A 72,089-nucleotide genomic window follows, 5' to 3' on the forward strand; every position below is an offset into this window, starting at 1 on the left:
AATTTTCGTCCTTGAACTTTTTAGTGAAGTTGATGCATATCAAAGTTCTAAACGGCTAGAGTAATAAATCGTTTGAAATGTTGCTGAAATTGTTAAAAGCAGCGTTTCCAGCTGGCACCTCTATACCTACTTCCTTTTATGAAGCCAAGCGAAAATTGTGTGATTTAGGCCTAGGTTATGAGTCTATTCAAGCATGCAAATATGATTGTGTATTGTATTGGAAAGAGTTTACAGATTTACAACAATTCCCAGTTTGTGGTGAGTCTCAGTACAAAGTTAATGATGGCAAGGGTAAAAAAAATAACACATAAGGTATTGCATCATTTTCCATTGATACCGAGATTAAAACGATTGTTTGCATCAAAAGAAGGCATTTCTGACATGAGATGGCATAAAGATAAACGAGTTGAAATAGATGATGTATTGCGACATCCAGCTGATGCAGAGGGGTGGAAACATTTTGATCAGGAATTCCCTCATTTCACTTTAGATCCTCGAAATGTTCGTTTGGGATTAGCTTCAGATGGCTTCAATCAGTTTGGAAATATGAGCACTTCTTATAGTATGTGGCCTGTGGTGATAATTCCTTATAATTTTCCCCCTTGGAAATGCATGAAGGAAACAAACTTCTTCATGTCTTTGCTCATACCTGGTTCAAAATCTCCTGGAAAGGAAATTGATGTTTACTTGTAATCGTTGATTGAAGAGTTGAAAGAGTTGTGGACAATTGGTGTGCGAACTTATGATTCTGTTGTTGGTGAGTTTTTTCAACTATATCTACCTTATTATGGACGATTAATGACTTCCCTGTGTACGGTGACTTATCTGGGTGGAGTACAAAAGGTTATCAAGTATGTCCAATATGCAAAGAAGATAACTCGTCCTTCAGGATAAGAGGGAAAATACCATTTATGGGACATTGACGTTATCTTCCGGAGAATCATAGTTGGCGTCGAAGTAGACAACATGATGATAAAGTTGAACGTAGACTACACCAGTCGTAATGAATGGAGAAGAAATATTACAACAAATAAATACGCTAAACTTTTCTATGCTTAGCAAACATCCATCGAAGCAAGATAAAAAAAGAAAGTGAATTCTAAACTGGACTAAAAAAAGTATTTTTTTTTTTCCAACTTCCATATTGGTCCAAACTATTGTTACGACATAAATTGGATGTAATGCATATTGAAAAAAACATATGCGACAATTTGGTGGGCACATTATTAAATATTGAAGGAAAAACAAAGGATACAACGGCGCTCGATTAGACTTACAAGATTTGAAGATAAGAAAGGACCTACACTTGATACAGGTCGAGAACAAATTTGTAAAACCACACACAGCATACACATTAACAAATGGTGAACGGATTCGTTTTGTAAGTATTTGAAATCAGTGAAATTCCCTGATGGATACGTATCTAACATATCACGATGTGTCAATGATAGACATGGAAAAATATCGGGGCTGAAAACACACGACTGTCATGTGTTGCTTCACAGACTACTCCCTATTGGTATTCGAGTATACCTACCGAAGAACTTATCCACTGCTTTTTGCCTGTTTAGTTACACTATTAGGTGGATTCACAAATTCATAGACTTGGTTCATAGCATACAAACAACTCGGACAAAGATATTTAGGATTACTAGAAACTTTATAGTCACATCTATAAGAGCACATGTATAACTTCATTTGATCAGCTGAAGATTTAATATTAGGCAAAAGCAAGGTAGAGCCAGACAGTGAAACTTTAGGCTTCAAAAGGGTGTCTTTACTCTGATTTGGTTGTAAATATGTGTCATTTAAAGCTTCAACACTCTCATAAAAATTAGATAAGCATCCCACCATGCCTTGACTTTTCAAAAGCCAAATCACAGTCCATGAATCTCGCTCTCTCCATATATCTCGCTCTCTCCATGAATCTCGCTCTCTCCCTAAATCTCGCTTGCAAAGATGCCCTCAGCAGCTTCACACCCTGATTGACATCCAAAGTAATGACTTTCTCCACCAAAGCACCAACTTCTTTGATATTAAACTTGTTAAGGAGAGTAATACTACAAATAGTGGACATTGGTTTCACAGTAAAATCATCCATCACCATGTAAATAATCACATCCTTCACAAACCCTCCTCTCACATTTCTTTTTGCCTGTGTAGTTGCACTATTAGGTGGATTCACAATTCACAGACTTGGTTCATAACATACGAACAACTCGGACAAAGATATTTAGGATTACTAGAAACTTTATAGTCACATCTATAAGAGCACGTGTATAACTTCATTTGATCAGCTGAAGATTCAATATTAGGCAAAAGCAAGGTAGAGCCAGACAATGAAACTTTAGGCTTCAAAAGGGTGTCTTTGCTCTGAGTTGGTTGTAAATATGTGTCATTTAAAGCTTCAACACTCTCATAAAAATTAGATAAGCATCCCACCATGCCTTGATTTTTCAAAAGCCTAATCACAGTCCATGAATCTCGCTCTCTCCATATATCTCCCTCTTTCCATGAATCTCGCTCTCTCCCTGAATATCACTCTCTCCATGAATCTCGCTCTCTCCCTAAATCTCGCTTGCAAAGATTCCCTCAGCAGCTTCACACCCTGATTGACATCCAAAGTAATGACTTTCTCCACCAAAGCACCAACTTCTTTGATATTAAACTTGTTAAAGAGAATAATACTACAAATGGTGGACATTGGTTTCACAGTCAAATCATCCATCACCATGTAAATAATCAAATCCTTCACAAACCCTCCTCCCACATTTCTTTTTGCCTGTGTAGTTGCACTATTAGGTGGATTCACAAATTCACAGACTTGGTTCATAACATACGAACAACTCGGACAAAGATATTTAGGATTATTAGAAACTTTATAGTCACATCTATAAGAGCACGTGTATAACTTCATTTGATCAGCTGAAGATTCAATATTAGGCAAAAGCAAGGTAGAGCCATACAGTGAAACTTTAGGCTTCAAAAGGGTGTCTTTGCTCTGATTTGGTTGTAAATATGTGTCATTTAAAGCTTCAACACTCTCATACAAATTAGATAAGCATCCCACCATGCCTTGATTTTTCAAAAGCCTAATCACAGTCCATTAATCTCGCTCTCTCCATGTATCTCGCTCTTTCCATGAATCTCGCTCTCTCCCTGAATCTCGCTCTCTCCATGAATCTCACGCTCTCCCTGAATCTCGCTCTCTCCATGAATCTTGCTCTTTCCCTAAATCTCGCTCTCTCCCTGAATTTCGCTTGCAAAGATGCCCTTAGCAGCTTCACACCCTGATTGACATCCAAAGTAATGACTTTCTCCACCAAAGCATCAACTTCTTTGATATTAAACTTGTTAAGGAGAGTAATACTACAAATGGTAGACATTGGTTTCATAGTCAAATCATCCATCACCATGTAAGTAACCACATCCTTCACAAACCCCTCCTCCCACATTTCTTTTTGCCTGTGTAGTTGCACTATTAGGTGGATTCACAAATTCACAGACTTGGTTCATAACATACGAACAACTCGGACAAAGATATTTAGGATTACTAGAAACTTTATAGTCACATCTATAAGAGCACCTGTATAACTTCATTTGATCAGCTGAAGATTTAATATTAGGCAAAAGCAAGGTAGAGCCAGACAGTGAAACTTTAGGCTTCAAAAGGGTGTCTTTGCTCTGATTTGGTTGTAAATATGTGTCATTTAAAGCTTCAACACTCTTATACAAATTAGATAAGCATCCCACCATGCCTTGATTTTTCAAAAGCCTAATCACAGTCCATGAATCTTGCTCTCTCCATGTATTTCGCTCTCTCCATGAATCTCGCTCTCTCCCTGAATCTTGCTCTCTCCATGAATCTCGCTCTCTCCCTGAATCTCGCTTGCAAAGATGCCCTCAGTAGCTTCACACCCTGATTGACATCCAAAGTAATGACTTTTTCCACCAAAGCACCAACTTCTTTGATATTAAACTTGTTAAGGAGAGTAATACTACAAATGGTGGACATTGGTTCATAGTCAAATCATCCATCACCATGTAAGTAACCACATCCTTCATAAACCCTCCTCCCACATTTCTTTTTGCCTGTGTAGTTGCACTATTTTGTGGAAATATGTGAAACTTTAGGCTTCAAAAGGGTGTTTTTGCTCTGATTTGGTTGTAAATATGTGTCATTTAAAGCTTCAGCACTCTCATACAAATTAGATAAGCATCCCACCATGCCTTGATTTTTCAAAAGCCTAATCAAAGTCCATGAATCTCACTCTCCCCCTGAATCTCGCTCTCTCCCTACCTCTCGCTCTCTCCCTAAATCTCGCTCTCTCCCTGAATCTCGCTCTCTCCATGAATCTCACTCTCTCCCTACCTTTCGCTCTCTCCTTGCCTCTTTCTCTCTCCTATACTATTCTTTAAAGTTTAGACTTTCATCTGCCCCTTATTTCAGCCACATTCATTTTTTCTCTCTCTCTTGTCTCTTGCTCTCTCCTTGCCTCTTGCTCTGATTTGGTTCATAATGATGCCACATACAACTAAAATTAAAATTACATATTTTTTTATGAGATTTTTGTAAGGATGACCATGTTTTTCTTGCCAATGCAATTTAATTAGCTTTTTAAATTTTTCTTGGCGTCACATATTGTTTTAATTGTTTTTTTTTCTCACTTGCTTTTTCTCTTATTCTCTCCATTTGGTTTATTTGGTATCTAAAAAACTATGTTTGTTGTCAAAGAAAGAAGAAACAACTTTGTTATTTATTGTCTTCGTTGTTGTGATTAGAAGCAAAATATGGAGAAAGTAGTGTTGTTTTATTGGGATGATCCTCTCTATTTTCCTTTTAAATGTAAATTATTAATGTAAAGAACAATAGTTAGTTGCAGTCTAAGTTACACCCAGTTTCATATATTCATTCCTCAAACCATTTTGGGGACAAATTTGAGTTTTATGTGTGTTGGTCATCATTGTTTACTCGTTTGGATGTTTATTACCACTCGTATTGGAGTTTGAACGTGAATTTGAATTGTTTATCGATATAACATTTCAATATTTTTGTTTCATTGTAGAATGCTATTTGGAGAAGAGCTGGGACAATTGTTGAAGATGTTGTGTTGGAGAAGTGTTCTAGATGTTGTTTTCATTTTACTTCTTTTATGTATTTCTGATAAGAATGTTTACCGACTTCGTTTGGATATTGTAATTTCTAGTACCAACTTCGTTTGGATATTGTAATTTTTTACTTGTTATAAAATGGACTTCATTTTCATTTATGTGAATCTTTATTTGGTATAATATGTTTCATAGGATTTCAGATCAAATTTTAAAAAATTACAAATGATATATTAAATTTTAATACTCCCCATGCATATAGGATCCCCGACCCACTCTAAAACGGCGTCGGAAGTTATGGTAGAACTCCGGATGCCTATGTAGCGTCGGGAGTTAGGGGGAACTCCCGACGCTTACGAGATGTTGGGAGTTATGGGAGAACTCCCGACGCTTATGTGGCGTCGGGAGTTATGGGGGAATTCCCGATGCCGACGCGACGTCAACAGTTAGGGGGGAACTCCCGACGAATAGTAACTCGTCGGGAGTTCTTGGAACTGTCGACGCCGTATACTAGGCGTCAGGAGTTTCCCCTAACTCCCGACGCCGTTCAAAAGTTCGTTGGGAGATCCTCTCCCGACAGATTTCTCCCAACCAAACTCCCGACGACCGTTTATGTGTCGGAAGATCCTCTCTCGACGGATTTTCCACACTTTCCCGATGAAATATGACGTCGGGAGAAGTCAAAATTCTTGTAGTGTAAATCCCTCGATCTAACGCGTTCACGAGCGCGAACAAGTCTCGAAGTCCCTCGAACAAGTAGCAAACAGCAACTCGATCCTCGAACCAACCGGGACACTACCACTTGGTGACCTTGGTATTCTCAGTGTGAGAATCCAGGAGTGGTGGGCTTTGGCTAATTTTGGTTATAGGGGAAGTATAGAGTGGAAGATGAAGACGATCGAGAAGGGAATAACACTGTCGTGTAGATGAACGAGTCTATCGCATAGACTTTTTAGTCGATCGTTTAGTCTCTCAAGTGATCATATAGTAACTCAATTTCCAATCGTGTCTAGTATTCACTTGTCCTTTGGAATAATTAAAACAATTTCATTTATCTCACTTTTCTATAACATCCCGCACATTTTTTTTATAAAATAATGCAATTTTAGTAACGTTATCCTTGGTAATTCAATAATTGCTTGGTCGAAGGGCATTTTTGGAATTTTGGATCTCAAGTATAAATACGGGAATTTAAGTTTGGCGAAAAAATTAAAATTATTAAATTTTGAATTTCAATGTGAAGGCTATGGCAGGAATTAATTTTCCTTTCGAAACGGAAAGAAATTATTATAATTATACTTTCCTTTTTAATTATTATATTTTAAAACCCCCATCAATCCTACTTTTATTATTATCTTTTTCTTAAAAAAAAAAAAAAACCACCAACACTCTCCTTCTTCTTCCTCAAACGGCAACCCCCCCCCCCCCCCCGTTTCTGCTTCCAATGCCGCCTCACTGCCCTCCCTCTCAGCCGTCCAATCGCCGCCGTTCGTGGGTTCCGGTCGGCCAGATCCTGCCGATCAGACACACTGCCAGACACCCAGCTCTCCCGCCGCGCCTTCCTTGCCATCTGCACAGTCGACTGACCGCCGTGCCTCCCGCCGTCTGCACAGTCGTCCGACCACCGCTCCTCCCTCATTCCCTCCCTTTGCCGCACAAGCCACCAGATCTATGTGCCGCCTCTACTCCCACTTTGACCCGCCCACCATGCCGATTTGGCCCAGGTCTGAGCCCAGTCATCGGATCTGCGCGTCCGCCGCCCGCTGCTGCTCCAGTCTCCAGCTATAGCGCCTCCTAGCCCTCTGTTCACCGTTTGCCACTGCCGTCATCTTTGGGTTCGCTGGATCTGGCAGTTTTAGGTAAGCCTTTTGTGAAGTTTTGGGTGGAAGTTGGGCCCCCATTAAGTTTGGAATGAAGGTTAACTTATTCGAATTATTTTTTGGCCTTAGATTTGAATCGAGGAAACTGTTGGAGGGGTTGTCCAGCGGGTTCGAGATAGTTCGACAAGAGTTTTGGTAAGAGGTATAATCCTTATTGTTTGTTTGTGGGCACGCTTTGATCACTAAATTAAGTTTGACTTAACCCTTGTGTCTCTAGGGTTCCGAGTTGTCGTCCACTGGGAGTTAAAATCTGTTGGAAGGAGATTTGAAGTGGTTGTTAAGCGAGTTCCTTGGGTAAGCTTTTGGGTATTGTGGTTTTGACTCTGAGATGTCGCAATTATTTTTTGGACTGATACTTAATGGTTGTATTCGTATGTTAGGGTCGTTTCTTCAAACCGTAGTCATCGTTTGGTTGTCTGAGTTTATCTGTGGATTTTCGATTAAGGTAAGTAATCTTACCACTGGAACTGCGCACGGGCCAGGCTTTAGTTGTATGCTAGTGTGATGAGTGTATGTTATGGTAAATGTTAGCATGTTGATTGACAGTATGAACTGAATCAAAGTATGTTCTGGCACGAGTTCTGATTTGTTTACATACACACCTAAGTACTTAATCGTTAGTATGTGATAGTATGTGTTTTCATATGTCGATGTCTGATCTACTGGTGTTGAGGTATACTTGCATGTTGTGGAATTATGATGTAAGGTATACATGAATATTGTATAGTATGTTGTTGAGGATTATGTGTATGTGATGCAAGGATTTCATGTATGTTTTAGAATTGTACGGTGTTGATTCTTAGAACGTTGAGACTGTGTGAATATCCTCATTGATTAGTTAGATGCTCACCAGTTTTGTGTTTTCTTCGGGATTCACCAGTTTGTGTTTCCTTCGGGATTCACTAGTTTGTGTTCCTTCGGGATTCACCAGTTTTGTGTTTCCTCCGGGATTCACCAATTTTGTGTTTCCTTCGGGATTCACCAGTTTTGTGGGCATACTTAACTATAATAGGATAGAACTCAGTCCCTTGTCTGTTTCATGTGCTTATATACCATAGGTGGGAATCTAGAGGACATAAATGCCTAGCCTGACCCTAGTGGTGGGGATTACTTACTGAGTATTTCATACTCATTCTTTCTTATGTTGATGTTTTAGGAAAAGGTAAAGATGTACCGGCGATGGCGCAGTGGAATTCATGATCGTGTCACTGGGACTAGACCTCTTTGCTTCCGTATCTTGAAATCTGTTATTTGGTTTTACTGTTTAAAATTTATTACTAAGGATTATTTCTTTTATATGTCTTTGATTAGCCTTTAAGAATTTTGGGTACCCTATTAACTGTTTTAACAATTGCATTTAATCAATGCCTTATGAACTTCTCTTGTTTAATTAGCATTTATTTCAAATAACTAAGCGTCGTTTTAAACTCTGTGCATGCATTTATTTTAATAACGGTCTTACCTAAGTCCTAGGGGGTCGGGTCGTTACATTTTCCATAAAACCAAATAACTACCCACTAAGGGTGGTTATGGAGAAAAGGAAGTTAATTATCAAATAATTAATAAATATAAATAAATATGATAACTAACTTATCATATTATATTCATAACCTATAGTTTTAATATTGCATCATAACAATATATAAACCATAGTTCTTTTTCTTTATTTTATGGTATTTAATATAAATCATATTTATATTAAATTTAATAACTATGAATCTAATTCATAGAAAATATATTTGAATCATATCCAAAGATTAGTTCCTCTAATCAAACAATAATGTATCAAATACATTATATCAATAATATCATATATAATTTAATTAATTTAATTATATCATATATAATCAAATTCCCTCTTGTTAATTTGAACATTTCAATTAACTCAAAAACTAATTCCCAACTTAAATCCATTAAGCTACCAAGGAGACCTTATGGACCTGTAGTTTGAAGTTCCAATGATACGTGAATAACTAATTAAACTATTCAATCACATTATCCATCATCCGTTAACTGCGGGCACTCTACTAAAGACCAATAGTTGCACTCTAAGCACTACAGATATATCTCTGTGTCCATTAGATATAACCAATCAACAATACGATGACCCTTCACAAATCGTTCGTAAGTACAGCTAGCCCAAATTACCATTTTGCCCCTGTAGTTATATATAACTTTTTAAGTACCACTGATTCCTCTAATGAACAATAGATCATAGTCCCACTATGACTAAACCCTTCTCGGGCCAAGAGAGAGCGTGGCGTCACATTGTTTAAGACTCGAAATCAAACCTTAAAGAAGCAATGTATCTACTTACCCCTGCTTGAGGGAACGAGTGAATTCCATCTTATGTAGATGAGTTCCCAGCTCCCCAATCAAATGAATCCCCAAAATGGTAGGCTTGTTTAATCGACAATTTGGTCACTCTCACCCATGCAAATCAAAGGACCACCCTCACAGGCAGGAGTTCACAACTCACTCAGGATTAAGGTCGTGTTACCTATGGTCATCCTAGTGAAATGAAAGTCTCAATTATTAACTGTGTTATATAACGAGAATAAACATTTTGTGGTTCAGTCTTATAGAAACTCTTTTGTATAGAATATCCCTGCTTGCATGTCTAATACATGAATGATTAGGATCAGATCATTTGTAGCACTTTTCAACATTTGTAACACCTACAAAGCGGGTCATACGAGTAGTGTCACTAGGATAAGGTACCCAGCCTTATCCATATACTACAGACCATTTAAGTTATCACTTAAAACACGATCCACTTGTATGCCCCCACATATATGTTTAAGTTACAATGATAACCATGGATCTTAGTTTATTGGTTTGTGGTTAATGCAACTAAAATATCATATATTTCATAGACAATGTGAATAGAATATCTTATTTTATAAATCACAAAATGTTTGTTCATACAAGTGTTTACAAACTACAAGACCCTACGAGATTTAGGGCATCAATCCCAACACAACTTATTTATGGTCCGACCATTAAATAAAAATCCCTCTTAGACCAACGAGAGGGTATAGCCCTTTGTTCAAGTCCCAGATGCACCATTTAAGGGAACACTTATCTACTTACCCTAAAGTTGAGAAAAAGTGAATTTCATCTTGTAATATTATGTTCCCAGCTCCCCACTCAATCTTGTCCTCAAAATGATGAAGTTATTGAGTCAGCGAACTGATCATTCTCACCCATATAAATCAAAGGATAATCCCTCGTGAACAGGAGTTTATAATATACTCAGGATTAAGACTAAGTTGCCTAGGTTATCCTAGTGAAATAGAAACCTAACTAGTCAACGGTGTTACATCTAATAGTGACTATTTCACGGTTCAATATTATGCAAACTCGTTGCATAAGATACCCCCACTCATATGTCACCTACACGAACGAGTTGGATCTTGCATTTCTATCAAATACAAAGTGGGTCGTGTCCATAGTGTTACCAGGATAAGGTACCCAACCTTGTCCCTATACTATAGACCATTTAGGTTGTATCTTAAACGTTGATCCCTATATGTCTCCACATACTATTCAAGACTCATAAGACAACCTATGTTAGTTTATTGGATTTAGGGTTATTAAGACAAAATATAATACAACGCAATCAATAATTTTTATTCAAATAACATCAATAACTTTTTATTGATGACAGTCAATTAATTACATTTACTATCTACAAGTTTTAGGGCATAATACCCAACAATAATTTTCAAAATTCACCAAATTAGCTCCAAATCATCAAATATCATAATCAAAGCCCAATTAGACCTTCAAGAGCTACATTTTGTGACTTAAGCCAAAATTCAAGAGAAAACTCATGTGATAATTCATTTTTCCTAGTAAAAGGTGCATAAAAAACATGTAATGCATAGCATGAATCACTGTTATATCATCTTTGTTGGGGACGAGGTTAGGGACGGGGCGAGGATACCTTTTTATGTCCTCGGTTTGACCTCATCCCCAATCAAACCGGGGATTTGGGGCGGGTACCTGCGATGACTTGACCCCATGGAGATTTTTGCCAACCCTAATGTTGAGTTGATGGCTTCAATTAGCACTCCTATTGTGCTGTTTACTTTCCATGTTTATGGACCTTCGGGTTCACTTCTTATGTTCATGTTCGACATTCCATGGGATCGCCACTTATGCTTATGTTTGTGACCCTTCAGGATCACTACCTATGAAAGAAGGTCAACTACCCATAAATTAAAGTATTTTCGTCCTGTCTTTAATTAAAACCTTAATATTGAAAATATTCAAAACTTTAGATATTTATGAAAATAAATTTTGTAGAGGGTCTACAACTATAATTATCCCTTTTTAAATTGTGTTTGTTTTCTTTATAACTTCTTTACCATGACTATATCTTTCCTAGTTAAACATTTTTATTCTAGCTGAATCTAAAAACATTTTTAGTTTTCAAAATTAGGTATGATTTTTTAAGTAATAGATATTTTATTGATATATCCATTATATTGAAATTTTGATTGCTATATCAATATCAACACCAATATTTTAATCTTCAGTGGCAAAACATTGAATTACACGTTAATCCATTGGCCTTGAACTCCATATCTAAGAAGTTTCATGCTCCTTTGAAATCAACCAAATTAACATGGTTTGAATTAATTGATCAATTTTTCAATTGAAACATAATGCAACTAACCATATTAATATCGTCTAATTAAAACATTAGAAATTCAAATCTCCACAGCTACCCCAAATTATTTGGTCTGAAAAAAAAAATGAATGAATGAATTTCAAACTTTTCAAATGGGGGCGAAACCTATAAAGAAAAAAAATATTAAAAAAAAAAAAAAAACTCATCAAATAATCAATAATGACTCTGAAAAAAAAAACCATGAAAATAATTGAGGTCATTTGTTCTGTCCAGAGTTATTCAGGAGCTGCTGGGCACTAATTAAACTTGTACCATTTTCATTCAAAGAAAAGGAAAAATAAAAACTCGTTCATTAACATTGCCATTACTGGAACAATCCAGTGAGCCACAAAATTTCAGAATGGGTTCTCAAAGGCTTTCTCTTAATGATGAGGATGAGAAGACGGCGAAGCTCGGCCGGAGAGACCGTCGCCTCCGTTCGAGCGCCGGCGCCGTTCCCGGCAAGGTTTACACCTCGAGAGGCCTCCGAGCGAGGAGGTTTCGGCTGTCGGCTCCGACTGCTATTGAATTCTACGACGTTCAGGATCGCCTTGGATTGGACCGACCAACTGAAACCATGGATTGGCTTCTTGAGAATGCCAAATCCGCCATTGATGCCCTTTCTCGACCATTAGAAACAGTGGACAGAGAGCTTAGAAAACAGATTTTCATCTCCCCTGTTCCTTCGTCTTCTTCCTCCCAGTTCCAGTCTTACCCACTTGAAAACTTCTCCCAAAAAGTTTGGTTTTTCCTTTTTAATTTTGTTTTCATTAGTTATACTTTTATTACAGTTGCTGGAAATAAAATTGTGTGATTCCGTAACAGGGTAACCTCGCTGTTTTCAGTCCGATGATTTTGAATGCCACGCCGGAGGAATTTTCCGGCATCCAGCCACCGGTTCCAAGTCAGAGCAATGTCGAAACTGGTTTTCTTTCCTTTCCGATCTGGGAATAGCAGCCGCCAGCCGGCCGGTGATTTTTGAAGGTGAATTTGCCTACACTTCTAATTTATCATTTGTTTTGATCACTAGTTTTTTGAAAATATATTAATTTATACTCTGGGATTATATCAATCAAAACTAAATAATAATGATAAAAATTTAAACGATTATAAAATGTATCACTTTACATCCTTTTATTGCGTTAATTCCATAAAAACATCTTGAGATTTATAATATATTAATTAAATTCTAAACTTCCGAATCAATTTAAGACTCTTTTAAGAATGATTCATATTTTAATTCTGATAACATATTTTGTAAAATCTATATTTCAAAAAGTCTAAGTACATGTGAGAATGAGTACATGAATAAACACGATAACAAAGAGAGATGATAGAGAGTAAATAGTAAACACGATAGTTTATAAACAATGACAAATACCGCTAGTATATTTAGAATCAACATGGAATGGATTATAGTAGTTCATCCTACCGACTTCAAGTTGGACGTAGAAACAGATCTTGAAGAATCAAATTTAAAAGTTAATATTTTGAAAATAAAAAACAGTTTTTTGATTATCCATTGATTTAAAAATGGAACGGATTGTTTTTTCAACTTTTTAGTTGATGTTGAAACGTATGTTTTCAGATGGATTCTCGGAGTTTCACACGTCGCCGGATCATAATATGGTTTCCGACGGTGTTATTGCGTCAGAATTAGTGGCATCCATGACAAATCCTCTTGCTTTTTCCTTTTGTTTCTGGATTATGTCATGTCATCATTGGAACACTCAATTTCTAAACGTATTTTTTTCTACCATTTTCTTTTTTCAAGGGACTTTATATTTCACTTCATTAATTCAATATTTATTTCCAGATATTCACGGTCATTTATTCTTTCAGTTTCATTTCAAATTTACCACTAAATTGTTGCATTTTTTTAATTTGTTGTTTATTGTTTATTGTTTAGTTAATTTTCTCATATTTCAATAAGTTATAGGGTTGTTTTCAAATATAAAATGAACTAAAATATTTATTAATATAACAAAATGTCATTATCTATCATTTTGATAGATTACTATCATCTATTGGTATCTATCATTGATAGACTGTGATATTTTACTATATTTGAAAATATTTTCAACAGTTTTATCATTTAAAACAATTTTTCCAAATTATAACAGATAGATTTTTCTTTCATTAATATAAAAGTAGAGAGAAGATTTAAATTTACAACTATGCAAAAGTAAAGACTTAATATATGTTTAAATTAGTATACAAAAGAACTAGTACAATAAGTGTGGGGTAGGGTTTTCAAAAAAAAAGTATGGAGTAGGAGATTGAACTTTCGACTTCTAGAAAAAAAAAAGTATGAAGTAGGAGATTGAACTTTCAACTTCTAGAAAAAAAAAGTCATGTTAATTATCATTGAAATAAACTCACTCTAATATTAATTATCTACGAATCAATTTAGACTAACTTATACGTCTAAGTATGATTAGGGTTTTCTTTTCTAATTCTTTTTTCATAGGAAAGAAGGGGTAGAAAAAACATCCAAAGCTAGTTTTTATGAATAAAGAAAGCCAAATCAATAATAACTTCTAAAATATAAGTTTTACGCATAAAAATGTATCGATAAAAACCGTTTTCAAGTTTTTCCTAAACTAAACAATTTACAGCTTTAAAACAAATATCTACTCGTTTTATTTTTTCCTAAAATTGTTGGTTGGGGCGGGAAACTTGAACACATCACATAGGTGTTCGGTTCTCTTAGAATGAGATCAAACCCCAAAAATGGGTCGACGGAGGGTCCATGAAAGACCCACATTGACGCGTACGGGTTTCCTATGCCAACAATATTTTTTTAAATGGAAAGTAAAAATAAAAATTAATACTAAAGAGCTATCGTATAAAATCTCATTGTAGTAAATAAATGTATTAAACTGATTACATTTTATAACTTTACTCCCTTAGTATCTATTTAGTCTGTATTTTAAAAATTATTTGATAAATTTAATAACTTTTAATTTTGTGTTCAATAGGTCATACTTTAAAAACGGCTAATATATCTATATATTTTCAATTTTGTGTAGAACCTTCACCTATCCAAAATTTATAAAATCAATTAGTCTATTAGATTTTTTTAAAAAAATAAATAAATAAATAAACTATAATTTAAGTCTAATAAAATCCTAAGCTTTTGATCTTTTTATCTATTACATATAGAAAAAAAATAAATTAATGTTCAATAGGAAAAGGACGGCCAACTAGAAACAAAACAAAAATGGAAAAAAATACCTTTTTAGTCCATAAGTTTTGAGTTTGATTTCAGTTTAATCCCCAAATTTCATACGGTTACAATTTTATCTTTGATATTTAAGTTTTGATTCAATTTGGTACTTAAATTTAAAAAATCATGCTTTTAACCTCAATTTTTTTTTACTAAATACTCACTTATCTATAATATTATTATTCATTAATTAATTTAAAAAATCATAAGAATTATAATTATTTAAAGTTCATTGGTTTTAAATCGCTATTTAAATTAATTTCAAATTTTTACTTCATAATTATTTTAAATTAATGAATAAGCAATAACACTAAAGATCGAAGTGAATATTTGTTTTGAAGAAATGAACATTAAAAGAGTAAACTTTAAAACTGGAGACCAAATTGAAACAAAACTCAAATCTTAATAATAAAGTTATAATAGAAACTTAGGGATTAAATTAAAATCGAACTCAAAACTTAAAAAACTAAAAGTATAACATTTTGAAACTTAAGACCCAAACAGAAACTAAAACCAAAACTTAGAAACGAAAGAAAAATCTTTAATGGGTCGCTTATTTCGCGAGTATCCTAGCTTCTCATGAAATATCTAGATTACTGTGTTTGTTTTGGGTATTGTGAGCTTTACTCTTTTAGGCACATTTGATCTAGGCTTTGATCCCAAAGTCCATTTTGAATTGGAAACGTCCCATTGTGGATTTATAGACTGAACGTCGATAGATTCCACTGCGAAACCCTTGCTGCACAAGTCGCGTCACCGCATATGTTTAGCCGGGTCGCCAAAGCTACGGTGGCCCCAACATCTAAAGATTCCCGGGCATCCTAGGATGTCCGAACGAAGGGCATCTGGAGAGTTTTGGATGCCCTCCTGAAACACGGGTTTTCCATATTCTGAAGTCGAGGGCATCCTCATTTTACCTTTTTGTTTTTATTTTTTATTTTATTTTACATATATATATTAATCTTCATTTGCATTATATAATTAAAATAAATATTGTCAACCATGTATGTCATATAATTTTAGTTATATGATAATTGTTATAATTTTTTAGCAATATATTCGAATATAAATTTATATTTATTTTATAAAAAATCTCAAAATAATGATATATTATTTTATTAAGAAAATAATACAAAAATAATATAAATTGTATTAATTTTAAAAGAAATTCAAATTGATAAAAACAAATATGTCATATAAGTTCAAATTGTATCAAATTTTATAAAGTAATAAATAGTCGTAAGATATTTCCAGGTAGAAATCCTACTAAACATAGGTATCAAAATATTCCTACAAAACAAATATGATAATTTAAAGATGTCGGACATCTATAATTTCTAATATATATAATTCTTGGCATTTAAGATTTCGATTATTTATATTCTCAAAAAATAAATGGCCCTAAAAGAAATTTAGAGACTTAATAATAACATATGGAGAATTGAAAGTTGAAAAATATATTAGATAGTTTGTAAAATATATATATATGTATACCTGCAATTAACCTCTTAAATATATAGAAAAACAAAAAGGAAATTAATTAACAAAATTGAGATTATAATTAGTGGAGTTTAAGAAAAAGGGACAAAAAAAGAAAGAAAGAAATCACATGACCCAAACAGTTATTATAAGTGTAGATGATGATGATGGTAATTGTGGGGATTGTGCATATAAAGCAGCAGCTTTTTTGTTACAAAGCTGTCAGTTTCTTAATTGAGTCAGGTTATTGAACCATGTTTATTTACGTGTATACTCCGAAACTGCAAGTTTCAGTGAAAACACAAGGAAGGAGGTGTGGCCTCACTCATACTTCTACTTCATCTCTACTTCAATTCTGAAATTTTAGGTCAATTATTGATTTCATCAATCCACTCATTCTCCACTCCTCACTCCAAAAAATGATTATACGCATATGAATAAGGATAACTATCTACATTAGTATGAATCTTTTTGGATAGTTTCAAAAACAAAATCAAGAGAATTTATGTCTAAAATTAACAATATTATATTATTGTGAAGATAGTTACGTATATGATATTTGAATTTTGTTCAATTTAGTCTTAGGGTTTCAACTTTTACACTTTTAATCCCAATTTTTTTTTTTTTTAACTAAATGCCCACTTTTCATCTTTAGTGTAAATTTATTTTAGTTAATTTTTAAAAGTTAAAATTAATTAAATTTTACTATGTTTCATCACCATAAAGATTGAAAGTGAAAATTTAGTGAAAATTTGAGGTTAAAAATATAAATTTAGAAATTTAGAAACTATATTGAAATAAAACTCAAATTTAAGAGTAGTATTATAATGTTTTGAAATCTACGGACTAAATTGAAACTATATTGAAATAAAACTCAAATTTCAAGAGTAGTATTATAATGTTTTGAAATCTACGGACTAAATTAAAACTAAACTTACAACTAAAGGAGTCCTAAAAATATAATACTTGAAAAATAGGGACTAGATAAATATTACACCCAAAACCGATATTTTTCCATAAAAATTAACTAGACTAGGTATATATAGTTTTAAATAAGACATTACATGACTTTTTTTCAACATTGAATCCCCAAAAAATATAAATATACATGTTTTATTTACATTAAGATCATTACACTCTCATTATTAAATTAAAACTACTACTTTATCTCTCTGTTCAAAATATCCACCTTCCCAGCTCGAACTCAAAAAGGAAAGAAAAAAGAAAAAGCTGCAACTGTTTTCACTTCTTCTTCCGTACATCCGAATATTATTATTAAAAAAAAAACAAAACAAACCCTAATAATTGGTCCCGGCGAGGCTCGAACTCGCGACCTCCGGCTCATAAGACCAGCGCTCTAACCAACTGAGCTACGGGACCAGCCGATGTTACTTCCTATTGTTACAAGTATTTATTTATATTTTCAAATTGATATATTGCGTACGAGCCTTTTATTATATATTTAAGTTATACATATATATGAAAAGCTAAATTATACAAAAACGTCGTCACGTAATTTTCTCTCAATTTTTTAATGTGTCACATTTATATTTGAACGTTAAAATTTATTCTAAATAATACACTAAAACTTTAAAATTATTTTAGAAAAATATTTTATTTTTTTAATAAATGATAGAAATTAATATTTCTAAAAATTAGAAAGTGCATCTAATTATTATTTACAACTATATAGAAGATTAAATTCATTAGTACTGTTTGCTTCACCTAAAAAAACAATGTAAAAAATATTTATATAATTAACTTGTACATATTAGTTGTTACATTAATTTAGATGAATAATGTTGCATCAGTATGTATGCTTTCTAATTTTTATATAAGTTTCTCTATACTTTGAAGTTCGCTTAAATGTAGTCTTTATACTTAAATTAATTAATTTTAGTTTTTGTAATTTCAATAAATCTCAAATTCAATATCTAATGCTAGCTTATTCTTGATTTTTTTAAAAAAAATATATTTTGTAATTATCTTAGCATTTTTACTATAACTTTTTGAATATATATATTCACATATAGTATATTTTTACATGCAAATATTGTTATTATTTGACCAATTTGAGTAAAAATGAATTTTGAATGACTAAATTTGAGATTTATTGAAAATATAAATAGAGACGAAAATTGACAATTGAAAGTATACATCGACTAGAATTGAACAACTTTAAAAGTATATGGGTCTAAATGATATTTAAACTTTTTCGTATATGTTTGATTTTCATCTAGGTTTAACGGAAAAAAAAAACTCAACAAATTAGTTGAATGGTGAAAACGAAACACTTCAAAATACGGAGGCATAATTCATAAACCTACTCCTTTTTTTTTTATCTATATATATATTCTCTTTTGAGATGATTATTTGTATAAGTTTACCTATTTAAGAAAGTGTCAACTTTATACGTTATGAGACCAAGTGATGAAGTATATTTCCATTTTTAGCTAATATTATATTATATATATCAATTGCTCTGTACAGCAATAAGGGGGAAATGGGTATACAATAATAAGAAAAGATTATTCCAATAATTATGATTTCTATTACCTTTTTTTGGGAAAAAAAAGGTTATGATTTCTTTTATAAGCGCAAAGACTAATAATAATGAGTATAAAAATACATAAATTCTCCCCCGTCTTAGTTACTTTATTGAGACAAGTTTTCATTGAGTAAAACGAACGTCTATATTTATGAATTCTAAATATAAATACTAATTTTTCCTATTCGGAAAAAAAAGTTCTAGAAAATGAGAGAAAAATTCCATTTTTTAAAATTTTAAAAAAATACGATTTAAGTTATTAATAAATATATACTTTTCTTGCCTGCTTTCCCTCTATGTTTATGTTTAATGCCTCCACGATTTCCAGCTTAATTAAACATATAATTTCACACATTAAAAAAACAAGGAACTTAGAAGCAGAAACAGTTTCAGTTTTCTAATTAAACTTGTGATGAACCAGCTGTACTACAAGTTCTTAATATCTAAATATAATACAATCTTTTGATTTGCCAGTAAATTTAGAAAATCTGCTGGGCTATTTATAACTTATGTCACAAAATCATATAGAATTTGGATTCTCTATGATTCTCCAAAAGCAAAAACCATTAAAATACAACTTATATTTAGACTACATCCAGCTGTGATCTAATAAAATAAAATAATTTCATACATCCAAAGAACTTGAGGATTTGTTTAGGATACGACATTCATAACATGACGTTAATTTGTTCTTAATGCTTAAAGATTAAGATCCAACCATATAATTTAGTGAGGAATATCATATTTAAATGTTACTCCTTATATATATATGTATATATATAAACTTTTAAAAGGTAAATATTTAAATATATATCTTTATATTGAAACAATATATTGAAGAATAATATTTGCATACACAGTTTGACCGCATCTCCTTAAGTCGCCAATCACAAAAGAAAAATAATATTTAAATAAATATATATTCTTTAAAAGGAAAAATTGGATGCAACCTAAATGCACCAAGTATTTTTCTATCAAGAAATAGAATATCATTAAAAGAAAAAATTACAGTAGCGATAGTTGCCATTACACCCTCAAACTCTCAATAGTAAAAATTGAGACTTTAAACTTATGCAAGTGTTGAAATTTAACCTCAAACTTATGTAGTTTTAACAATTATAACAATTTTACAAGTATGAGGGGTCAACTTTTATTATTTAGGAGATGTTTGAGTCACCTCCACAACTTCAACGGTGTTCACTATTAAAATTGCATATCTATTAAGGAACTCCATCTTCCTTTATTTCTCCCTTTAATGTTTCCTACCTCCAAGTTAATTAAATAACTCAGTATTAACTCTAGACTTAAGAAATTTTCTAACATCAACATATTAACTTCAAACTTCAGAAATCAACTCAATATTCTAAACAGCTTTTTAGGAGTCAAATTTTTACTACTATTTTAAGTTTGAATGTCCAATTTTAAGATTTTTATAAGTTTTGACAATTCAATTTTTAAAATTGTAACTAATACTATATTTGAGGGTGGTATTTGCAAAGGAATCCAGATTTGAATGGAGTCAATGGAGAAAAAAAAGGTTTGAAAAAGAAGATGGTTGTGTGTGTGATTCTGTTCATGATTAGATAAGATTGCATGTCTCTCATAAGCCATGTGAAGGCATTTTGCTGCTTTGGAGTTGGGTGAGGACTAAAGATGAGAGGGTAATTGGGAAGCCCCACCAACTCACCTAAAGAATCTGACATTGATTTTTATAGAAAGATTTGGTGTTAGAGAAAAAAATATATATTTAAAAAACTATCAAAACTTTGAATTTCTTCTGATCTTTGGAAGGTCTTCCACCATGTAGATTGGTTGCCTTATGGAGTTTGGCTTCCCTACATTTATATCAACATGCTTACTCATTCATCATAAATTTATGGTAATATATACCTCAAGATTTGTTTTTTCTAAATATTTTATGATCTCATGTTTGTGATTCCAAATGATATGTACTATTTATTAGATTTTATTTCATGGCAATTTAATACAATCTATTAAACCATGTAATTAATTTTGTTGCTTTTTTTAAGGGTCGATTTCAGAAAATTGTGGGGATCAAGACCCAAAAGTGTAGAAAGGTGTGTGCTCTTCCTTAGGAATTAGAGTAATAAATTATGGGAAAAAAAATCCTTTTTAAAAAAATCATTATTATTGAGTATGCAAAGGGTACATATATCCTTGAATGTATTATTAAGGTGAAAAAATGTTGCTAACATAAGTAATTCATGAGTAATTGAGGGACATATAATATTTTTTTACATGAGGGTGTTAAACTATATGATTATTAATATCATACGAAATATAGAATAGTTTGTTATATAGGAACAAATTTAGCTAAGATTGGTAGTAGGTACAAAGGAGAACTACGTGTCATTATGGTTGTATTTGGATGAACGTGTCACATGACATATAAATGGACTAGGCGTGATGACTACGTGAAGTTAGAGTATGTGCTTTCTTTAAAAGAGTCAAAGATATGATAAAGTTCATTATTCAAAATGCATTTTTTAAAAAAGTAAAGTAAGACGAGCACATCGGACTAATTTGGCCAATTGTTGATACCAAATACTTCTCTCTAAAAGTGCTAGGTAAAATGGATACATTAGGCTATAGTAGGGTCAATGTTGTTACTTAGAAGAGCCAAGTTGGATGAGTACACCCAATTATATGTTGCTCCTCGTTTGATGAGCTAAGTGAGAGACAAGCTCAATTACCTTCTTAAAAAAATAAATGAGATAATAATACACATATATGAATACTTTTAGTTTTTGTTTATATGAACCATATGAAATGAACACACCAAATCTGCTATTAAGTTAATAATTCAATGTAGGTTGTTCTACTATAATAAAAATGTCGATTTATCTTTCATATTAACGTGGAACTCTTAGAAATATAGAAATCTCGATATATCGATGGAAATTTGATACCGTATGTTTAACTTGTGTATTCTTTTTCAAGAGAGTTATATGGAATGAACACAATGAATAATTTGTGTTCCTCTCGATATCTTATAAGAAGAATTGGTTAAATTTTTCACTGAATGGTCGGTTTTAACATTCAACTAATCATAACAAAATGTCATGGTGTAATGTGTAGTAAATTGGTAGATTGTATCAATACATCCAGTATTAGTTGTCATAATATTCATATTTAATTATTAGATAGTGGATGACTAAATCAAAAAAAGGTTCGATACATAAGAGATTAAATAAAAACTTTTTAAACCATAGATATTAAATTGAAAAAAGTGCACAAACATTTAGAAGTAAAATATATATTTAGTTGGAACTTTTCAGTTTTTGGTTATTTTTTGGTTAAGGTTTTTTTTCTATGAACTATTTTACTTGTCATATTGTCTGGGGAGAACAAACATATTGTCTTCAAAATATGTTTTTGTTGTTGCTGATTTTATTTGGAGGCCTTTAATGTTATATTATCTAATTGGAGAAATAAAGGTTCAATTTGCACAGAAGTAGTGCAGTTTAGACGAAATTTGATAATAAACTTATTTTTCAATAAATTTTAAGGAAAATTATTTTAAATAAAAAAATTACAAAAATATTTATAAATAATAACAAAATATTACTGTCTATCTGTATTAGACTACTATTTGTATCTATCTGACACATATAGACACATATAGTAGTTTATTGCCGTCTATTACAGATAGACAGTAAAATTTTACTATATTTATAAATATTTTTATTCATTTTTTTTTATTTGAAAATAACCCTTAATTTAATTCAATTTATGTTTTCACATTCTTTTTATTCCATCTATTAATAAACATGAATGATTACCTCGGTCAATTATTTAAATAATTAAATTTTGTATTTACTAGGTATTTAAAAATATTTTGAGATATATTTACAAAGTGAAAAAATATGTATATTATATAACATTTAAAAAAACTATACTAAAGTGTCAATATGAACATAAGTTAAACTGTTATAAAATTTGTTTTATCAACTTTGAGATTAGAGGTTCAATCTCTCCGTTCTATATATATTTATATTAAAGAAAAAAACTACAATAAAGTTATTATTTTTCATTGATTTAGAAATGCAAGGGTGAGGATTCAGACTTTGATATTTAAATAATGGTATAATATATATCTTAAAATGTATTAGTATATAAGTTCATGTGGTAAAGTGAATTATTAAAGGAAAACCATTTTAGAAGTTTTGGTTTAAGCTTTTACTTTAAACTAAACAATAAGGTATAAGTTCTTATGAGAACGATATTCTTATCATCATCAGTGATGCATATGAGTCATGTATAACATATATAATTTCAAAAGAAAATTTGAATAACCTAGTGTGTTTTAATCCCAGCCAAATATTGAAATAACTTTTGAACTATATTATAAATTTTCAGTTTTCATTATTCTTGAACTTTTATTTGCAATAATATTAATTTATTCCTCCAAATCACCATTTATCTTCAAGATAATTTTATTCGTCTATATACGATACAAACAACCATTACTGACTCTTCGGATTGGACTATATTAATTTAGCTGGCCAGACTAGCGGCTGATAACTTCCATATATTTTCCTTGTTGGTAGTTTTGTTTTGATTTCTTAATGAAATTCTCATTAAAAAAAAATTAATTAACTTCTTTTTCCATAAGACTCGTCACCTGTTTACAATTTTTTATGGCTTGTTTTAGTTGCCAAATGAAAAAAAAAAAAAAAAAAAAGAAATCAAAATAGTGTCACAAAATGAGACGAGTAGCTTAAACCAAAAATAATTAGCATGTATTTGTTGTTTTTAAAATGGCGTTTATAGCTTTTATACTTTGAAACTTATATAATTTTAATATATATACTTTTAAAATGTAAGAATTTGAATTGAAAATAGAAGTATGAGTAGCTAATAAGGTGTATGTGGGCAGGTAAATATGAAAAAAAAAAAGAATGAAAATGGCAAAAGGGGACCAAGAGACCTAGTCCTTAAGTATTCCATGCAATAACAGGCATTGAGCAGGGGAAAGAAAAAAAAAAGTACGAAAAGCTGTGAAACAAAGTGGCAAAGATTTTCTGAGATATGAAGTGTGAGTGGGGAAGAAACAGATGCTTCACTCCCTTCTTTAATGCACTCCCTCTCTCTTCAAACTTACATTACTGAATACTCTCTAACACTTTCAAACTCCCCCCTTCCTCTCTCTCTAATCATTTAAAATTATTTATAAAATTATAAATTAAATTAAAACACCCAAAAAAAAAAAAAAAAAAAGGAAAAAGGAAAAATCGCAGAGAGTAACAAAGTTAGCGATAAAGCCGAGGAGGAGGCGAAGGAGAAAAAAAGGGGAGGAGAAGATTCAGATAAACGCCTGAAATTCCGTGCTTTCAAGTATCTCTCTCCTTTCTTTCATTCAACAGGTAAATAAATTATTTTAATTTACAATAATAATACCATATGCCTTTCTTCTTCAATCCTTTCTCTGATTTCCCTTTTCCGTGAATCTTGCTGTCTATTTAATTTTTCTTTTTTAAATTTCTTCAATGATTTTGATTTTGATTACCGCTTTTGCATATATTTTCAATCTCTGTTTATTTGGAAATTGTAGATTCTTCTTCATTAATTTTCCCCTCCTCCTAGCTGATTTCTCTCTTTTCACACTTATTTCTACATTTTCATCATTTTAATTAAACCTTTTTCCATTTCTTCTCTTCACTATATAAACTAACCAACCCCTATTTTCATTCCATATCCTATCTAATTTGTTTTTCCCCATTTTGATTAATTTACAGGGGGGTAACAAGTAATGTGAGATGAAGAAAGCTCAAGCCAAACGACAGCGTATTCCCAGGAGAGGACCTGGTGTTGCAGAGCTTGAGAAGATTCTCAAGGAGCAAGAAGGCGCCGCCGCTGCTCAAGACATTATTTCACCACCGCAGCCCACTAATACTCATCCATTGTCGTCGTTAAACCCTCCCCGGCCGCCGCCGCCTCCGCCTCCACCGCCACTTGTTCCAACAACTGACTATAATGCTTCTTGGTCAAATAATCTTCCGTTGTTCCCAACTCTTGAATTCATTCCTCCGCCTCTGCCAAACTCCGCCGCCGCCGTCACTGCCTCCGCCAAAAAACCCTTGTTTCCGACAACCCGAATATCCGATTCCCAATTGAAATTTGCTCCACATTTTTTCCCTAGTTTTCAATACTCTGCTTCGTCTCTCAATGTTGAATGTTACAATTCAATGGTGAGAGACAACATGAAATTTTAAATGTTGGTGGATTTAAATTATATTAAATTTGATGGAAATAAAAATATTTTCAGGTGAATATTAATCCAGGATCTGCCTCATCGTGTCCGTCAGCGACGTCATCGGCGGGGAGATATTTTCGTGAAATAGAGCACCCTTCAAGCCAAATATCTAGTGATTTCAACAACATATGGACCTCACCAGAGGAACAAGAAAAGGCAAATTATTTCTCAGCTCTATTTTATTTTATTAATAATAATAATTAGTAAATAAGTAAATGTATAATAAATGTAAATTGACATACAGATGGTAAGTGCAAAGAGGGTGAGAGCCTTTTTGGAAGAAAGCCATAGGGAAGCAAATATAGAGAGCAAAGGTCCAATTTTCAAAAACATGGCGACCAAAGACTCATCTTCCTCCTCCTCCTCCTCTTCTTCTTCTTCTTCTTCTTCTTCAATGGAAATGAATCATTCTCCATTTAATTTCGATTCAAACTTCAGGTTCTCTTCTTTCTTTCAATATATATCTCCTTTTCTTTTTAGTCTTCAATGAAAATTTGGGTAGATTTTATTGAAGAATTTTTAGAAACTAGATTATGCGCAATAAACGAAAGCCTACAATATTAAAAACCAAATCTTTATACAATAGATTTGATTTAAAGAAAAAAAAAAAAAAAAACTATTGGTTATTCTTTAGTTTTAAATGTTGGTATAGAACGTTGCAAATATATTTAGAAAATAGAGGGAAAAAAAATGTAAAATTAACACCGAAAAAAGAAAAGTCTTGTTTACCATCCATTATTTGTTTTTGTTTTCCTTCTTCATTTTCTAAATATATTTTCAAAAAGCTTGTAAATTTCTCTTTTAAAAGTTAGAAAAATTGTTTTTAAAATATGAGAAATTGGGGTAAACTACCATTTTATACCTCTTATGGTTTGTCTTTCATGTTTTTTATAACCTTTTGTTAGATTTATTGAGCAGACATGCATATGTGGGTTTGGAGATGGAACTTCTAACTTTTTGATGAATGATAAACCTATGAAGCTCAATCACTTGAACTATTAAAGATTTTCTTTTTAAAATTAATAGTGATAAATGTGTAAAAGAAAGTGTTGGTAATTAATTGGTTTTAATTATGTAAATATATTTGTGTATAGAGGTACAAAAAGGGGTTTTGCTGGGCAGTTAATGAGTTCCACCAAAAGAAGTGGAAGCTATCAATTGGCAGAAGACAGCAATTTGATGGCATTAGGATCTTCTTCTTCATCAGCTCCAAATGAAATTGCAGCCTTCAATTTCCATCTCCCCCAAGTAAGAAATCAGTTTATACTTCTTCTTTTTTTTTTTTTTTTTTTTTTTCCCCTCAAAATTTTATTTAACCTTATATGCATAATGAACTTAGTTGAATTAGTGAATTTTAGCCTTGAAAAAAAAAAAAGTTTAACTTCATCCATTAAACCCTAGGCTGAATTAGGCAACAAAAATTTCAACACCCTTCTTAAAATCTTGACTTTAAAAACCAATCAATAAATAACTCAAAAATCTGACCAAACAAAATATTCCAAATCCAGATAGCTAGAAAAATGCTTAAACCCAAAAACATATGTGTCTAATCCCATACAAAAATGTCTAAAATCCAACCAAAAACATACACCAACATAGCTACAAAAGGCACCCACAAAATTAGCATCTCCTAGATAGTAATAATAAGGAAAATTTTCATTTTATTATCTATACTAAATCAATTTTAAACTTTTATTAAATTGAATTATATACTTAGAATAAATGGTAGTATTAATAATTTTCTAAAATATTAGAAAAATTAATGGCTAATTAATTAAATTAAAATCATTGATATATGTATATATTAGTATATTCTTTTCCCTTTTAAATATTTGGAATTATTTCTTAATTTTTGTTTTTCTTTTCTAAATTATTATTTATTTGCAGTCACGCCCATTCATTCTATTGTTGAGTTTGTGAGCATTATTTTATCTGATTTCATGACTATTTTCAGGTTTAAATATTTCCAGCATTTTCTAATTTAGTTTTTAAAATAGTATTACTTTCAAACAATTTGATAAAATTAAGGCTTAAATAATATATTTTATTTTCATTTTTGTTCATGTAAATTTACTTTTAACTTCCATTCATTTTTATCTATATGCTTTCAAAATGTCCATTTTGATCCTCGTACTTCTAAAAAATGACCATTATGATCCCTCATTATTTTCATTTTTATTTCATTTTTAAGAGTAAAAATAATAACTCTTTAAAAGTATAGAGACTAAAATAAATCAAAATTGAAATCACAAGAGTCAAAATGAACTAAAGTTAAAAATAGAAAAATCAAAATGAACTAAATTTTAATTACATTGACTAAAATAGTATTTAAACCTAAAATTAAAAGCAGCAATAAATATGTAAATAGGTAGTTTAAAGGCAATGTTATAATATATATGAAGAGGGCAAAAGGGGAAATTCACGAGTGGTGAAATTATTTTTGAAGGAAACTATGGAGGCTTCACAACATAGAGATGGAGGATGTGTCTCAGATTACTACAAAGTTACATTTAACTCCTCCTCCTCCATGTATGAATCAAACTCAAACTCAAAGGGCAACAAAGAAACTGTCATCGGCTCGGGAGCCGGAGCCGGAGCCCAAGTTGAAGATGAAGCCGAAGCCGATGGCATCGATCTGAATTTGAAGCTGTAATTCTTTGTTTTGAACGAAAGCTTTGACAAAGAGAGATTTCGAGGCTGTTTGTACCTAAAAATATAAGCATATATACAAAAGGCTCTTAATTTCCAATATTTAGTTGTAGACTATTTGTAGTTTTAAGTTTAAGAGAGCTACATATGGATATAGGTGGTTCCATGTGTTACTTTAGAGTTTCAATATTTTTTTTAGGTGTTTTTCCCCTAACGAATTATCTGTAAAAGTTTATGTGGTGGAAGCATTCAATCGTAATTGACATGTACTTTGAGATCGAATAATTAAATTTATATGCCCCACATTTGTTGTGCTAAGAAATATTTAGTGGTAGGAGATTTTAATTGATCATAATGATATTTCAAATTAACTTTTACACATTATTTGATATAGTTTGAGCTATATCAGTTTTGAACTATAATGATTCTAAAAGAAAAGTATAAAGAATGGATAAATATGAACATGAGAGAAAATTATTTTGAAAAAAATTATTCAACGAGACGGTTACATTTTACTACATTTTAGTAATCATATTTGATGTAGATTCGAAAATCTGTAAATTAATTTTTTTTTTTTTTAATAATTTCTCTCTTTACATCTAAACATCTAATTTACATCATGCACTTATGATAGTATGTAAAAGAGGTAAAGAAGGGAGAAAAAGAAAAGTCACATAAAAACACAATCTAATATTAAATTAATAATATTATCAATGTAAAAATCTCCTAACATGTCATTTTGGTTAAATTACAAATTTAATTGTTGACGTTTTATATATATATATATCTAATATATTTCTAAGTTTTAAATAGTATCTAATAGATTATTAAACATTTAATTTTGTACTTAATATGTTCATGAACTTTTAAAATGTCAGGTAGGTATCTAAAAATAAACTTATAATTTTGTGGTCACATTACTTCTTGACATATTAAACATTTTTTGAAATTAACGAATCTATTAGATATGAAATTGAATTATCGGTTAAATAGAAGGTTAAACTTTCAATTCTATGTCCAATAGTCCGTGAATTTTTTTAAAAAAATGTTAATAGATCACTATCCTTGAAAATATGAATTTGGAAATTTTAGGACTTGTTACACATAAAGTAAAAAATTTAAAGATTTATTAAACATTTTTCGAGTTCAAAAACTTCATTCAACACAAGAAATTTTGAGACCTATTTGACACAAATCTTCTATTTCAAGTTCTAAACTTATAATTTCACCGATCCCTATTTCTTTATTAAACCACCAACGAATTCCTACTAATTCCAAATTCCAGACGAAAAATATAATTTGTCCATTTATCTTTCGAACTATTAGGAAAATTCTATTTTCGTAAGAGTGAGTTTTAAAATATATTTACAAATATTAAAATTTTCTAAGATCCATTCATGATTCGCTTTATTTGCATATCAATTATTAAATTGGATGTTGATTGTCATTTCAATAACTAACCTAAACATACATTACTTCTTTCTGCATCATAGTGGCATTCATTTATGTTCTACTGTTTACCATATACAAATTTTCTTTAACTATTCGTTTTTTTGTAATAATTTATCACATTTACAACTGCCCCTTGAATATAGTTTGCATGTCATTCAATGAAAAATCCTTTTTTTTTTTATCACGATTTAATGTATATATTTTCACGATTCTATCAACTTTTTAAATAAACGAATTCACTAATGAACAAATATCAATAGAATGGAAGATGTTAGAATTTAGATGTAAACTTCCCATAATAAATCGCACTCTAACTTTGCAGTTCAACCCGCTCTAACCAATACAACAATTGAAGGCAGTTTTCATAGATGGTGAAAAAGAAGTTAACAATACAATCATCAATTGACTTGTAATTTTAAAGAGAACTATTTGTTCAATTAGTTAATGTCACAAGGTAAAAAAGAATAATCCTTTCACGTTAAAATCTTCCTGCTCCAACTACTTTAACTCCCGTTTAATTAATGCGGTTCATGATCTTCAATCTCAAGATTTTAAATCTGACAGTACTGGTTGACGTTGACATCTTCTAATAAGTCTAGACCAAATGCAAGATCAGTAAGGCATATGACTGAGCTGCCTCTGCTGGTAAAAATGGGGAGCGGCCTCGGTTAACCATCCTGGATCAATGGTGATGACATTACGCATGTATTGTCTGTTAGTTGACACGAGCGAATGATATACGACCCACTTTGGATTAACTCTGCAACACACACCCAAGAGGAGCTTAGCAAATATGGATCAGATTGTAGCTTTGCCTCCCAGTTTCAAAACTCTTGCGTCAAGTTCTATTTCCAGTCCAGTTTCTAATCCTACTACTTCTAACAGCCGAATTGAAAGACGGGTTTCATTTTATTATGAGAATAAATCCTACTACTTCTAATCCTGAGGTTTTCATGCTTGAAAAAAAAAATTAGGAAATATTGTTCAAATCATTGGTCAGGTACTAGATACCTTGCTCAATATACCTCAATCCAACAGCCAACGTTTTAGCCTTATCAAACCGGTTGATAAAACTAACCTGAATAACACTGAAGAGGGATGAATATAAACTTCTTGAGAACCTCTGACAGTCTTGTACATTCCATTGTGACTGTATGCCTACAGACGAGTAAATTTATCGGCATATACGGTCCATCAGTTTCTAAATGTATGTCTAGAGACAAACTGTTAACCAAGAGATCAAACTTAAATAATCAGTATGTGTATTTACTAAGTTTCTAAACAGAAAGATTTTCAAATCCTTTCTTTTTCTAAAATAAGAAACTTAATTCATTGAACAAATGAAGTTACCAGAAGGAGAGAACCTCCCACGCCAGGAATAGGATTACAAAAGGCAAAGAGAAGACAAAAATTTGCACCAACGACCACAGATGAGATATTCAAAAAGACACTTCAAAATTTAAGGAGATGCTGATAGGAAACAAAATCTAGAAATTTGGGTGGCCAGCGCCTGTATCTACCGAGTACATTTCTCCATGAATCAGATGAAAGGGAAAACATAGAGAAACAGAAGTAAATTAGAACAGGAATTTGCTCACCTCTAACTGACAAGCATTGGCAAAAAATCCAGCAGTTACCGCCTTGCGTACGGCCTGTAAGAAGAAAATGAAAAATAGGATATTTTAATCAGATATTATGAACTCCGATGGAACAGCAAGTACCAAAGGTGAAATTGGAGAATATCAAATACCATCCAAAATGCACAAATAAATATAAAGGTGATGATAAAAGTAGGCAAGAACTCACAGTCGTATCTCTTTCACTTGCTTTCAAGACGATTCCTAATCTCTGTGCTACTCTTCTGAGTTGTTCTCTAACTTCCATAACTTTTTTCTGCACAAAATTGGAAGTTCGGAAATACTATGATGAATATTTTTGGAAATATGTGCATGTTAGACCATATAGATCTCATGCTCCATCTCTTTTGGGGCGGGGTAAACACTGAAAAAATTGTGCATGGTAAACAATGAAATGCAGGGAGATATTTTGTATGCTTTGCTTACACGTAGGACTTTAAAAACATACCATAGCCTGGTAATTGATAAAGTTCTTGTGACACCACTGCGAAGATTTATTAGATTGAAGAAATCCCTTATACACATTAAGAAAGGTCACATGGTCGCCCTGCATACATCGAGATAATTAGTCGTTAGTCATACACTGAATGTGTTCATCGACACTTTAATCATAAGATGATTATTGAGACAGCAAAAGCAACTTCTTGACGATTCTTAACACAACATTGACCTAGTTTTCAAACAAGATGACTGTTTCATGAAAATGCTAATCATACTGACAGGAATTGATGAATCTATCAAGATCAGCTTAGATGGTCTGTATTCCCTTATTAATATAACTTGCAAGGAATTTCAGCACCAGTACCTCAGCTGCAGCAAATCGCAACCTTGCTTCATCAAGCTCCTTTTGCCCTCCCCTACTAGAAGCCCAAATGGACTGCAAGAGGACATCTTAATCGTAAACATATATTTTAACAAGCAGGACTAAAATCAATCACTGATTATTTGTGGTTATATTTGATATTAGATTAGCTTCAAGAAATGAGAAATTGTGAGGCATTCAACAGTTAAACAGGTGAATTTCTTAATTTCTAGGCATGAGCTTTAAGATCATTTTTGACATTCTTGTGGGTATACTAAAAATAAAGACTTGCCTGGATTGACAGTACAGCGGCTATTGTAATTATCTCCTCTGAGCACCCAAGTTCACCAGAAGCTAAGATCATTTTTGAGATCATTGGCTCCTGAATTTTTTTTAGAAATGGGAACACATGTTCAATAATATTGTACAAACATAATATCACACTTGAATAATTTCATTCCTCTTAATGAAAGTGGTTCTCTTAGCAATACAGATATGTAGACAGATATAGATAAAAGATATAGAGATACAAATGTACTTGAACAGACTTAAATGAAAAAATGAGCAGACAAAATTGAAAGAACGATAATCATGTGTATTAGAATGTTATTGATGACTGAAATCTTTGATCAATGCATCCATTGTAGCATTAAATTCAATTTAGAAAAATATGTGCAGATGGCATATAGTAAATTCTAAATCGCAAAAATATTGGAGGATATAAGCTAAAAGAACAATATCATTGTGTACATGACTGCAAGCAACGTACAAGTGGAATCTCTGCAACTTGAAACCCAACTGGTGAAGTAAGCTTTGCATCATCATCCAAGACTCCAAGTGAATAAAGAACTTCTAATGCCCGAACCATTACTTCAGGAGATGGAGGTGATGGCCAATCGAAGCCTAGAATATTATCAATTCCCAAGGCTTTCAACTGAAATAATAATTCGAGATGAGAAACATAGCAGAACAGAAAAGACAGTATTTAAGTTGAACTATGATAGCGCTCACTGCAGCTATTTTTAAGACTAAATTATTGTTAGTCTCAGTAATTATTTGACTATTTTCTTGAACGTATCTATTTAATTGGTAGGAATTGAGCCCTTGGAGTAGAACAAAGACTTTGAAGGAATTATCCAGAAATTTAAGTGAATTGGGAAAAGAGTCAACAATATAAGCAATCAGGAAGTGTAAAAGGAATTCTAGTGTAAGACCCTAGGGGACAGCATCGTCAACACTACCAATGCCACGATAAATTAGGGCAATGCTAATTGCTCATGGTGTCTCAATCTGAATGAAATGGCTAACACTCCACATTTCCTTCTAAGCATCTTGATGCTTCGGATGCAAAACCAGTTTGTAATCACTAAGGTACAACATTAAAACGTCTCAATGACGTCACAAGTTCAAAAATGTATACTTTTTTAACGTTGTTTGAGAGGAGAAAACTATTGAAAAATATACCATAGAACAAAGTTACAGAACTAAAGGGCAAAGAGACGATATTGGAGCTGAGAAAAAGGAATTTTGATGCTTGAGATCGTAGATATCGCTTCAGGAATAAAAGATTGACACGTCAGACTTGATTTGTTTCCTTTCCTTCGACATTTTCTCGTTTTTTTTCGAGGGTTTAGCATCGAACCATGTTACTATTCTTCGAACACAAGGAGCTAAAATTCTTGGTTCTTACGGATTGATGGAGGAGAGTAATGCAGGCAGTGAGCTGGTAGCCGGTGGGGGGAAAGTGTAGTGTTGTCTAGCAGTTGGCCAATAACCAACAGGGGAATGGCCGAGGAGGATGGGTAAGGAAAGAAAAATGGGGAAGTGGAAAGGATGGGGGGAGAGGAGAGATAAAATGAACTTTTTTTATAAAAATATATCTATATATATGTTAATTACTATTATTATTATTTTTATATTAAAATTGTCACATCAGCAAACTGTTAATTATTTAAAAGATTTTGTTAGCAGAGAGACTAAAATCGATCATTTTTTAAATATTGAGGATTTAATTGTTCAATGTTGAAAGCTAGAGACGGACACGAAACTCAAACTTTAGGGGCCAAAAGTGTGCCGTATTATTTTATAGCTTCTGATACTAATCATGGTGAATAACTGTATATCATCCTCAACTGTCAGCAAGAAGAAACAGCATATGTCATCGTAGCAATGCATGTACTATAACAAAAACATTTACCTGAATGACACAGGTAACAAGATTTGATCTTTGCATCTCAGGAATACCCTCCGCGGGCATTTCATTCATGAAATATTCTTCTGTATACAGCCTGCTTGAAGCCACATAAAAAGTTGAATGAATAAGTTGAAACAGACTGGACAAGTGTACTTGGTAGCATTATAATAATTTGATTCCATGCATGGCAGAAAATGTCATAATATTAATCTCCAAAAATGGGGCATAATAAACTAACAACTCGACCAATGCAACTATAACTTGTTCAACGGAGAGCGGCAATAATTTAAGAAAAATGGGAGGAAATTGAAAAGACAATGAAAGGCACAAAGATCAACTAAAATAAGCTTGACGTGCCACTTTCAGTAGAAACTTTTTAGAAGATAACTTGTAGCTGGTAAGTCATGGTTAAGCAGAAAAAGCAGTGATTAGAATTATGCTTATTCTAGTTCAATACAGCATAATGCAGAAATTTTTCCTAAAGAACAAGGTGGGTCTCAGAATATCAACGATGATCATCAATTATGGCAATCGACTATGACTTTCATATGATTCCAGTTGAAAATAAGGTTATTAAACTAGGGGCGTTTATATAATTATGTAGATTCCTAGGGTTTCCTACTGTCTATTTATACAGTGTATCCCTGTGTATTCAGTGTATCAGATTAAAATAATAAGAAAAGTCTCTATATCGTGGTTTTTCTCCCTGTACTAGGGTTTCCACGTAACTGTGTGTTATTCTCTTCTCTATGCTTTTATTTTTAACATGGTATCAGAGATAGGCGACGAAACCCTAGACGTTATGGAAGAGAATCAAGCAAAGTCATCTTCTGCACATGGAACTTCGAGTTTTGACATGAAGACGGCTATTTGAGCGGCTGTAAAAGAGTGTTTTCAGGCAGCCTTACTGGAGTTACTTTCGGCCGTCCAACAACAGTCAACGGAGAGCCACCGTCTATGGGAACCGCCGCACCAGACAGAAGCTCCGATCAACGGACAGGCAGATCGCAGACAGATAGATCTTGTCGTTACAGGTGGTAGGGTGTTGCCTTCCGCGCTGTTGGGAGTCCACCGCGCCGTCTCAGACATCTGCGCTAGTTGAGGTCGCGCCGATCAGCCAGCTCGCATCAGATTCAATTGACTTCCAAAGAGCCACACCGAGCGCGAACGCAGCTGGGTTCAACCGACCTTCCGCTCAAATGGGTTCGACCGATCTTCCACGTCAAACAGGTTCGACCAACAGAGAGCTATCCAACCGGCAATCTACTACCCAACAGCGAGCCATCCAACCAGCAATCATCTCGAGTCATCCGGTCGGCTGGGTTCTTCACAGTTGCCGGCGACTGCCTTCCAGCCGGTGACGTCATTTCAACAAACACTTGTGGTTCGATCCATTACCCAAACGATGTGAGACAACGGTTGGCTTATCTGCAACAATAGCTTTCAGATTTGGCTACAATGTTTGGCGCAAATCCCAATCCGGTTCAACCAGTCTATTCAGAGAACCCGATAAACTCGTTCCCTATTTTGCCGAACGTTTCTTATTTATTTGGTTCTATGGGCAATTCTACAGGACTTCTTGTAAGGGAAAAATTAAATGGCCAGAATTATTTCTCTTGGTCCCAATCAATCCTAATGGCATTGGAAGGGCATCACAAATTTGGGTACCTAACAGGGGAGATTCCAAAGTCAGCACCAGGCGATCCACAAGAACGAATCTAAAAAGGAGAAGACTCACTGTTACGCTCTGTTTGGGTGAATAGTATGGAGCCTCAAATAGGCAGACCATTATTATATGCTGCAACCGCCAAGGACATCTGAGAGGCAGCGCAAGATTTGTACTCAAAAAGACAGAATGCCTCTCGACTATATATGCTCCACAAACAGGTCCATGAATGCAAACAAGGATCCATGGACGTTACAACTTATTTTAACAAACTGTCGATGCTGTAGCAAGAGATGGACTTGTGTCGAGAGATTGTCTGGAACTATGCACAAGATGGGGCTCAATGCTTGAAAATCGAAGAGGCAGACCGTGTTCTTGGCTGGATTAAATCCTAAATTCGATGGTGGCTGTAGTCGAATATTAGGCCAACGCCCGACTCCTTCACTTAGAGAAGTCTGCTCCGAAATACGGCTTAAAGAGGATCGGTCGTTTTCCATGAATAATCCCATTCCTACAACTGACGCAGTTGCCTTCGTTGCAAAATCGTCCAATGTTGATGGCGATAAAAAACCCCCACCGGTGTGTGAACATTGTAAGAAGCTTTGGCACACAAAGGACCAGTGTTGGAAATTGCACGGGAAGCCTCCAAACAGCAGGCGACGACAGTCTCATGACAAATCTAATACTAGTCGTGCCCTGGTAAGTGACTCAGTAGATGAACAGACTCAGAAGCAGTCTTCCGTTGACAGTAAGAACAACTTGAGTACGGTTAGGGTGACTGTAATTGCACAATTAGGTAATTTCCCTTCATTTGGCCTTATTAGTATAAATGGTAAAAAACCATGGATTGTGGACTCAGGGGCCACAAATCATCTTACAAGTTCTTCAGAATTGTTTATGTCATATTGTCAAAAAAGAAGCTTGTAACCCTAGGGGCATTTTAGTAATTATGTGTACCCTAGGGCTTCCCACTAGTCTATTTATTTGGCCTATTCTCTTGTACTTTGTGTATCAGAATTAATAATAAAAATCAGTGTCTATCGTAGTTTTTCTCCCTGTACTAGGGTTTCCACGTAACTGTGTTGTTATTCTCTTCCCTACTCTTTTATTTTTGACATGGTATCAGAGCAAGGGACGAAACCCTAGCCATTATGGAAGAGAACCATCCACAGTCGCCTTCAACTGGTGGATCTTCGAGTTTTGATATGAAAACTGCTATTCGAGCCGCGGTAAAGGAGTGTTTTCAAGCTGCCTTACCGGAATTAATTTCTGTCGTCCAGTTGCAGTCAACAGAAAGCCGCCGTCAATGGGAGCCGCACATGGACAGATCTGAAGAATACACAAACAGAGTCGATCTGCCTCGTCTCGCGCCGCCGTCAACTGATCCCTTAGGTACGGCTCCGATCAGGTACGGCCGCAGCAACCCCTCAGACCCATCGCGAGGTGGACCAGATCTGGCTCCGATCGGGGACGTCCGCATCCGCAGCAATCCTTCGACAAACAGAGTCTCTTCCGATTGCGCCTTCGACCTGCAGCTTCCGATCGACGAACAAGGTGGGCTTCTGATCGCGCCTAGGGCTTCAGACCTTCGACAGCTTCCGATCGAGCCTAGGGCTTCGGCTTCGACCTACAAAAACTCAACTGCGCCGACGTACCCTAGGGTTTTCGCGTCAGATCCGGCGAACCCACTCATCCGACAAAGAGAACAGCACCTTTCCGATTCTGCCCTAGGCGCATTCGACCAACAACAGGCCGACAACTGCCTCCAGCCAACGACTACCTTCCAGCCGTCGATTTCCTTCCAACCGTTAGTGGCTGCCCCGTTTCCAACCGGTTGTGGCTCGACCCAATACCCAGATGAAAGCCCGGTAAATTCTTTCCCTATTTTACCTACTACAAATATCCTGCTTGTGTTTCCCTCAGTTGACAATACGACCAGCCTGAGTACGGTTGGAATCAGTACCATCGCCCAGTCAGGCAATATACAGTCTTTTGGTCTTATTAGTGTGAACGGTAAAAAACCTTGGATTGTTGACTCAGGGGCAACGGATCATCTTACTGGTACCTCTGATCAGTTTCTCTCATATTATCCAAGTGCTGGTAACGAACGAATTAGGATTGCAGATGGGTCGTTCGCACCTGTTGCAGGAAAAGGGGATTTATCTCCGTTTGAGGGTTTGGTTTTGCGGGACATTTTGCATGTTCCTAAAATTTCATATAATTTGTTATCCATCAGTAAGATTACAAGAGATTTGAATTGTCAGGCAGTTTTTTCACCCAACTCTGTTTTATTTCAGGATCTAAGCTCGAGGACGACGATTGGCACTGCCCGGCACGATGGGGGACTCTACTTCCTAACTGATGATGTTTCTAGGAATGATTATAGGACTAACCTTGTCTCCTTAAATTTTTCTACCTCTGAGAATGATTTTCTGTTATGGCATTACCGATTAGGGCATCCGAACTTTCAGTACATGAAACACTTATTTCCACATTTATTTCGCAATATTAATGTGTCTTCTTTAAAGTGTGAAATGTGTATTCATGCTAAACAGAGTCATGTCTCCTTTCACTCCCAACCCTATATACCATCCAAACCCTTCACCTTAGTCCACAGTGATGTTTGGGGTCCCTCACCAACCACAACCTCCACAGGGAAACGCTGGTTTGTCACTTTTATAGACGATCACACTCGGCTTACTTAGGTCTTTCTTCTCACTGATAAGTCCGAGGTGTTATCTGTATTCCAACAATTTTATGCCACTGTGGAAACCCAGTTTAATGCCAGGATTGGTATTTTGAGAAGTGACAATGGGCGGGAATTCTTTAACGCTTCCTTCCAGGAGTTTCTTACTTCCAAAGGGATTATCCACAAGAGTTCGTGTGCCTACACTCCCCAACAAAATGGGGTAGCAGAGAGGAAAAATCGTCATTTGGTGGAAGTTGCTAGGTCCTTAATGCTATCCACATCACTCCCGTCTTACCTATGGGGTGATGCCATCCTTACTGCTGCTCACTTAATCAACCAAATGCCTTCCCGGGTCCTCAATTTTCAAAAACCCCTAGATTGTTTAAAAGAGTCATACCCTACGACTCGTTTAGTCTCCGATGTACCACTTCGAGTTTTTGGCTGTGTTGCCTTTGTTCACTCTCATGGTCCAAACTGCACGAAATTTATCCCCCGTGCTCAAAAGTGCGTCTTTGTTGGGTATCCACTCCATCAGTGCGGGTATAAATGTTACCACCCATCCTCTCGCAAATATTTTGTTTCCATGGATATCACCTTCCTTGAGGATCAGCCCTTCTTCCCTGTTAGCCATCTTCAGGGGGAGACCTCTAGTGAAAAGACTAACTGGTCCACATAAACAATTCCCTTGGAGTCTGCCCTTATTCCCAAACATGTTGGTCCTATCCTTCCTACCAATCATGTCCCATGGTTAACATACTATAGGAAAAATCTCAGGAAGGAAACAGCGTCACCTGTTGCATCTCCGGCTCCGGTCCATGAGTCAAACCTGACATCAGGTACATGTATTCCTGAAATTAATGAGATTGATACTTGTACTAACGAGTGCAGAGAGGAAAAAGGAGGGAAAGGTGCTGATAGCACCACTATAGCAAATGGGAAGACGACAGTGAATGACGATTCAGACACAGCTCTAGAAAATGTGAGTTATACTAAAGATAATGGTGAAAAAGGCGTGATTTCTGAAGATGAGAAACAGGAAGAGGAGACTAGTGATCACAATGGAAATTCTGATAGTTTGAAGGAATATGATGCTTCTCTTGATCTTCCAATAGCCCTGAGGAAAGGTATTCGGTCATGTACAAGGTACCCCATGCATAGTTACATGACATATAGTAACCTGTCATCAGAATTTAGGGCCTTTACCACTAGTTTAGATGCAGGGGTGATACCGAGTAACATACAGGAAGCAATGGGAACTGAAGTTTGGAAAGCTGCTATTATAGAGGAGATGAGAGTTCTGGAGAAAAATGGAACGTGGGACCAGGTGATCCGGAGACAGTTGGGTGCAAATGGGTTTTCACTATAAAGTACAAGTCAGATGGGACTGTTGATCGGTACAAAACCAGGTTAGTTGCCAAAGGGTTTACTCAAACCTTTGGGGTAGATTACTCCGAGACATTTTCTCCCATAGCTAAACTCAATACTATCCGAGTATTGCTATCAGTTGCAGTTAACAAAAATTGGCCCTTGCATCAACTAGATATAAAGAATGTCTTTCTCAATGGAGAACTTAAGGAGAAAGTCTACATGAATCCTCCTCCCGGATTTGAAGATCAGTTCAAACAGCGAGTCTGCTGGCTGAGAAAGTCACTATATGGGTTGAAACAGTCTCCGAGAGTCTGGTTTGACAGATTTGCCACATTTGTCAAAGGACAAGCCCAAAGGTATTCAGATCATACACTTTATACAAAGAAGTCAACTTTAGGGAAGGTAGCAGTTCTCATTGTGTACGTTGACGATATTGTGCTCTCCGGTGATGATGATGTTGAAATTGTGAAACTCAAAGCAAAGATGACCAAAGAGTTTGAAACTAAAGACCTTGGGAATTTAAGATACTTTCTCGGAATGGAAGTAGCCCGGTCTAGGAACGGAATCTCAGTGTCCCAACGGAAATACATGATTGATCTTCTAACAGAAACGGGAATGATTGGGTGCAAACCTGCTGACACCCCAGTTGAATATAATTCAAAGCTCAGCAATACTAGTAACAGTGTTCCGATCAATAAAGAAAGGTATCAGCGGTTAGTTGGAAAATTGATATACTTATCTCATATGAGACCTGATATTTCATATGCAATGAGTGTCGTCAGTCAGTTTATGCAGGCTCCTTGTGAAGAACACATGATAGCAGTTAAACGCATCCTTCGATATCTAAAAGGTACACCAGGTAAGGGGTTAATGTTCAAGTCTGATAAACGCTGCATTGAAGCCTACACTGATTCTGATTGGGCAGGGTCTGTTGTTGATAGAAAATCAACATCAGGGTATTGCACATTTGTTTGGGGTAATCTTATGACCTGGAGGAGCAAGAAACAGGGAGTTATGGCCAGGAGTAGTCTCATTTCGATCATTCTTTTAGCTGCTTTGATCGGCGCAATTGCCATGGCTCGTCAGTAATAAATCTTTAGTTACAAAAACTGAGTATCGGGCCATGAGTTTAGGGATATGTGAAGAGATCTGGTTGCTGAAAGTGTTGTCAGATCTTCATCAAGACAATGAGCTCCCAATGAAACTGTTTTGTGACAATAAGGCAGCAATAAGTATTGCAAATAATCCTGTTCAGCATGACAGAACAAAACAAGTTGAGATCGACCGGCACTTCATCAAGGAAAGACTTGACAACGGAAGTATATGCATTCCTTATGTTCCCTCAAATCAGCAAATTGCAGATGTGCTCACAAAAGGATTACTAAGATAAAGCTTTGATTACTGTATCAGCAAGTTGGGTCTTATTGATATTTACGCCCCAACTTGAGGGGGAGTGTCGAAAAAGCAGCTTGTAACCCTAGGGGCATTTTAGTAATTATGTGTACCCTAGGGCTTCCCACTAGTCTATTTATTTGGCCTATTCTCTTGTACTTTGTGTATCAGAATTAATAATAAAAATCAGTGTCTATCGTGGTTTTTCTCCTATACTAGGGTTTCCACGTAACTGTGTTGTTATTCTCTTCCCTACTCTTTTATTTTTGACACATATAACCCAAGTGCTGGAAATGAGCGTATTCGCATTGCAGACGGGTCTTTTGCCCCTGTTGCGGGGAAAGGTCATATCTCTCCGTTTGACGTTTTAATTCTACGTGATACCTTACATGTGCCTAAAATATCTTATAATTTGTTGTTTGTCAGTAACATAACAAGAGATTTGAAGTGTAAGGCAATTTTCTCACCTGATTCCGTTTTGTTTCAGGATCTGAAATCGGAGATGACGATTGGCACTGCCCAGCACGATAAGGGACTCTACTTCCTTTCTGAAGAAGTTTCCTCTAGAGATGATCATCAAACTGGGTTTATGTCGTTAAATTTCTCTATTTCTGAAAATGACTTTATGTTGTAGCATTTCCGTTTAGGATATCCGAATTTTCAATATATGAAGTATTTATTTCCGCATTTATTTCGCAATGTTAATACTTCTTCTTTATATTGTGATGTGTGTATTTGTGCCAAGCAAAATCGTGTTTCTTTCCGGTCTCAGCCTTACAAACCCTCGAGTCCTTTTTCCCTTATTCATAGTGATGTATGGGGTCCCTCACCAGTTACTACTTCCACTGGAAAACGGTGGTTTGTCACATTTATAGACGATCACACCCGCCTTACCTGGGTTTTCCTCCTTACTGAAAAATCTGAAGTGTCGTTTATTTTCCAACAATTTTATACAACTATCGAAACTCAGTTCAAAACAAAGATTGGGATTTTACGAAGTGATAATGGGCGAGAATTCTTCAATGCCTCCTTCAGGGATTTTCTTGTTTCTAAGGGTATTGTCCACCAGAGCTCATGTGCTTACACTCCGCAACAAAATGGAGTAGTTAAGCGTAAAAATCGTCATCCGGTTAAAGTAGCCCGGTCTCTTATGTTATCTGTCACTCTTCCGTCATACCTATGAGGGGATGCAGTTCTCACTGCTACCCATCTCATTAATCGGATGCCCTCTCGTATTCTTAATCTTCATACTCCTTTAGAATTGTTTAAAGAGTCCTTTTCAACCACTCGATTAATCTCTGATGTTCATCTTCGGGTTTTTGGTTGTGTTGCCTCTGTTCACTCTCATGATTCAAACCGCACAAAATTTGCTCCTCGTGCTCAAAAGTGTGTCTTTGTTGGATATCCACTTCATCAACGTGGATATAAGTGCTATCACCCGTCATCTCGTAAGTACTATGTCTCAATGGATGTCACCTTCCTCGAGGATAAGCCGTTTTTCCCTGTTAGTCATCTTCAAGGGGAGAACATGAATGAAGAGACTAACTGGCATCATATGCTATTCCCTTAGAATCAGCTTCCATTCAAACCTTGTCTAAACCTAGTTCTGAGCATGACAATCCGATCCTTCCTACAAATCAAGTTCCTTGGAAAACTTACTATAGGAAGAAAGTAGTGTCACCTATCGAGCCAGAACTATCACTCTAGTACATGAGTCAAACCCGTCATCAAATCCAGGTATGTCCATTCCTGAAATTAATGATGTTGATGTATGCATGGAGACTGATGAATGCAGGAAAGAAAAGGGAGAAGGAAGTAGTAATACTGAAAAAATGGCAGAAGGGGAGACGCAGAGAATGAAATGATTCTTGCTAATGATGATGTAGAAGAAGTCTCTGATACACAGATGGTTGATCATGGAGATGAGCCTGAAGAGTTGAAAGAACGTGATGCATCACTTGATCTTCCTATAGCTCTGAGGAAAGGCACTCGTTCATGTACTAAATATCCTATACATAGTTACATGACATATAGTAATCTGGCAACCGAGTTCAAAGCATTCACTACTAGTTTGGACGCTGAGGTGGTTCCAAATGACATAAGTGCTGCAATGAAAAAACCAGAATGGCGGTCTGCTGTTATGGAAGAAATAAGAGCTCTCGAGAAGAATAGAACTTGGGAACAGGTGGCTTTGCCTGAAAGGCACAAGACAGCTGGATGTAAATGGGTGTTTACTATAAAATACAAGTCAGATGGGACAATTGACCGATACAAGACTAGACTTGTTGCAAGAGGCTTTACTCAAACCTATGGAGTAGATTATTCTGAAACTTTTTCTCCTGTGGCCAAACTTAACACTATCCGAGTGCTCTTGTCAGTTGCTGTAAATAAAGATTGATCCCTACACCAACTTGATGTTAAAAATGTTTTTTTGAATGGAGAACTTGAAGAGGAAGTCTATATGAGTCCTCCTCCTGGGTTCGAGAGTCAATTCAAAAACAAGGTGTGTTGATTGAGGAAGTCGTTATACGGATTGAAACAGTCTCCAAAGGTCTGGTTTGACTGGTTCACAACTTTTGTAAAAGCACAGGGGTATGTTCAGGGGCATTCTGATCACACTCTTTTTATAAAAAGATCGACATCAGGGAAGATAGTTGTTATTATTGTCTAGGTTGATGACATTGTTTTATCTGGGGATGATGATGCAGAGATCATGGGGCTCAAAACAGAGATGGCCCGAGAATTTGAAATTAAAGACCTCGGGAAGCTGGAAGTAGCTCACTCAAAAGAAGGTTTATCAGTCTCTCAACGAAAATATACTCTGGACTTACTAAAGGAAACAGACATGACTGGGTGTAAACCTGTTGACACACCAGTAAAGTACAATGTGAAGCTTAATGATAAGAATGATAGAGTTCCTGTTAATAAAGAAAGGTATCAACGGTTAGTCGGGAAGTTGATCTACTTGTCTCACACAAGACCAAATATTTCTTATGCAGTAAGTGTTGTCAGTCAGTTTATGCAAGTTCCATGTGAGGATCATATGACAGCAGTTGAACGTATCCTTCGGTACCTGAAAGGAACCCCTGGCAAAGGTCTAATGTTCAGAAAGACCGAAAAACGATAAGTTGAAGCCTACACTAATTCTGACTGGGCAGGGTCTGTTGTTGATAGAAAATCGACGTCTGGGTACTGTACGTTTGTCTGGGGTAATCTTGTCACCTGGAGAAGTAAGAAACAAGGAGCTGCTGCTAGAAGTAGTGTTGAGGCTGAGTGTGACTATTTCATGGTTCAGTCTTATGCAAACTCTTTACATAGGATGCCCCCCACTCATATATCTTTATATGAACAATTCAGGATCACATCGTTTGTACTAACTACAAAGTGGGCCGCATCCATAGTGTCCCTAGAATAAGGCACCCAACCTTATTCATATACTATAGACCATTTTGGCTATATATTTGAACTTAATCCACATTTATGCCACTACATAAAGTTCAAACTACATTAAATAGCCCCAGGACCTTAGTTTATTGGATTTAAGATTACAATTTCAATAACAACTTTATCAAAAAACAAAACAGAATATGTTTATTAATTTACAAACTACGAGTTTTAGGACATAAAATCTAACAAACTCCCACTTGGACTAAAACTCCAAGTAGAGTATCACAATGTTGAATTTAAGTGAGAAACATATGAGTACAATAAACATATGAATACTATAAACTAGGGCAGGGCCATGAGTCTGGGGATTTGTAAAGAAATTTGGTTGAAGAAAGTATTATCAGATCTCCAGCAAGATAATGAGCTTCCGATGAAACTGTTTTGTGACAATAAAGCTGTCATCGGTATTGCAAATAACCCGGTTCAACACGACAGAACTAAACATGTAGAGATAGACAGACATTTCATTAAGGAGAGGTTGGACAGTGGAAACATATGCATCTCCTATATTCCTTCAAATCAACAAGTTGCTGATGTACTTACAAAGGGTTACTGAGACAAAGCTTTAATTATTGTGTAAGCAAGTTGGGCCTTGTCGATATTTATGCTCCAACTTGAGGAGGAGTGTTGAAAATAGGGTTATTAACCTAGGGGCGTTTATGTAATTGGGTAGACCCCTAGGGTTTCCTACTGTCTATTTATACAATGTGCCCTTGTGTATTCAGTGTATCGGATTAAAATAATAAGAAAAGTCTTTATAACGTGGTTTTTCTTCCTGTACTAGGGTTTCCACATAACTGTGTGTTATTCTCTTCTCTACGCTTTTATTTTCAACAATTCCATCACACAGTGAAATAAAGGGGAACCTTTTCCCCAATTTCTCGTTGGTTCCCAATTAAACAAAATAATCTCCTCAAAGGCTTCCGTACAAGAAGATATCAAATCTAAATCAATCACCTGCACTTCACAAAATATAATACTCTTAAGCACAAGAAATAAGGAGAAACATCGGAGTTTCCTCAAGATGCTAAGATTTTCTAGAGGTCTTTCTGAATAGAAGTGAACCTGTCTAAGAAAATTATGATTGGCAGTGGCATTAACTTTAGTAGATCAAAAAATTTGGACGGATAGGTGGGAGATAAACCTCTTGGCACCTTGTTCATTCATTTATATCATTTGTTTGATACAAAGTTGCATTCTACTCATTCTTTGGCATCCGTGATATCTATCTCAAGGAGGCTCCTCCTTTTTAATAAGGAGACGACGGAGGTGTCAACTCAACTCTATTATCTCTTTTGAGTATCTATCCCTTGACTCTAATAAGGAGGGATATTTGCCTCTTGGAAGAGGATTTAGATCATATTCTATGTAGCTGCCAATTCACTCATTTGTTAGGGGGTCACGTTAGCACATAACAAAGATTATCACCACCAAACATCATAAGGACCCCTCTCTAAGCCTTAAAAAGTTTTATTGTTTCTTTTCCAAAGACCCCACAAAATAACACACATCTCAACTTGCCAAAAAAACCTCCCTTTATCTCAAAAAGGAGGCTGACGAATGAACTCCTCAATCATCCCCTGCAATTCATGTGTCTAACAACCTAGATACCAAAATAGCAACAACAAAAAAAAAATCCAAACAGAGTCAATATACTCCTAGCTTCAAATGATAAAATCTAGGTCTTCAAACGGCCCTATCAAGGAGGGAAACTTCCTCAAAAGTATGGAGTATTAACTCTTCCTAAGGAAGGAGAGACAAATTGTTGACTCCATTTTAATAGTTGAGAGAATGCTGCCAAGGTTTCATGTCCTTGACTGTCAGCTTAATACTACAGGGAGTAAATAAAAAAGTGAACATAACTTCATTGATGTCTTTGATTGTTACAGATTAATAAATTCAAATTAATTATAGTAGGTCAATATTAATATAACAGTAGTTGGTACTTAATAGCAACGATGAAGACCTGTAACACTTCCCAGGTCGAATTCTTCCAGCCCTACCAGTCCTTTGTCTAGCTGAGGCCTTAGATATAGGTGCAACAATAAGGCTTTCAATATCTGATATCTACAAAAGAGGAGGTAAATTAACAACACGTTTCTAGATCATCATCACCTATATAATCCACATAAAAGATACTCCACGAATAAAGATGGTAAAGATAATATTTACTATCAAAGCCATAAACACACAATTATCAAAACACATCAAGAATATATAGCATCAGTAATAGCCAAACTACTATATCGATCTATAAAAAAATGGATTGATCCGGGTTACTAAGAAATAGAAGTTCAACTTCTTGCGGAAGATACAAACCATAAACCTTTATACTCATTATGAAGTAAAAGATAAATGAAATTACAGGATTGTAGAACCGCTGCTTGGAAAACCCACTGTCAACAACATAGACAATTCCCTGCACAGAACAGAAGAGTACAGTGTAAGGAATGCCAAGCAAAGAAAAAGTCTTTTAATAAAACACAAATCTAACCTCTAGAGTTAACGATGTCTCTGCTATATTTGTTGAAATCACTACTTTCCTCTTCCCCCTGGGGGTCGGTGAGAAAATAAGCTCCTACACAGTTTTATATCATAAATGTATAGACAAAGGAAATGAATATTCAATAGAAATCAAATCGTCTCACTAGGATACAAGGTAACTCGTCACTGACCTGCTCTGCACGTGAAAGCCCAGAGTACAGAGGCAAGACGATCAATTCTGAAGAAGAGAATGTAAATTAGTTCTGAAATGAACCAAAATCTACCATATGCATCAACTCTAAGTAAAATCGTGAGTAGTTTTCAGGCAGAGCACAAACTGTTTAGTGTTTTCATCATTTATTTTTGTACCAACAACCATAAATAAGAAAACTATAAGAAGTCGGATCTACAACTCAATGGTACAAGCTTAGATTCTTGCGGTGCTAGGAAAAGAAAATCATAAGAAAAACAATGCTGAATTAAGCTTATTTCAAATTTAACAAAAATAAAATTGTAGGGATGATGAGACCCTAACAAAGATGGGTTGTAACAAATCCTCGTGAGTACATAACATTCCTATCATACTATTTCAAGTTCTAGATGCTACATAATCAACAAGTGTCCATAGCCCAAATCTAAACAGATTGTTGCACGAAAAGACCTGATTTTTTTCTGTCATTTCGCTCTTCCTCTCTAAGTAATTGAACAGCAGCATCAATATCATCTTGGCCAGTGAGAAATACAAGTATGTCACCTGGAGGTTCCTACGGGACAAACATAAATTTAACAAAAATATTGTTTAACGAGAAACATTACATTATGGTATGCTACGGTTTAAGGAACACAAAATTTTCTGCCTATCTGAAGAACTTTCACATGCCACAGAAAGTCCATTTAAGCTTCTTAAAAACCAATTTCTACAAATCAGCCACAATGATGGTTTGTGGTAGCTGCTGCAATCGCACAGTTCATATGTTAGAAGCCTAGAACTCACGTTCTTAACAGTGGAAATCCACTCTCAACTCTTCCTAATGGAAATTATCTCTTGAAAGTCAATTCAGCTTTTGACTAAATTGTAGACAAATGAGTTCACGAGTACACTATTTACATCTACTTGCTTGTGCAATAATCTTCATACGCCTGCTTGAACAGGTTAGTTGTGTGCTGATCTAAGCATCCAACTTACAGTAATGGAAGTCTACAACTAGCAGTTAACTTCATACTTGACTGCTACCCTTTTGATGCTACTTATTTTAACTGTCTTTACAATTAATTGCACGCAATTGAAAAATGCATGCATCAGCTATAAATGTACCAATGAGTTCTTTTACCACATGTTAATATGCAGTTACTAGTAAATCAATAATGATATACACAATCTCAGAGGTCACCTGTTCATGAATTGATAATACAGTTGAAACAGCAGACTGGACATAATCCGAAACAGGCTCCTCGAGGTAAAAGATTTGTACATTAAACCCTCTTCCCTGTATGTCAGAAGGTATTACTAGCTTCAGTTACAGTTTCCATTGGATATGAACGTCAACAAATTCCAAACAAAATAACAACATGAAGAAAATGAAACATTGCATCTCCCAATTTATATTTCTTCCGGAATTTTTCCTTTTCCTTTTTGTGCTTTTTCTATTTCTTCATTCACTCCTCTTGGAGTTTGTATCTTTTGAGCATTCGTCTCATTTCATTTATTCAATTAGAAGTTGTAAATTAAATAATAATAAATAATTAAAAAATATCTAAAGTAGAGAAAGATGGCCTGACAATATGAAATCTTCACCAAATTTTTTACCTCAACTGATAGGATTGCAGGATCCACCTTTGGTTCAAGTCCCTCACCTTCGAGTCCTCTACGCCTTTTGCTAATTTATAAAAAATAGAAGTTGTCTGAATCAGTATTGGCTTCAATATCCATTCTTATTGGTTGGATAGTTAAAAAGAAATTGCATAACGTGTTTTCTACTTTAGTTTAAGTTGTATTTATAAAAAAAAAAACAATCAAACAACATTTCATTTGATTAGATGAGATACACAAACAAGAGAGGGAAGCCACCAATTCTACAAAAACTCTCCAATCAAAGGAGATATAAAACACACACACAAAAACAAACATAAAACATAAAACAAAAAACAACTACGACAACCCACAAAAAGGGGATGGTCAACCAAAATTTGGGAACACAACACACAAAACTCCTTTGACCAAAAAGCTCCACGAAAAGGCAACAAATGTAGAGTACAAACACTCATTCAACCTGACACCCTTGAGATTTCTTATTCCTATTCAACTAGCTTCATAAGACTGAGTAGCACTGACTGCAGAGGTTTGAGTTTTTTTTTTTTTTTTTTTTTTTTTTTGGGGGGGGGGGGGGGGGGGGTGTTTGGGGTGCAGGGGGTTGGGGTTAAGATACTGAACTTTGATTGAAATAAATGGAAAGGATACAAAAGCATATAAAAAAACAAGCCCAAAAAAAATGAGACTGACGCTAACGACAGAAAGGACTCCAGTCCAAAAGAACAAGACCAATATCATAACTACAAAACAATTTAGTGACTAATGCTAAAGAAAAGCATTAAACCTCACTGCCCAAAATTTATAAGCGGACAAATTACCAACTATCTCTCATAAAGAAGGTATGGTTCTCAAATTGGCTCTTGAGAAGGCTTTTGATACTGTTGATTGGAAGTTTTTGGAGATGTTCTTCAAACCAAGGGTTTTGGTTTCCTTTGGCAATCTTGGATCAAGGGTTTGTATCTCTAGAGCTAATTATTCTATCATTAGTGTTGAAATTATATTTTAGCCCTAAGGGCGTTTTTGTCTTTTATCAGTCTAGGGTTTCTCATTGTTTGGTTATTTATACCTGTTCCTGTATCGTGTACTGTGTATCTGAATTAAAATAAAAAACTCTTATCGTGGTTTTTTCTCTCTGGTCTAGGATTTTCCACGTAACTCTGGTGTTTTCTTTTCTTCCCTAAATTTTCAAGAATTAGTAATAGTAGACCTCGAGGAAAAATCATCCCTTCCCACAGCATTTGCCAAGGTAACTCTCTCTTGCCTTTTTTATCTATTTTGGTTGTTGATTGCCTTGGTGTTCTTTTGGCTCACAGTGCTCATCTGAAAAATATTGCCACCCATCCTATCAGTGCTTCCTCTTTCTATTTGAACCATCTTCAATTTGCTGATGGCACGCTCTTGCTTTCCATGACTGATCGGACTATTTTGGAACATCTTTTTGAGATTGTTCATATATTAGGGCCTCTGGTTTAAAAATTAATCTTTACGAGAGCGAGTTGCTTGGGATTCATATTACTAACTCTAAGATAGGATGGATGTTGTTTACATTTGGTTGCAAATAGGGACATCGGCCATCTACTTACCTGGCTCTTCTTTGGGTGGTAATTCAAAAAACAGTTTCTATTTGGCTGCCTAAAATTCAACACAAGCTCCAAAATTGGAAGTATGTTTTCATTACTAAGGGTGGTCGCAATACACTTGTCCATGCGTCTCTTGCTAGTTTGCCAATTTACTTCTTATCTTTGTTTAGTGTGGTTATAAGGACTTTGGATAAGTTGGTTCGTGATTTTTTCTGAGAAAGTTCTTGTGGTAATGGTGATATGCATAATGTTAATTGGGAGACTATGCAACTTCCAAAATTGATGGGTGGCCTTGGAATTGGAAATTTTCAACATCGTAATTTGGCTTTTTGGGCTAAATGAATATGGAGATTTCTTGCTGAAGAGCATGCTTTACAGCGAAGGCTTATTGGTGCTAAATATTATGCGTTTGTGATTGGAAGAGGTTGCCCAAAAACTATTCAATCAGGTTTATTTAAATCCCCTTGGAGATTTATCTGCCAGACTATTGACTTGGTTGCTAGTAGTGTGCAACGTTCCCTTGGTGATGGGGCTTCTTCTTTTCTTTTTGGATTACCTCATGGCTTATTTGTGGTCCTATTATGACTGTGTTTCCTAGGCTTTATCACCACCTCTCTTTTTCCTGATGTTGTTGTGGCTGATGTGTGGATTCAGACAACCAATGCATGGGATATGCGCCTTCAATGCAACCTTAACGATCTGGAAACAAATGAATGGGCTAGTTTTTCTCATCTTTTGGCTCCAATTTGTCTTCAAAATTCCCCCATTCTTGGACTTAGCCTCTTGATTCTTCTTTGCGCTATTCTGTTAAATCACTCGTGAGCATTTGGTTGGAATTGCAAACCCTCTGATAAAAGTCTTTATTTGGTGATTTGAAAGCATCATTGTCCCAAGAAAATTAAAATCTTTCTTTGGGAGCTTAGGCTTGGAGCCATTAAAACAGCAAATAGTTTGCAATGGAGGATGCCTTATATGCACTCGACCCCTTCTTGGTGCGTCAGGTGTGAATCTAGTGTTGAGTTCCCTAGTCATCTCTTCATGCATTGTCCATTTGCTTCCCCATTTTGGATTGTTGTTTTGGAAGCTTTTGGATGGTCTATGCCATTTCCCAACAACGTTTATAATCTTCTGGCATCTGTTTTTGTGGGTCATCCTTTTCATGATTCCAAGAAGATTTTATGGTTGGCTCTCATCTGTGCGTTTTTTTGGCATCTGTGGGGTGAATAGAATGGTCGTATTTTTAGGGACGTCGGATGTTTCCTCTTCTTTTGATTGTTTTATGGATATAATTCTTTCTACAACTCTCTTTTGGTATAAAAATAAGCACCATTTTGCCCTTTATAGCTTATCTTTTATAATTTCCAATCAACGACTTTTTGTTGTAACTCACCAATAAGGTGTTTGGAGTATTACTCTATTTCATTTATCAATTAAATTTTTTCTTCGTAAAAAAAAAATGAGCAGCTATCCATTTCAAAGTTAAAAACATAATGAGTTCGATTTCAGATAATGAGTTCAAATTTTGTTAATAATAATAACAGTAATAATAAAGAAAATATAACCTGGTTTGGAAGAAAGTTGACATTGATTTAGCTTCAATTGTAGCAGAAGAGATAATCAATCGTAGATCTGGTCGTCGCCGTTGAATCTGGATTACAACCAATCAACACAATTAAAGAATGTTTAAGCTGCCAAGTTACTGAAAGTACATGCTTGGTCCTGATCAATGATTTTCATACCTTTTTCAAGAGGCCAAGTAACATGTCAGTTGAGATAGACCTTTCATGTGCTTCATCCACCATTATTACACTAAAATGGTCAAACAAAATTATTTTAATTTTTAAATTAAGAATTGCAAGCATAGCATAATATGACAAGAACTGATCCATATAAAAGAATACAGATCAACAACAAGCTCTCTTTTGTAAATTCAAAATGTTCATGTGAATGACCATTAGAAATATTTAACAGACAATGGAAAAGAAACTGTCCAATCGTAGTTAGAGAAACCAATAAGATAATATATTAGAAAGACCAGATATTAAAAAAGAAAAAAAATCAACAACGAGACCACTCTACAAAAAGCTAATTCAATACCTATACTTGGTCAAAAGAGGATCGTCCATCATCTCTCTGAGTAACACACCATCTGTGAGAAATTTTACCCTCGTCACATCCTGTGCTGCCAAAAATAGAAAACCTATCAATATACATGACATAAGGACAACAATTCTACAAGAAAAATACATTTCATTGGCAAAGATTTATTTTGCATTGAAAAGATAGGATTAAAGAGATTGATCTTGAACGAAGAAAAGGTCTCACTAGGTTTGTAAGATCTTCAAATCTGATTGTATAACCAACTTCTTCTCCGAGCTTAACGCCCATCTCTTCAGCTACCCTAGAAGCAACTGCCTGTGAAGTAATAATATTTTTAAAAAAAATGAAAAAACCCTACTAAAAAGGAGCTTGTACAGAGGAAACAACCTAGTAATTATAAACAGAGATTCAATTGTTGAGAATAAAAAAAAAACAAAGTATGATAACAAAAATTCTTAAAATCCAAAAGAGGAATAGAAACCTAGCCATAGCATTGCCTACAACTTCCCCAAAGCGTTTCAAGCCCTCTAAAAGTTAGTTGTATGATAACAAAAATTCTTAAAATCCAACCCCAAAAGAAGCATAGAAACCTAGCCATAGCATTGCCCACACCTTCCCCAAAGCCTTTCAAGCCCTCTAAGAGTTAGTTGCATGTCAAAGGATCCCTCACTATACCATAATGGTTGGTGATGCATCAGCTCCAACAAAAACTATCCCAAACATTGAGTACAGAAAACAACTCAGTATTCCATACGTGATCCAAGTCCTCTTACGCATTACGTAAAACACAAAAATGCAACCCCAGCAGAACAGTAGTAAAGTTCAATTATAAATATAATAGAAAGGACAAGTATCATATCAACTTTTTTTATTTTTGATTCTTCTACACCAGAGAAGCAAATTATAATATGATATGTCCTAAGTAATGTTAAATTCAATGTTATTCGCTGTTTAGTTGGTGGACACGATCCATGAAGAAAATAAGATGGCAAAAAAAAAATAAAGGTGGACTTTTTTTCCAGAAGTTTGTTGAATTAATCTTTATATCATCTCTAGTAATTTCTATTCTCAGTCATGGAATAGAATAGAAGCATTTTATACTTTCAAATGACAATTCCTGTGAAAAAGGGAAGGATTGGGCTGACAATAACTTTATGGGCAAACTCAGCCCAAGCATTCTCACAAGTTTTCCACATGAATAATACTTCATACTTCCTGAAATAACAAAGGGAAAATTAAACTTTCTATATTAAATATTTAGCTAGAAATTACAACAATAGCAAGAAGCTTAGTCCATCAAACAGAATCTTGACATAATTCACATCATAACTTTATAGTCAGTTCAAAACTAAGACATCCAAAGTTTTCCTTGAGTAAAGACAATTGCAGAAAGCTACGTGATATAACAGCTAACACAACAGCATTATAGCAACTGTTAGCAATATAGAGCAAAAATTGTTGTTATCCGTCTGCATAATGTAGCAGCATGACGAGGAAGCTAGTAATACACCTGAACAGCCAGTCGTCTAGGTTGGGTACAGGCAATTACTCGACCACCATCAGCCCAACCTGCTTCTTTGAGGTACTGCACTTAGCAGAAAATGTAATAACAAAATTAACAAACTAAATAGTGAAGGTATCGAAGTTCAATTGAACTCTTGAAATCTTTTCTGTCAGACATATGCCAAACCACAAAGCATATAGAAATAAAGAGCTGACCTGAGGAATTTGAGTGGTTTTGCCGCTACCCGTCTCACCAACAATGATAGTGGTGGCATGAGTTTCCACTAAATACAAAATGGCGGTGCGATACTTATAAACAGGAAGCCTCTGCCTCTGCTTCTCAGTGCTCGAGAACCCAAACCTATTCCACGAAGACAAACAAGAAATCTTATAAACAGGAGAGTGAAGAGAAATATGATATGTTTAGGCATTGACACTGAAAGAGAATGAAGAAGATGAACATACCCAGATGAAGAAGAGTACGAAGAAGAAAAGAAAAGGACGCCACCTTCTCCATCGTCGAGCAGTTGGGGCTTCTCGGTGCCCGGTTTCCAGAATTGCGCCATTTTCTTTACTTGCCGATGCTCAGCACAAGCTCTCCAGAGTGAGAAAATTGGGTCGAAGTTGAATAGTTGAACAGAGTAAAATGGGCAGTTAAATGTGAAGAAGAAAGGCCATCAAGAAGAACCCAATTGAGCAACTCTAACGATTTTGGGTCATGGAATGGGCTCCCGGGGTATTATGGTCATTTTACGTGGTGTTTTAAGATTTGGCCTTTTTTTCTCAAATATATACACACATATATAAGTTCAACCTCGAATAGGAGCATCTTAAGCAAAATTTTCTAGCTTAGTGTTTTTGTATGTATTATTTTAAGGTGGTTTAGTAATCATTTTATTTTTTATTTTTATTTTTTAAAATTAGGATATTATTTTCATCCTAAATTTTTTTTTTGGTTATTTATTTTTCACGAATGATTTAAAAAATCAACCTAAAAAACTAAAAAAAATAACTTTCAAAAAGTTGTTTTGTTTTTAGAATTTAACTATGAATTCGACCATTGTACTTAACAAATATGCAAATCATTGTAAGAAAAGTAGATGAAATAGGTTTAATTTTAAAAAATAAAAACTAAAAACTATATGGTTACCAAACGATGTCTTAATTTTATTATTTTTCAAGAAAAATCATAAACTTGATCTATCAATATTTTCATTAAGTCAACCTTTCAAACCTTAGTTTTGTTTTAAATTTTATTGATAACTACGACTTCGTTGGATAACCATTTTATTTTTTATTTTTGTATTTAAAAACTAAGTCTATGACACTACTTCCGCATTCAAATTTTTTCTTTGTTATCTATTTTTAACCAATGGTTTAAAAAATCAAGCCAAATTTTAAGAACTAAAAAAAATAGCTTTCAAAAAGTTGTTTTTGTTTTTGGAATTTGGCTAATAATTCAACCATTGTACTAAAGAAATATGTAAATCATGGTAAAGAAAAAATGGGGATGAAATAGACTTAATTTATTAGCATAATTACTTCAAATTTATATTGTATAGATTAACCTTGTAATCATTCATGCCAAATTTCCAAGAATAAATAACATATCATATTCCATTAAGCGATTGATGATAGCTTCAAGATGACTATTGTCTTTCTTAACCAAAACTCTGAATGCCCTTAATGGGATCTCTCTCCAGATATGATTCAAGAAAGACTGAGTACGTATTATTTTGGTATATTGAGGACCATAACCTTAAGGTTTCTGTATACACTAGTTCAATTAGAGTTCCCATTAAATCCTAATTAACTAGGAATGGGCTTCTACCATTAAGTTCATACTCAATTGGAATCTAGGGTCTTAATTAATAAGATCACGTAATAGGGCACAATCTAATAAAATAACCCAATGTGATAAATTATTAATCCACTTACATGGCTCATACTTTATTACACGTATTGTTATTTAAATACGTCGAATAATCTCCCACTTGAGCTATGTCTGTATACTTGATATAATTAAATCACATAAACCTTAAACGTGCATAAACGGGTTATTTCAATAATAGAATTCTCTTTTAGTTCAATTTGGTCCATCTCCTGTATTAGCACGGAATCAAGGGGATTTCATCACTATCCTTGTAACTAAACCTTCCTTGATCAACAATTCCAATATATTCAATGACATAGATCAAGTATGAGTGGATAGAATGAAAATTACATGTAAAGTGATCTAGATTATGCCTGTTCTAACTGGTCCAAATTTCTTAGTGAGATCATTCTAAAAACTTTATGTTGAACTGCATGTGCTAAATTGCATGCATGATAAACAAGTTCAGGTAATGAAATATAAACCATCAACTTTATTCTATATAGAAAATAAATAAAATAAGGTCACCACTAAACCATGGAATTAGAAAAATGGCTGACATCCGTGTGAGCAACATGCTGATGAAAAACTTTAGATGGTAAAACTTTAGTCAATGGATCTGCCACCATAGAGTTTGTTCCTATGTGTTATATCGAATTTGACTATTTTGAACTCTTTCTTTAACAACCAGAAACTTCACGTCTACATATTTTGACTTCGTATTACTTTTGTTGTTGTTTGAATACATCACTATCGACTTATTGTCACAAAATAATTTTAGTGGTCTTTCTATGTCAACCACTATCCACAGTCTAGTGATGGAATTTCGCAACCATATTCCATGATTGGATGCCTCATAACATGTTATAAACTCCATAACCATGGTAGAAGAAGCCATAAGTATTTGTTTAACACTTTTTCATGATACAACTCCTCTAGCCAACATGAAGATATAGCCTCGATCGCAAAGTATCTTGATATCCAACATAATCGGAATCAAAATACCCAATGATCTCCAAAACTTATGATCTTCAATAAGTGAGCATATAATATTTTGTTATTTATAAATACCTCATAACTTGTTTGGCTACTTTCCAATAATACATCCCTGGATTACTCAAATATCTGCTAACATTCCAACTATAAATGCAATATCTGGACGCATACATATTTGAGCGTACATTAGACTCAACAGTCAATGCATAGGGAACCTTCTACATCTCCTTAGTCTCGAGTACAATCTTGGGTCATTGACTTAAATGAAATTTATCATCTTTATTGACCGGGATATCTCCTGGTACACAATCTTTCATGTCAAATCTACTCAATAGTTCTTTTGTGACAATCTCAAAATACCTTGAGAATGATCTCACAGTATTTCAATTTCTATTACAAAAGAAGCAACACCAAGATCTTTCATCTCAAAATTCTTTTTGAGAAACCTCTTAGTGTCATGTAATAAACCTACATCATTACTTGATATGAGTATGTTATCGACATATAATACTAGAAAGATTGATTTACTCCCATTGAACTTATGATATATACAATCTTCCACTATATTCACCTCAAAACCAAAAGAGGCTATTACTTCATGGAATTTGTGATACCATTGACGAGAGGTTTGTTTGAGACCATAGATGGATTTCTTCAATTTGCACACCATAGACTTTGAATTACTAGATACAAATTTTTCTAGTTGCACCATATAAATTGTCTCATCAATATTCTCATTGAGAAACATAGTTTTTTACATCAATCTAGTGTAAATCTAAACCAAAGTGAGCTATTAGTGCCAGGATTACCCTAAAAAGAGCCTTTCGATAAAACCGAAGAGAAAGTCTCTTTGTAATCAATGTCTTCCTTTTGAGTAAAACCCTTTGCAACAAGACGAGCCTTATATCTTTCGATATTTCCATGTGAATCCCTTTTGGTTTTAAATATCTATTTATAACCTATGGGTTTCACTCTTGATGACAATTTGACAAGTTCCCAAACTTCATTATCTTTCATGGATTTTATTTCCTCTTCCATAGCATTTATCCATTTTTTAGAGTTAGAATTTTATAGAGCTTGTTGGAAGTTGATTGGATCATCTTCCATTACGCCCACATCATCCTGATATTCTTGAAGGAATACAATATAATCATATAGACTCCTTCTTTCTCTAATGGATCTCCTTAGTGACACTTCTTGAAATTGTTGAGTTTGAATTTCAAGTTCAACAATGAGGACTTTAATATTGTCTTGTTCTATAATTGGTTCAATAGTGAAGTTGGGAATTGGAGTCTGAATATCATTTATAATCATATTAGGAAAAGAAACTAATTCCTCTTCGAAGACAACTTTTCTTATGTTATCTTCTTCCCAAACTCAACATCCTCAAAGAAACTAGCATTTTCTGTCTCAAACAATGATCTAGAAGTGGGATCATAAAACTTGAAATCTCGAGAGCTCTTAGAATACCCAATAAAATAGCACCTAATAGTTCAATTTTTGTCCGTTAGGCCTGTAAGGCCTAGCCTTAGCTGGACAACTCTAGATGTGAAGATGTCTAATATTAGGCTTCTTTCCTATCCACAACTCATAAAGGGGTTTTAACTACTGCTTTACTAGGTACCTTATTAAGGATATATGTTGTAGTCTTTAGTGCCTCATCCTAAAAGGATTTTGGTAGAGAATAATGACTAATCATACTTCTTACCATATTCTTAAATGTTCTATTTCACATTTTCGCTACACCATTCATGCTGGGTTTCCCTAACATAGCGTATTGTGGGACAATTCCACATTCCTCTAGGTATTTGGCAAAGGCCCTGGACGTTACTCACCTATTCCATTATACCTACCGTAGTATTCACCATCACAATCAGATTTGATAACTTTAATTTTTTTTCCAAGTTAAAGTTAAACTTTAACTTTGAAAGACTTGAAAACGTCGAAAGACTTAGACTTCTCTTGAATTAAATATAAATATCTATATCTTGAATAGTAGTCTATTAACTCAATAAAATATTGGTGTCCATTCCAAGAAGCCTTAGGGAATGGACCACAAATGTCTGTATGTATTAGTTATAAGACGTCTGATCATCTGTTGGTACCTAATTTTCTTATGTTTGTTTGTTTCCTTTAATACATTGCACACAAATGTCAAAGTTACTTAAATTAAGGGAATCAAGAATTTCATATAACACAAGTCTCTGAATTCTCTGTTTAGAGATGTAACCTAAATGTTTGTGCCATAACATAGTGGAATTCTCATTTAATTTATGTTTTGTACTACATGAATTAGATAACATGATTTTGAAGGAACTCTAAATCTAAAGAACCAGTAAGCGGAAGCAGATCGTTCCAAATCTCATTGTGAAAGAACATGAACATTTACAATGAAACATAATAGTTATGCATCAAGTCTAGATTACAGCATGCTTCAAAGTTAAATACAAAAGGATCGAGTAAAACAATATCTTTGAAGAACTATTTCTTCACGTATTTCCTCGATCAAATACCAATGCGTCCAACAACACAAACACAACGATCAAACCCAGCAAACAAGACGAACTGGCAAATCCTCGATCACAACCGAGTAAAACTCGATCCTCGACCCTCGAACGGAACTCGACACTACCACGAAGCTACCTTGGTATTCTCGGTGTGAGAATCCAGGAGTTATGGGCTCTGTATGGATTTGGGTAGAGGGAAGGAGGAACTAGATGATCGAGTATGTGACAACCAATCGTTTAGAAGAAGTCTATAGTATAGACTTTGGTACTCAATTTTTTAGCTAGCGAGTAACTATCGTATTAAACTTGACACTCTTATCGTTTACTCTCTCAACAAGTAATCTGATTACTTGATCCTTTTTCGCGTTGTATGGAATCAGAAAATGAAAAACCATTTTTCACTTTATCCATCAGTTGCCATAAACCGTGCATAACCAGACATTAAGTCGGTTATTGGAGAAAAAACTAAAATCAATTATCTCATAATTAATTTATTATAAATAAATATAATAACTAATTTATCATATTATATTTATAATCTATAGTTTTAATATTACATCGTATGCAACATATAAACCATAGTTTTTTTCTCCTTTATGGCATTTAATATAAAGCATATTTATATTAATTCCACTAATCAAATAGTGTATCAAATACACTATATCAATTATCATATATAATTAAATTAATTGAATTATATCATATATAATCAAATTCCCTCTTGTTAATTTGAACACTTCAAACTAACCAAAAAACAGATTCACGACATGAATCCATTGAGCTACCAAGGGAACCTTATGGACCTGTAGCTTGAAGCTCTAACGGTACGTAAATAACTAACTAAACTTTTTAATCATGATATCCACCATCCGTTAACTGCCGGGCACTCCACTAAAGACCAACAACTGCACTCTTCGCACTACAAATATATTTTTGTGTCCATTGGATATAACCTATTGGGGTTGATACCCTAAAGTCTCGTGTCCTATAGTTTGTAAATAGTTTGTACAAATGATTGTATTGTATAATATATGATATTTACTTCACATCTTGATTTTGCTCAGTTGTATATTTTATTTGCTTTACCACAAACCAATAAACATAAAATCCCTAGTTATTTGTATGTAACTTAAGCATGTATGTGGTGACATACAAATGGATCATGTCTTGAGTGATAACCAAAATGGTCTGTAGTATATGGATACGGAAGGAAACCTTATCCTGGTAACGCTACGGATGCGGCCCGTTTTGTGGAATGATCATAAGTGTTGTGACTTGTCACAGATGGTCTGATCCTGATCATTCGTGTAGAGGACATGCAAGCGGGGGCGTCCTATACAAAGAGTTTGTATAAGACCTGACCACGAAGTGTTAACGTCTCGTTATATTACACCGTTCATGACAGAGACTTCACTTCACTAGGATAACCATAGGTAACATGACCTCAATCCTAAGTGAGTTGGGAACTCCTGCCATTGAGGGAGGTCCTTTGATTTGTATAGATGCAAGTGGCCAGGACGCCGACTCAAACCTACCATTTTGGGGATTCGTCTGATTTAGAAGCTGGGAAATCAACTACATAAGATGGAATTTACTCATTCCCCGAAGTAGAGGCAAGTTGATAGATAGCTCCCTTAAGGGCTGATTTCAGGGCTTGAACGATGTGGTACCACACACATTCTCTTGGCCCAAGAGATGTTCACACATAATTGGACTATGTTATATTATTCATTAGAGGAATCAGTGGTACTTAAGGAGTGAGATGTAACTACAGGGAAAAACAGTAAATTGGCCCAGTTGTACTTACGAACATCTGGGAAGGGTTATCATACTCATGATTGGTTATATTCGATGGACACAAAAATATATTTGTGGTAAGAATAGTTCAGCTGTTAGTCTTTAGTGGAATGTCTGGCAGTTAACGAATGGTGGATCTCGTGGCTAAAGCGTTTAGTTAACTATTCACGTACTGTTGGAGCTTCGAGCCACAGGTTCATAAGGTCGGTAGCTTGGATAAAGTCGAGAATTAGTTTTTGGGTTAGTTTGAAATGTTCAAATTGACAAGAGGGAGTTCGATTATATATTATATAATTGAACTAGTTAATTATATATGATATAATTGACTGAATATATGAGTTACATTATTTTGGAGGAAATTAGATATAAATATGATTTATATCAAGTGGAGGAGAAATTACTATAGTAGATATATGATATCAAACTATAGGGTAATAATATAATATGATTATATTCATTTATTAATTAAATTGGTTAATTATGTGATAATTGGCCGAAAACTTCTCCTTCATCGTGCGTTAGTGGAAGAATCCTTATTCGGTTATTGTAATTGAAGAATAAAATGGAAATTTATTTCATTTTGCAAAGAGTTCGTAAAAAAAATCGCAAAAGGTGTGAAAACGTATCGGTCGCTTAGATAAAAGCCTATACGATAGAGCTTCATCGCTTAAACGATCGCACACCCACGTTTAAACGATCACACGCTTTTCTCTAAATAATCGCCTAGTATGTCATGTTTTCTAAACGATCGTTTACTTATTACTAGACGATCGCTTAGTAAAACCTATACGATCGTGTAGGTTTATCTAAACAATAAGCATCCTCGCTATATGATAGCTTTCTCTCCCACTTGTTTATCGTCTACACGATCAGCCCGCTCCTTCTTCCTCTACCAAACTTAACAAAGACCACACTTTAAATTCTCACATCGAGAATACCAAGGGCTCTAAGTGGTGGTGTCATCCCCGCTCATGCTTGCTCGTGCTCATTCGTGTTGCTATCGTTCATGTAGACGATAGTGCTGTCGTAGCCGACTGTTTTGTTGGGCGATAAAGATCGTAGAGGTTGTTTCCGCTGCGTTGAGTTCAAAATTGAAGAGAGTCTTCAACTGGTATGTGAACTCAATCCCTTTTTTAATTATCAAAACATGTCGTTAATTAGTGTAAATTGCATAACTATCTATTAGAATGTGTGTGTGGTATTTCGATCATAATGAAATCGGAAAGATCCGAACGCGCTCATGGATGCTCTTCGTTAAGAGTCCCTTCATAATCAATCAACAGTACGATGACCCTTCACAAATCACTCGTAAGTACAGCGGGGCCAATTTGTCATTTTTGCCCCTATAGTTACATCTAACTCCTTAATTACCACTGATTCCTCTAATGAACAATACATCATAGTCTCACTATGACTAAACTCTTCTCAAGTCAAAAGAAGATGTGGTGCCACATTATTCAAACCCTGGAATCAGCCCTTAAGGGAGTAATTTATCTATTTACTTCTGCTATGGGGAAGGAGTGAATTTCATCTTGTGTAGCTAAGTTCCCAACTCCCAATCAGACGAATCCCCAAATTGGTATGTTCGAGTTGGCGATCTGGTCACTCAAACCCATGCAAATCAAATGACCACCTCATAGGCAAGAGTTCGCAACTCACTTAGGATTAAGGTCATGTTACCTATGGTCATCTTAGTGAAATGAAAGTATTTGTCATGAACAACATTATATAACGAGACTAAACATTTCATGGTTCGGTCTTATACAAACTCTTTTGTATGGAGCATCCTTGCTCGCATGTCTAATACACGAATGATCAAGACCAGACCATTTGTAGCACTTTACAACATTTGTACAACTACAAAGTGGGCCACACTCATAGTGTCACCAGGATAATGTTTCCCTTCATTATCCATATACTACAGACCATTTAGGTTATCACTTAAAGCACGATCTACTTGTATGTCTCCACATACATGCTTAAGTTACAACGATAACCAGGGATCTTAGTTTATTGGTTTGTGGTTAATGCAACTAAAATATCTCATATTTCATAGACTGAAGTGAATAAAATATCTCATATTATAAATCACCAAACGTTTGTTCATACAGATGTTTACAAACTACAAGACTCTACGAGATTTAGGGCATCAACCCAACAAATTTTGTTAAATGAAGCAAAATGATCAAACATATACAAATTATCAATTAAAGAACTGGTATCAATAAGTTTGAAATCTTGAAAAAGACTAACTTTATTATTTTCAAAAGAACAAGTAAAACCAAATTTGTCCAAACTGGAAATAGAAACTAAATTTCATCTAAATGACGGTACAACAAAAGTCTCATTCAAATCCAAATAACAACTAGTTTTTACATGTAACCTAAAATTCCCAATAGTTTCAACGGAACTACTTTGTCATCGCCCACATAGATCAATCTTTCAGCATCACTTGGTAGCCGGCTCTACAGACAACCCTGCACTGATATACTTATGTGATTAGTAACACCAGAATCTACCCACCAAGTATCTATAGGTACAAAAGTTAAACTATCTTCAGAACAAACCAAAGTAAGAAGTTTACTTGTGTTTACACGCCACTTGACGTACTTGGGACAATCTTTCTTGAAGCAACCTTCTTTTTTGCAGAAAAAACAAGGATTTTTAGTAACCTATTTCTTTCTCTTATTCTGCCGAGATGTCCTTTCTGTGGTACCCGTAGATTTCCTTTTCTTCTTATCACGAGAGTAGTTGCCAAATGAGCACTTTCTGTCCTTTCTCTCTTAATCATATCTTCTTACTGCACACATTATGAGATAAGCTCGTTAATACTCCATTTATCCTTCTGCGTATTATAGCTTGTCTTAAATTGAGTGAATTGTGCAGGAAGAGAGATAAGTACCAGATGTACGAGTAAATTTTCATTTTATCTCAATATCAAGTGTCTTTAATTTACCTGCAAGATTGGACACTTCCATAATGTACTCTCTTATGTTTCCATTGCTCATATATCTCATGGAAGTTAAAGAAGTCAAAAGACTACTTGCTTCCCCCTTTTCATTTTTAGAAAAATATTTCTCAATTTGAGCAAGGAACTTGTTGTCATTTTCACTTTCCGTGATAGAGCCCCGAAAAGGCTCTGGAATGGAGTGCCTAATGATCATCAGACACATGCGATTTGACCGTTCCCACTTCTCAATATTAGCTGTATTTAGCCATTCCTAAGTAGAAGTAGGTCTATTGGTCCTTAATGCTATTGGGTTTTATATTCTAAAACTCGTGGTTTATAAACAATAAACTTATTATATCAATATAGATGTTATTGAAGTTTGATTCAATAAAGTTGTTATTGAATGTTTGAATTGCTCATTTCGTTTTAGAAATAACCATCCAATAAACTAAGATGCATGACTATTACATGAGTACTTGAACTTTATGTGGAGACATAAGAGTGGATCAAGTTTGAGTAAATAGCCAAAATGGTTTATAGTATACGGATAAGGCTGGGTACCTTATTCTGGGGATACTATCGAATGCAACCCACTTTGTAGATGTTACGATTATTGTAAAGTGCTATAAATGAAGTGATCCTGATTCGTTCATGTGGAGACATGCAAAGAGTTTGTATAAGATCGGACAAAAAGATAAGTCACTCTTACTTTATAACGTTGTTTACTATTTAAGACTGATTATTTCAAAATGATGACCTAGGTAACTCGACCTTAATCCTAAGCTAACTATGAACTCTTGTTTATTCGGGATCATGCTTAGATTTGCATAGGTGAGAGTTGGATTAACAATGCCGGCTCAATAAGCCTCCCAATTCAGGGGTAAGACCAGGTAGATAGCTGGGGACATAGGGTGCAAGATGAAATTCACTTATGCCCACTTTTAGGAATAGTAGAAAGGTTGTTCCCTTAAGTGTTGACTTTAGGTCTTGAACAAGGGGACCCACACTCTCATTGGCCCGAGAAGGGCTCAATTTAGTGATTGGATCACAAACCAATTGTTCATTACAGGATTAGTGGGATTTAAAAAACAAGATGTAATCTGGGGGTAAAACAACTTTTTGACTCAACCATTATTACGAACAAATATGAAGGGTTGACTTACTGATTATGGTTATCAAGTGGACACAATTATATCTACAATGAGGGAATGTAACTACTGGGCTTTAGTGAAGTGACCCGGTAGTTAACAAATGTTGGTTAATACGGGTTAAAGAGTTTAATCGGTTAATCTCGAATTGTTGGAACCCATGATCTGTAGGTCCATTAGGTCCCCTTACTAGCTTACAAATGAATTAAACCTTAGAATAGCATGATAAGAGAATTTGAAACGTTCAAATTTGAATTAAGGGAATCAATAATTATATACAATATAATTACACGTCTAATTGCCGAATTAAACAAATCGGACAATTGGATAATATTTAAATTTTATTTAAATTAATACATGAATAAGGATTAATGATTGTGGAATTGGTATTTTAATAATTTAATATTGGATATTAATTATTTTATTTGTTTATAAAATTTATTTAAATTTAATTATTTGAATTGATTTTATTTAAAATTGAAAAATTGAAAAATTGAAATTTTGAATGTTGTGAAAATTAAAAATATATAATCAATTTTATATTAATTTTATTTTTGAAAAATTAAATTAAATAATTATTTATTTTTAATTGAAATTGATATTTAATCAATTTGAGTGGGTTTTGCCTACTTTCTCCACGTCTAATTCCACTATCTTCTTGATGTTTTGGTGTCAAGTTATTATGTAACTTGATTGCACTATCAAGCTGAACAAAACCAATAGTTGTTGGTTGAGAAACAGACATGCAAATGAATTTTTTTATGGTTTTTCTTTGAAGAAGTGTTCTTCAACTTTGAAGCTGAATAACTAGTGCTTTTCCTCTAAGATTCCTCAAATTAGAACTCATTTTGGATCCCACAATCTAATCTAAGGTCCAAGAGAATAGTAGGGAAGATCAATTGATAGTCCACATCTTGTTGTTGAGGAGATTGAAGCTGAATTTCGTGGATTGAAGAAAGTCTTCAAAAGTAATTTCTCAAAACCCTATTTTCTGTTATGAACATGTTTTTTTAGTTACTAAAATTGATGAATTAGAGTGCTTAATGATTTTGTTTGCTTCCGCTAATTGCATGCTAACTCCATCAAATGCAAGGTCTAAATCTATACACCCGATAAGTATCTCTGGACTTTTCTTCCAAATCTTGAAGTTCAATCCATTCAACTCAAGGATTGAATTTAGATTTTCAGATATTTAAGTAATATTACCTGAAACAATATACAACAAAACATATATTCATAACTAAAATATAACAAAATAATTTCACATATGTGGTGGACCTCTTTAACAAGATACCTAGCACAATGATGTCCAACCTTTGAGCAAAAACACTAACTATATAATGGTACTCTCGGTAGTAATCAAAATATCGACAATAAACTTTGTCAAAAAATAGTTTTTCTTTGGACCGACTATTTTTCACATGAGCAATCCTTATAATTGCCACATACTCATTACCACATGCGTACCCACAATTTGGTCTTTGGGCCATCCAATCTAAAATATAAGACATAATAATATAACAACATTATTGTACAAAAATAATGGGAAAGGAACACCAAATTGTATTTACCAAAATTCATGCGGTAATTACGTACACATAATACAATTAAAGCAAAATAAACAAAATGAATATCACCAAATATCATCAATCAAAATTTAAATTTAAGTTCACCAAAATATCAATCAAATTTAAATTTAAATTCACCACAATATCAATCAAATTTAAATTTAAAATTATAATATGATCGATCAAATTTAAACATAAGTTCATAATATGATTAATCAAATTTAAACATAAATTCACAATCTGATTAATCTAATTTAAACTTAAATCTTCGATCAAAACTTTAGATTCAAATTAGAAAAAAAAATTAACCAAAAAGACAAAAAGCACAAGCTCAATTGGTAATTGGAACCGTTTTCAAATCATTGAGATTTTCTTAACCTAAATTTCACAAACTGATTATTTGTGCACAACGATACCTTATTCAATATCAATCTAACATTAATTCAAAATCAACAACAGCGAACTTGCAAAAGAAAAATCTAAACAAAGCTTGAAGAATCTAATTCCCTTTCAACTATTGTTGTTGCAGCAGGTAGAGGAGGCAATGAAGAAACTGGTGTGCAATTAGATTTCTCTTCTCCATTGCTTTCCCTTTTGATTTTTTTTTTTTTTTTTATATATTTTTTCTTCAAATCTTTAATCTAACTTTACCTAAATTAAAGATTTAATCAAAATGCCTAATGAAAAACAAAAATAAACCAACAATCCAACATGAAATTCATATTAGCATAATTACTTTAAATCTATATTGTATAGATTCATTGATGTCAAATTGCCAATAATAAATAACATTGGTGATAACTTCAAGATAATGATAGCTTCAAGATGACTATTATCTTCCTCAACCAAAACTCTGAATGTCCTTAGTGGGATCTTTTTAGATAAGATTAAAAAAAGACTGAGTGTGTATTATTTTGATATATTGGAGACCATACCCTAAGTCTCTTTATATACTAGGATTCTCATTAAACCCTAATTAACTCGGAATAGGTTTCTACATCAAGTTCATACTTAATTAGGAATCTAGGACCTTAATAAATTAGATCACATAATATGGATCAAATCTAATAAAATAATCAATGTGATAAATTATTTATTTACATACATAACCTATACTTTATTATATGTATTAATATTTAAATACGTCTAACATAATTTTCAAAAACAAAAACAAACAAATCAAATGGTTACGAAACAGAGCATATACTCTCATTTTTTCCCATATTTTGAGATTCATGCTTTGATAACTCATCATTTCCTCGTCCTTTGCATCTTTTTTTTTTTTCAAATTTAAAATAAATGGTTTAGATAAATAAATGTTTCTTTGAAAACTACTTTTTATTTTGTTATTTTTTAAAAAACAGTAAAAGTAAATATTATAAAACAAATAGAGTTGAGACTAAAAAATGAGCTTACTTTCTAAAAAGTAAAAGCTTTGTCAAGCAAGTCTTAAAGTCACTCAATTACTAAGTTACTAACATGGACCAAAATATTAAAAGTTTGATTCTTTTCTTATTTTCTTTTATTCAAATTTCCGCCCTTTTCTTTACCTTTAATGCATCAAAAGTTTGAAATTTTACTTTTACATCAGAAAAACCTCGATAATTATCGATAATAAGTTACATTTAGTTGTTAGTTTAACTTGTTAAAATATAATAACGTTTATTAAAAAGTTAGAATTTCAAATCTCTACTCCATATATGGTTCAATTAAGAAAAGATAATAGTTTATCTAAGTTGTACTATAACACTTATTGATGAAATTGAGTTTTTTTTAGCGACAGTTTGTCGTCATTTTTTTTTCTAACATAGGTTTTCAAATTTATTATTGGATTATTTTAGTTGGAGCGACAATAATAAATGGTTGATTCAGACATGACTTAATAAATAAGATACTTTTTTTAGTACAATAATTGCGGGAATAGAGATGGAACCTCCAACCTCTACAAAAGTAGGTCATATAAATTATCGTAGAGCTAAACTCACATTGATTAATAGATAAGACATTTGTTATCATTCCATCAAGTATAATTTAACATATAAGATTTTAGAACAATCTTAAAGATTAATGATTCATTCTTCCACTTAAAAAAATAGTTGTACTAAAAAAATAAAGCAAATTAAAGTATTTGAAGCTTGATGGTGCACTTCAATTGTTCACATGCCTAAGGCCTAGATAGGCATTTTAAGAGATATTGCTTATTTGGAACTAGTTAAGCTATACGTTTAGTCTCAACTTTTTAAATTTGTGCTAATTTGTCAATTTATATATTTGAAAAATGTATCTATGATAAATCTATCAAATTTTAAAATTATATCTACATAATTCCTTATATTTTAGGGGGAAAAATGCAAAAACCACCCATGTTTACATTGACATCTTCAAATATTCAATTCCATGAATCAACCTCCTAAAGTTATGAAATTATAGCAACTGAATTTGTAAATATTTTATTCAACACTACAAAATTATTACAATCGAATGTTTTCTTAAAATAAGATAAATTTCAACGTCAATCTGCAACCTGGCAGTTTTTAATAGTTAATATTAGTGTTCAAATTGTAAGAGTTATAAAAGTTGGATTAAATTGTATCGAGGTTTATAGTATAAAAATCATTTATAGGTTGGGGTGATTTGAGCATTTTGCAATGTTTAAAGGCTTAATTACAAATTCGATTAATCAAATTGAAGGGTTAAGACATTAAATATAACAACTCTGGCCGTTCAAAGAATACGACTTCATCATATTTCAATCTGTATGAACTTGTTCTATCAGCTTCGAAGTCAACAATAGAGTATCCTAAAACTTTATGCTTATCGTTTTATTTCTTTTTTTTTTCCTTTAAAAATAATTGTTAGATAAAGAATATGACTTCAACAATAATGACTTATATATGAATTCACCGTAGATTTTGTTTGATAATGAGAATGAGACATTAATAACGTGTTAAAAATGGTTTGAAGTAGAGGAATTGAATTTTATTTATCACGAGTTCAATGATGAGATAGGGAGATTAAGACAATTGCCTTCCAAGTCAACAATACATTTCTTAACCGGTTGAGTATATAAGGAAATTTTACTTTCTTTCCAATAACATTTTAACATGGATTAGACTAGGGGTGTTTTAGTGTTGTGGCCATCTTATTGAGACATGCTAGGTACATCTATTATTATTATTTTCCTCAATAACATTTCTTTATTGGGAAAAAACTACCCTACAAACTCTTTACTTTTTAGCTTCTTACTTTAAAGTGAGGTGAAGATGAGAAGTGTAACTAATATTTTAATTGGGTGGGGAATCTCATGAATGGCTGAGCCACTCTCCACTATGTTCTTCTCTACTTTAATTTTTGAAACCAACCATTTCTGACTTTGAAGCATCAAAGTGAAGACAAACTCATGTATAGTTTTCAGTGGAATGACTACAGAGTAAAAACACGAGACTGAAAAGAACGGCAAATATTAATGTTTCTTAAAAAAAATAATCATAGTACAATATAATTAATTCCTTTTATGAAATACATGCAACGTTGGATTTATCTCTAATCCTTCTGAAAGCACTAGATTCTTTGTCTCTAATTTTGTCTTTAAATTCTGTCTGCCACTCACAAATAATGCTACAATCTTATACTTCAAAGAGCATTTTTCCTCTTAAACTTAATAAAGCCGATTATTTGAAAAGTAAAAACAAAATGCAAGAATTTATAATTTGGAACTATAAAATATGAAAATATGTTTATTACATAGTGTGCTTAAGTTTCTAATATGTGCACTGTACTCACTGTTTGGTGATGACTGAAACCAAACCCATAGCGGCCCCTCATCTACCAATTAATAATCCAAAAGGGTTATTTTTTTTATTTTTTGAGTTCATCCAAAAGGTTATTTATTGGGGTATTATTATTATATGAAGTGCATTGCCACTGGGAAAAAAATAGAGCTTTTGTTTAGGGTTGCTTTCATTTCTACTTTCTCAGATCCATAAATTTTGTGGTACCAATTCGAAAGGGCACGAGGAATGTGGGAGTGAGAGAGACAATTAATGGTCCTAAAGCCTTTCAAGTTTCAATTTGCCTCTCCACTTCAGCTTTTCCACAAATGTAAAACAATAGATAAAATAAAACTTCTCCCCTCAAACCTTTTTTTTCTTTTTGCTTTTCAGTTATTATCGCTTTGTTGCTCTTTGGATTAAAATATATTTTTTTGTTAGTTGACCTTTTTTTTCCCCTTCTTACATGTTTCTGTATATGTATTTCTATAATAATAGGATATTTTAAAATGTTAGGGCTAGACTTTGAACTTGATTTGAACACCAGGAAACTTCTATCAAATCCATGGACATATTGTCCTCTATCTATGCAATGCTTAATTCAAAGTTAAATTTAGGATTGACACTCAAATTATATTAGTTCATAAAGTATATGTTCACAATAGGAATAAAAAAGAAAGATGCCTATCATCTTCGAATTATTACAACATACAATCAATCGATGACCTTTGACTATTTTATCACTAAAACATAAAACTTGTTCATATAAATAGTTACAGCTAACAAAGTTCAGTTATTCAAATATGAAGTAATTAAGCGTTAACAATATATATGCAACTATGAATTAGTTTGAATTGATTTTCAAAGTGCTTAAAAACATCTTTTTAAACACTTAAAAAGTTAATCCAAACATGTTCTTTATTTGAATTGACATATACTTCATATTTAGTTCATATAAACATTTTAGAGTCAATATCATAGATGTAAATACAATTGCACGTCTGCTACGGGTAGAAAAAAGATACTAGGTATTAGGAAGAAGATCTTTATACGTATAAGGTAAAAGCAAACAAAATCATTCCATGGTAGAAATATAATAGCGGCTATAGATTTATTTAACACCAAAGTGGGGAATGAAATCAGGTGGGTGACGTTGATATGAGTAGAAAAAATGGGGTAAAGTTAGGTGAGTGATGCACCTGTGCTAGCACATGCCTTGCATTTATGAAGTTCATCGCTCATGCTTGGCTTGGCTTATTACAGGGCTTCTGTCCACGCTCTCTCCGCATCAGCTTTTATCAGCCTTCCATTTATTTCATTTTTTTCAGTGGCTGCCAAATTTTATAGCAAACTGCAAAGATAAATGCAACGATATAAAGTACATACATATTTTTTACGTAAAAAAGAAAATATTCACGAGAAAAAAGAAAATTACAAACACAAATTAAAATTTGATTGTGGTAATAAAATAAGATATAAATGTCTGGCCATCTCTGTTTTGTTTTGT

General features: G+C 33.9%; 3 protein-coding genes, 2 long non-coding RNA genes and 1 other non-coding gene across 7 annotated transcripts in view; 3 read left to right on the top strand and 3 right to left on the bottom strand.

The window, feature by feature from the left end:
• The first annotated feature begins 6,508 nt into the window (after window positions 1–6,508).
• LOC150034812 (uncharacterized) lies at window positions 6,509–8,379 on the top strand. Its single transcript, XR_016531449.1, has 5 exons — window positions 6,509–6,968; window positions 7,059–7,124; window positions 7,207–7,283; window positions 7,370–7,434; window positions 8,146–8,379. It is a non-coding gene; the product is annotated as an uncharacterized LOC150034812 (long non-coding RNA).
• A 3,541-nt stretch (window positions 8,380–11,920) lies between these two features.
• LOC120082545 (uncharacterized) lies at window positions 11,921–13,464 on the top strand. The gene is made up of 3 exons (XM_039037757.2): window positions 11,921–12,406; window positions 12,493–12,651; window positions 13,256–13,464. Exons 1-2 carry the CDS (start codon window positions 12,029–12,031, stop codon window positions 12,619–12,621), a joined length of 507 nt encoding a protein of 168 aa, XP_038893685.1. The 5' UTR covers window positions 11,921–12,028; the 3' UTR covers window positions 12,622–12,651; window positions 13,256–13,464.
• A 4,217-nt stretch (window positions 13,465–17,681) lies between these two features.
• Window positions 17,682–17,755, bottom strand: TRNAI-UAU (transfer RNA isoleucine (anticodon UAU)). The gene has a single exon. It is a non-coding gene; the product is annotated as a tRNA-Ile (tRNA).
• A 6,400-nt stretch (window positions 17,756–24,155) lies between these two features.
• LOC120083463 (uncharacterized) lies at window positions 24,156–28,148 on the top strand. The gene is made up of 6 exons (XM_039039231.2): window positions 24,156–24,310; window positions 24,683–25,135; window positions 25,213–25,356; window positions 25,445–25,638; window positions 26,295–26,448; window positions 27,647–28,148. Exons 2-6 carry the CDS (start codon window positions 24,704–24,706, stop codon window positions 27,851–27,853), a joined length of 1,131 nt encoding a protein of 376 aa, XP_038895159.1. The 5' UTR covers window positions 24,156–24,310; window positions 24,683–24,703; the 3' UTR covers window positions 27,854–28,148.
• Window positions 28,149–29,635: 1,487 nt separating this feature from the next.
• Window positions 29,636–54,662, bottom strand: LOC120083007 (RNA helicase family protein). The gene is made up of 23 exons (XM_039038478.2): window positions 54,439–54,662; window positions 54,190–54,334; window positions 53,981–54,055; window positions 52,696–52,785; window positions 52,468–52,547; window positions 52,110–52,179; window positions 51,933–52,018; window positions 48,788–48,857; window positions 48,372–48,467; window positions 47,642–47,744; window positions 47,172–47,218; window positions 46,991–47,074; window positions 46,862–46,915; window positions 46,463–46,563; window positions 33,938–34,028; window positions 32,510–32,674; window positions 32,033–32,122; window positions 31,744–31,815; window positions 31,387–31,485; window positions 31,108–31,194; window positions 30,900–30,953; window positions 30,380–30,459; window positions 29,636–30,061 (listed from the first exon to the last, which is right to left on the bottom strand). The coding sequence occupies exons 1-23, from the start codon at window positions 54,537–54,539 to the stop codon at window positions 29,914–29,916; spliced, it is 2,088 nt and encodes a 695-aa protein (XP_038894406.1). The 5' UTR covers window positions 54,540–54,662; the 3' UTR covers window positions 29,636–29,913.
• A 16,949-nt stretch (window positions 54,663–71,611) lies between these two features.
• LOC120082396 (uncharacterized) overlaps window positions 71,612–72,089 on the bottom strand; it is a 4,250-nt gene continuing 3,772 nt past the window's right edge. Inside the window, exon 3 of one of the 2 annotated variants that reach the window (XR_005483161.2) lies at window positions 71,612–71,933. This is a non-coding gene — a long non-coding RNA (uncharacterized LOC120082396). The other variant, XR_005483160.2, reaches the window with a different exon arrangement.

Source organism: Benincasa hispida, chromosome 8, assembly GCF_027475165.1.
Source record: "Benincasa hispida cultivar pf3 chromosome 8, pf3_genome.v1.1, whole genome shotgun sequence".
Classification (NCBI taxonomy): domain Eukaryota; kingdom Viridiplantae; phylum Streptophyta; class Magnoliopsida; order Cucurbitales; family Cucurbitaceae; genus Benincasa; species Benincasa hispida.

Excerpts from the sequence above, each read along its gene's own strand:
- LOC120083007 (XM_039038478.2), bottom strand. The coding sequence starts at position 54,539 with ATGGCGCAATTCTGGAAACCGGGCACCGAGAAGCCCCAACTGCTCGAC. Across the intron at positions 52,548-52,695 it reads TTGAAGATCTTACAAACCTA|GATGTGACGAGGGTAAAATT; the intron begins GTGAGACCTTTT and ends TTGGCAGCACAG. Across the intron at positions 48,468-48,787 it reads CTGCAATCCTATCAGTTGAG|GGAAGAGGGTTTAATGTACA; the intron begins GTAAAAAATTTG and ends TCTGACATACAG.
- LOC120082545 (XM_039037757.2), top strand. The coding sequence starts at position 12,029 with ATGGGTTCTCAAAGGCTTTCTCTTAATGATGAGGATGAGAAGACGGCG. Across the intron at positions 12,407-12,492 it reads TTGAAAACTTCTCCCAAAAA|GGTAACCTCGCTGTTTTCAG; the intron begins GTTTGGTTTTTC and ends ATTCCGTAACAG.
- LOC120083463 (XM_039039231.2), top strand. The coding sequence starts at position 24,704 with ATGAAGAAAGCTCAAGCCAAACGACAGCGTATTCCCAGGAGAGGACCT. Across the intron at positions 25,639-26,294 it reads AATTTCGATTCAAACTTCAG|AGGTACAAAAAGGGGTTTTG; the intron begins GTTCTCTTCTTT and ends ATTTGTGTATAG. Across the intron at positions 26,449-27,646 it reads TCAATTTCCATCTCCCCCAA|GAAACTATGGAGGCTTCACA; the intron begins GTAAGAAATCAG and ends TTATTTTTGAAG.